We start from the raw sequence: 72,089 nt of genomic DNA on the forward strand, positions 1-72,089 counted from the left end.
TGTGCACAACAGAAACACCACCACTTAAAACAAGTGGTAGAGGAACCATTGTCTCCTCACAATGACTTTCTCGCATTAATCACAGGCCATACTGCCTACACATAAATAACATCACTAACAGGTGTATATAACACTGCGTATATCTCTATCCATAAAAAGAATACCTACAGGCCATATTTATAGCACACAAATGAGCTCAACCCAATTACTTCAATGTATACCTATATCCATAAATCATTGGCCACGTTCGTATTGCCTTCACACAAATGACCCAATCGTCATATTCATCCGTTGTACAAAGCAGTCCATACATGCAACATGAAAATTTACAGCATTGCATTTGCTTACATTCGCGAAATCTTTCTCTTTAGGTGCCTGCACCGTAGTCCAGCCAACATTCTCCGAAACGACTTATAATTGTAAATTACTTATTTTACTGTTCATCTGGCTAACATCACAACTATCGCAATAAATAGATTCAATAACATTTACTGTGTTACTCACTTTTCTACTATGAAAACATCATCTGCAGCTCTATTTTGCACATTACTATTACTACCAACAAACTCATCTGATGCAGAAGCCATTGCATGCTTACTATCAATCTTCTCCCCATCACTGGAGCAACTATATCCATTGTCAAAACCAGTCACACAAACGTCATTTGCAGCTGTAGTCTGTACATCATGAGGAGTACCATCAAAACCATTGGACACAGGATCCACTGCCTACTCACACATCGAATCATCTGATACAGAGACCAACACCTGCTCATGATTATTCTCAACCTTATTACCGGAGCGTGCAGCTACTTGTATACTTCCACATATTAAAACATTGGATCCAGATTCTACTAGCAGTATACAATTATCACTTACTTCCAGTGCTGTAGCATCCATTGTATCTAATTCAGTAGAGCAACTAAAAAGATTCTGATACAAAGTCCACTGCCTGCTCGCAATTAATCTCAGCTACATTCCCAAAAGTCTCCCTTCACTGTCAGCTGAGATTGTCACCTCACCCATCTCTATAGATTTTGATCCGTCATTCCCATCCACAATCTCTACACCCATCTCAATCATGGCCTCTTCCATCTTAACATCCCCAGTATCACACTTTTGCCTGTAGCTCTGTCCTGACTGCATCAACTCCTAAAGGCAACTCTTGTTCTACCTCGTCTGTAACCCCGCTGCTTCAGTATCTGTACTCTCAGTTTCGGTTTTTAAACCAGTTTTTAATTTTGCTCCCCAAGTTTCTACTTTCAAATATCGTAAAAATTTCTATCGACGTTGCTCCACCAGCTTCGCTTATGTCTTCCTGTATCTGTACTTTAACTGGAAAACTCACATTAGTCACTGATTTGAAATCACTGGCTGATGTTTTTCTTCCCAGCCCCATCTCTGAGGCTAACAAGAGATCTGAAAATGACAAAATAATGCGTCTGCTGATAACACTTAACTCCTATTTGCTGTAACTGCGACTCTGCTCCTGCTGTTGCTGCTAAAGTACTGCTGCGCTGTTGTGAGATGTGCCCTCGTAATTGCTGCAGTCAGCAGTTCATCTCGTGCTGGCGAAGTGATGTACGATGCGGCGGCTAATGTGCTGCAACTCCCGATTGGCTCTGTGTCACGTCTCCCTGCAGCTGTCTCTCTGCTCGGCTCTCGATGGTTGCTGTGTGCTGGTATTGATTGCCACTCTACATGTTAGTGGCAGATCGCTGCCCTGGCTTTACCTGCAGTCCTGCACTGCCTACTAAACCAGTTCACTGTGAACTCTCCTGGACTGACAACACACATCCGACATGGGGGATAAATAGACTGGCTGATGCCAGATAAGCCCCAATATGTGACTTAAAGGATAATAAATGGAGAAGCTAAGACTTCCGGCTGTATTGTTGGTTGCACAAATTAATAGTTCTGTACTCCTCTAGCTCTTGAGGCGCTAGAGTGCATCGACATGAATAACAAATTGTAAATCAGAAATCCATTGTCTGTAATGCCTCCAAATCCGTAGTTGGATTTTTAATTTTCGGACACGCTGCAGTTTAGGAGGCAATCACCTCATATATCACATTAACCCTGAAAATCAGTCCAGTTACATAGTTTAACAACGTACATGCAGAAAAATGCGGTGAAAAGTAATGATCACTACTCACAATGTTTGAAATTTTATCAAAATGTGTTTATTCTATCGGTGTTACATTTAACATCAGATGATAATGGTTTAACATTGAATTAATTAATACCTGAGCAAGGTCTTCAATGAAATGGAAATTATCTCGCATGCGCAGGAACTTCTGGAAAATAATATATCTGACAAAATACATGTTCGTATTCTGTCAGATATGCTGCTTCTTTTTTTGAATACGTTTATAGATGTGACTACTTGTTAACATTTGAAAAATATATATGTTTAGGCACAAGTTTCATTATAACCACACTGGGCGATGTATGCATGATTATAGCTATTCCGTAGTCGAAATCGATCTGAAATAAATTCAGATTAATCACGACTGATCACTGAATTTTTCCATTTATAACTCATAACAATGGTTAGGATCAGTTTTCTTTCCTTTCTTATGTAGTGGATGTATTAATGCGAAATCCATTCTGATGGTAAGCTGTTGCTCAAAATATTTCATCATTTGCACTATGGCACTGGCATATTAGAGTTAGAAGCTATATTAAAAAGTCGGTTTACGAAATTCGCATTTGGGAGGCCGACATAAGCACAGTGACAGAACATAGGACCGCCTGCTTCTTCCTACGGTGACAAAGCTTGAACCTCGAAACGTTTGGGGACGAAAGGTACTGGCCTAGCTGATGCCCAGAGGTTGCAGTCCTCAGAGCTGCTAAACTCCTGAGGAGTCAGGTCGTACGTGAAGGTTCGATGTCTGGCAACAAAAATGGTGGCGGCCACACCAGTACAGTGCCATCTGGCACGGACTGGATACCATAGCATACCCCCGCACTTCGACCAAGACATGTTGGCCCCAGGATGTTTAAATACTGGCGCCTGATGCCGTTATGTGGAAGTGTGTCCAACGGGGTCCTTGACACGTATGTTGAAGCTGATATTTTTCCTCTGTGCTATTGCTTTGGGGTATCATTTCAGTTTTATGAGTGTACGTTTTCTGAAGGGACTAATGCTTAGTGTTCATTTTTTGCTGTCCAATTTCCTATCTATCTGATTTTGTAAAAGAGATTTTCAACATTTGATCTCAGTGAAACATTTAGACTCTAATCTGACTACGTGTGTAATATAGCTTTATGCTCAATACCAGCTGTATGTAACTGTATTACTTGCAATGTATATGAAACTTTTATGTTCTGCATATAGCCATTATGACGTATGCTGTAAGCAGTCCACATGAACAAAACGCATCTGTTATATCGCCTGTGAGTAATTTCAGTATCTTGATCGCTGGAGAAAAAAATAAACGTCCGCACAGGCACTGAACTAAATAATAACTAAATGTGAATGTAATGGGAATGGACAATCACTGTTCTCTAAATACACAAAACAATGTCCTGTTCTGGCCCTAATAAACATTTTGACACACGGGTGTGCAAATGGAAAATGTGCTTTGTCTAAGAGCTGCCTACTTGTAACACATATAGGTGCTTGCTATTATTTAATTTATTTGGTTATCTACTACATAAGATCATTAGCAAGCAAAAGTTACCAGTCGGATTTTGCGCACTGCAATGCGATGCCGGAATTCTTTTCTTTTAAAACTTCTCGGTAGCAAGTAGGACGTGGAGGCTCAAGATCGAATAATTTGAAATATAACTGCACTTTATATTCATGTTTTAATCGGCGTACTTAAAAAGGTGTGAAAAAGACTTCATTGGTGATCATTGTTACTACCAGCGGTAAAACGCTTCTATAGAAGCACAAGAAATGGGAATATGTTGCTTTTTATTTAAAACACTGAAAAGTTTGATACCAGGAGCCTCATTCTACTTTCCTCAGCACCTTTAAAGAATTTCCCAAAGGTTATGGCGTGTGAACATATTCGCGCCTTTTTTTATCATATAACTGAACTCAGTCTCCCATCAACACTCCTAACTGTAACTTACTCAACCACACTAGTCCATCGCCGTAAGTCGCTCGTACCCATCCACTTCCACCTGCGTTTTTCACTCCTCATTCAGCGGAAACCCTTGTCGGTATCTCTTTGTGTCTCTCTATCAATTTCTCTTGTATTGTCTTCTGTCCTACTGCTACTGTCTCCTCTCATTGTTACTGTCTTCCTCTGGCTGTTTCATGCTACTAATGCCTCACTCCTTCGTTCCTAACGTTGCTGTTTCTTCTCGCTGTGACTCTCTCTCTTCCTCGTTTTCATTGAATATATTTTCTCTCCCATTAGGGTGGCTCTCACTCACTTTCACTTTCTGTTTCTCTTTATTCCTGACCTCCCTGGCCCTGTCTCCTTCACCCTCTTTCTAGCACTGTTCTGTCACTGTCAACCACGTTCCATTGCCACTTCTCTCTTTCACTCGCAGTGCCGTTCTCACCTCCACTCTTTCTACGACGCAACCGGTGTCTGCTATCTTGCAGTATTTGTTACTTTTCCGTCTTTTTACCACTGCTGCTGTGTTTCCCTCTCTCAGCATAAAAAAACGAACATATTCACAAGCCACAATTTTTGGAAGCTTTTTAGAGATGCTGATGAAGGTAGGGTGAGGCAGCTGGTATCCCACTTTTCACTCAGAGTCCTTTAAATAAAGAGGAACATATTCGCGTATTTTGTGCTCCGATATGAAAATTTTTCCGCTGATCTTTTCCCTGCTGCAGCACGGCATGTAACTAATATGAAAATGAATCTATGGATAAGTATAATTTTCATAGTTTACTTTTGCCAAAATGAAGTAACGCAGAAATTTGAAAGGTGGCTACACTGAGTCACAGCACCAGAGATTGCGCCAAAGATTATTATTCAGCAGCCTCCACTGGCAGTAGTAGTTGAGAGGATGTCGAGGGCAGTGCTTGTTGAGACGATGTCGAGGGCAGTACTAGTTCACAGGATGTCGAGTGCAGTTGTTGTTCTGTTGGGCGAGAGAGTAGATGCTGTTCGATTGGTGTAATGTATAGATGGAAGATGTTGCAATGATCACAGTGTATGTTTCATCAATATATATTGAGGTAAAAAAAATTATTTCATATTTATTTAATGACAATGCCTCTTGGTCACAGGTTCAGTCAAGAAAGCATCTGGCTCGTGTTCATGTATTAGACTTGTAATTCTGGTTTCTATGTGCAGTTATAGTATTTCTGGTTTTTCAATTAGTTCATTGTCAATGGTGTTTAAAATATCTTGTCATATTGAGGAAGAACTGTGCCAGATACATGTACGTTGAATCACACTACCACACACAGAGCAGTTACACTTGTGCTTTGCTGTTTCGTAGCTTTTATAGTTGCAGGGGACTTAATTAATCAATTGTGTTAACGGAAATTTTTTGTCATTCTTTATTTTTAATTTTATGCAGTCAGATTGCGTGCTAATACTACTCAGGGCCAGCCGGTTACGAGACTTCGTAACCGGACACAGCTACTAAAATTATTGCATTTTAATTAAGCCCCCATGCACGTGGCGACCGCTGCTTCGGATCGTCCCTTGGATTTCTTTTGATAGTATAAATAGCAGACAGTAGTGTTGACATAGTAATTTGTAGTTCAGTAATTGTAGTCTATATTGCATGTGTAGATTTTGTAATGGAACATTTGTAGTTGTCTTGTAATTCTTCTAATGGTAATTTTACAGAATTTAATTTTCGATGTCTCGTATACGGGTTTGACAATTTTGTGCAATTGTGAAGGTTTTAATTGTTCGTGAATCGTGTTTGTCGGGAAGCATTTAGTGTGAATGGTATTGTTGGAGATAAAGTGCTATATTGTGTGTAATTTTCGTATAGTGACGAACTTTGTATGTTTTGTAAATGATTACGCTACTGACGAAAAAGGCAAAAATGATGGACAGTCAGAATGACGAAATTGTTAACATGGGGAACTCGTCAACACAGGAGAACAGTATGATGAATAATGAAGTAGAAAACAATTTAATAAGCCGGGAAAATATTCCGGGACCAGTTGAAAATTTTTCACAATCAAAAAATTTTGAGAATACAAGATTAACTACAGAAGATTCTGGAATAGTATCGAACACAGATAGGTTTACAGCTATGACGATGGAAGTTAGTTGTACGGGAAATGTTAGGGGAGAAAATAATTTCGAACCAGTTAATATGGAGCATTGGTAACACGGTTAGACTCCCAAATAGGAACAATTAATACTGATGTGGGATCTTTGGCAACACGGGTAGAAACTGAAATGGGAACATTGGAAACACGGTTAGACTCACGAATGGGGACGTGTTTTAAAAACATGAAAGAAGAATTAAAGGAAGAAATCAGAGAAGAAGTACAACCGATTTTGAATGCTCACAATAACAGATTAATTTCAATAGAAATTAGACAAAAGGAACAGGATAGAGAACAGGAAGAAAGAGATCGCGTGATAGTACAAAAATTTTCAGAGTTTAATTCACAACGTGCACACGATAAGGAAGAAATATTTGAAAGAATCGAGGAATCAGTACCAAATGACAGAATAAATAACCTAACACAACAATACGGAAGACGTAAATAAACAGGAAGAACAAATAGGTGACTTATCGGAAAGAGTTGAGGAGATTTCAGATAAATTGACAAATCGTATTTTAAATGGGGACAGAGATTCAGAAGATACAGCTCCATTGCCATCTGCAGAAACAGAAGAGTACCAGAATATTAATAAACATGTTGAATATCAGGGAAAATTTAATGATTGCGTTACAAAGGAATTTGAGGCGTTACGAAAGCAAGTTAAACAAATTGAAAGCGAGATCGTTGGAAAAGACAGTAGAAGAAATTTAGAATCATCGATAGCAGCGGATTTTGAAGAAAATAATTTATTTCATTTACGAGATGCAACAAGAGAGCGCCAGGCGCGCGAACTTGACAATAATCGACATTCGGACTGGGACAGATGCAGTAGGTCTTTATCGCCACGAGGCGAAATCTTTGACTATAAACACTTTTTAACTGTTCAGAAATTTAAGATCTTTTGCAATTCTAATAATGAAATACATCCATGTTCATGGTTAGATTAATTTATGTACACACTTCCACCAAATTGGCCACTAAGTCACAAACTGGAATTTATGTGTGGCTATTTAAGTCCTCAGGGGATTCATTACACTAAGTGAATATGTGCCGTAGCACGCACAGGGCCCCGAGCTGTAGTGGTGCTATTTCCCTTTTAGTTTTCTGCGCTGCTGCCTACTCTTTTACTATTCTTTGTATCTGTAAAAACAACTCTTCAACTATCAATCTATCTAGAATAGAAGTCAGTAAAGAATAACCGGATATGACTATTTTACCCAAAAGTGACAGTTTTCAGGATGTTTAGAAAACGAACCGGCGACGCACATGCGCGCAATTATTATAGATTGTAATAATTTAAAGGATTTTTATCATGCATTTCTATCGGCACATTGGTCTGAAAACACACAAGACAGATTCAACCATAGTCTTACTATGCAGCGTAATTTTAAACATTCTGAGTTCCGCACGCCGGCAGAACGTTTTGAAGACGTGATTCGAAAGAATAAATTCCTTTCCAACACTTATAGACCGACTGAATTAATTCGAATTTGTTTAACTAAGCTGCCACAATCGGTAAGACACATTGCTTTAGCCGGAAGATGTAAAGAACACATTGAAAGTTTTAATACTTTGCTACAAGAACTTGAGTATGACAACGACGACGGAACTTCTTGTAATTTTTTCAGTAACGGTAATCACAATAGATTTTCAGAGGAAAGGGATAAGGATCGGAACGGACGCTATAGGGATAATTTTGAAAATGACTGACGAAACAGACAGGATAATAGATACCAGTCTTATGACAATAACAGAGTTCTAACAGAAATTACACAGACAATTATAATAACAGATATTCTTACCGAAATGATCAATCATATGGAAACAGTAATCGGTATCATCAAGACAGAAATTACTCATACAATAGTAGAAAATCTTACTACAGAAATAACCAGGGTAGTAGATCTAACAATAATTTCAGAGGTGAAAGTCGAAATTACACAAGAAGAAGTCATGCAGATAGCCAGGAAAATAGAAATTTTAATAACAAAAATGGCTCATATGGCTCTGAGTACCATGCGACTTAACTTCTGAGGTCATCAGTCGCCTAGAACTTCGAACTACTTAAACCTAACTAACCTAAGGACAACACACACATCCATGTCCGAGGCAGGATTCGAACCTGCGACCGTAGCGGTCGCTCGGTTCCAGACTGTAGCGCCTAGAACCGCAAGGCCACTCCGGCCGACTTTTAATAACATACACAACCAAGAATTTACATGTAACACACAGGAGGGGCCTAATTGGCATCCTCCACGTGACAGATATTCAGAGAGACAAGTGCAAATCGTAGAAATTGATCCGCGAAATGACGCGAATAATCAAAGACGAGACTCAATCAATCGACAATGACTTGTAGCTTCGGCTTCTGGCAGCAATATAGACGGTTCAGAAAGTAATGACACTACGACTTTACACTACGTACGATTGGAAGACATGAGCGATATTTTGCTAGACACAAAGGAAAATAATGTAGACGCATTTTTACATCCTGTTATTGAAGTATGTGTGAGTAAGAATAAGTTCACTGCAGTTTTAGATTCTGGGAGCCCATTGAATGTTATTAGTGAATAAGTTTTTCGTATATGTGTAAGAAATATTGCTTGTCCTGTGTTGCCTGTTTCTAAAACTACAATTCGAGGAGCTATTTCTGGAAAAAGTGTGGAAGTCAAACAACAGACCAACTTATATTTCATTTGTCAAGGATATGAATTTTCTGCTAATTTTATTATTGTTCCATTACTCAGTACACAAATTACATTAGGTATGGAGTTTCTTAACACATATAAGGCAATTTTAAACTTTAAGGAAGGAAGTGTGAACTTGACTGTAGCCGGAATGCCGAGATGTTTGAAATTTTTCGAGTGTGTAACGAAATCTGAATCAGACACAAATTGTTTAAAGTCTCTTACTTCTGATGTTTTCGCTGCAATTTCGGAAATTACCGTTTGGACCGGAGCGTGGAATGTCAGATCCCTTAATCGGGCAGGTAGGTTAGAAAATTTAAAAAGGGAAATGGATAGGTGAAAGTTAGATATAGTGGGAATTAGTGAAGTTCGGTGGCAGGAGAAACAAGACTTTTGGTCAGGTGAATACAGGTTTATAAATACAAAATCAAATAGGGGTAATGCTGGAGTAGGTTTAATAATGAATAAAAAAATAGGATTGCGGGATAGCTACTACAAACAGCATAGTGAACGCATTATTGTGGCCAAGATAGACACAAAGCCCATGCCTACTACAGTAGTACAAGTTTATATGCCAACTAGCTCTGCAGATGATGAAGAAATAGATGAAATGTATGACGAGACAAAAGAAATTATTCAGGTAGTGAAGGGAGACGAAAATTTAATAGTCATGGGTGACTGGAATTCGTCAGTAGGAAAAAGGGAAGAAGGAAACATAGCGGGAGAATATGGATTGGGGGGAAGAAATGAAAGAGGAAGCAGCCTTGAAGAATTTTGCACAGAGCACAACTTAATCATAGCTAACACTTGGTTCAAGAATCATAAAAGAAGGTTGTATACCTGGAAGAATCCTGGAGATACTAAAAGGTATCAGATAGATTATATAAAGGTAAGACAGAGATTTAGGAACCAGGTTTTAAATTGTAAGACATTTCCAGGGGCAGGTGTGGATTCTGACCACAATCTATTGGTTATGAACTGCAGATTGAAACTGAAGAAACTGCAAAAAGGTGGGAATTTAAGGAATTGGGACCTGGATAAACTGAAAGAACCAGAGGTTGTACAGAGTTTCAGGGAGAGCATAAGGGAACAATTGACAGGAATGGGGGAAAGAAATACAGTAGAAGAGGAATGGGTAGCTCTGAGGGATGAAGTAGTGAAGGCAGCAGACGATCAAGTAGGTAAAAAGACAAGGGCTAATAGAAATCCTTGGGTATCAGAAGAAATATAGAATTTAATTGATGAAAGGAGAAAATATAAAATGCAGTAAATGAAGCAGGCAAAAAGGAATACAAACGTCTCAAAAATGAGATCGACAGGAAGTGCAAAATGGCTAAGCAGGGATGGCTAGAGGACAAATGTAAGGATGTAGAGGCTTGTCTCACTAGGGGTAAGATAGATACTGCCTACAGGAAGATTAAAGAGACCTTTGGAGAAAAGAGAACCACTTGTATGAATATCAAGAACTCAGATGGAAACCCAGTTCAGAGCAAAGAAGGGAAGGCAGAAAGGTGAAAGGAGTATATAGAGGGTTTATACAAGGGCGATGTGCTTGAGGACAATATTATGGAAATGGAAGAGGATGTTGATGAAGACGAAATGGGAGATAAGATACTGTGTGAAGAGTTTGACAGAGCACTGAAAGACCTAAGTCGAAATAAAGCCCCGGGAGTAGACAACATTCCATTAGAACTACTGACGGCCTTGGGCGAGCCAGTCATGACAAAACTCTACCATCTGGTGAGCAAGATGTATGAGAAAGGCGAAATACCCTCAGACTTCAAGAAGAATACAATATTTCCAATCCGAAAGAAAGCAGGTGTTGACAGATGTGAAAATTACCGAACTATCAGTTTAATAAGTCACAGCTGCAAAATACTAACGCGAATTCATTACAGACGAATGGAAAAACTGGTTGAAGCGGACGTCGGGGAAGATCATTTTAGATTCCGTAGAAACACTGGAACACGTGAGGCAATACTGACCTTACGACTTATCTTAGAAGAAAGATTAAGAAAAGGCAAACCTACGTTTTTAGCATTTGTAGACTTAGAGAAAGCTTCTGACAATGTTAACTGGAATACTCTCTTTCAAATTCTGAAGGTGGTAGGGGTAAAATACAGGGAGCGAAAGGCTATTTACAATTTTTGCAGAAACCAGATGGCAGTTGTAAGAGTGGAGGGGCATGAAAGGGAAGCAGTGGCTGGGAAAGGAGTGGGACAGGGTTGTAGCCTCTCCCCGATGTTATTAAATCTGTATATTGAGCAAGCAGTAAAGGAAGCAAAAGAAAAATTCGGAGTAGGTATTAAAATTCATGGTGAAGAAGTAAATACTTTGAGGTTCGCCGATGACATTGTAATTCTGTCAGAGACAGCAAAGGACTTGGAAGAGCAGCTGAACGGAATGGACAGTGTCTTGAAAGGAGGATATATGATGAACATCAACAAAAGCAAAACGAGGATAATGGAATGTAGTCAAATGAAATCGGGTGATGCTGAGGGAATTAGATTAGGAAATGAGACACTTAAAGTGTTAAAGGAGTTTTGCTATTTAGGGAGTAAAATAACTGATGATGGTCGAAGTATAGAGGATATAAAATGTAGACTGGCAATGGCAAGGAAATCGTTTCTGAAGAAGAGAAATTGGTTAACGTCGAGTTTAGACTTAAGTGTCAGGAAGTCGTTTCTGAAAGTATTTTATGGAGTGTAGCCATGTATGGAAGTGAAACAAGGACGATAACTAGTTTGGACAAGAAGAGAATAGAAGCTTTAGAAATGTGGTGCTACAGAAGAATCCTGAAGATTAGATGGGTAGATCACATAACTAATGAGGAGGTATTGAATAGGATTGGGGAGAAGAGATGTTTGTGGCACAACTTGACTAGAAGAAGGGATCGGTTGGTAGGACATGTTTTGAGGCATCAAGGGATCACAAATTTATCATTGGAGGGCAGCGTGGAGGGTAAAATTCGTAGAGGGAGACCAAGAGATGAATACACTAAGGAGATTCAGAAGTATGTAGGTTGCAGTAGGTACTGGGAGATGAAGAAGCTTGCACAGGATAGAGTAGCATGGAGAGCTGCATCAAACCAGTCTCAGGACTGAAGACCACAATAACAACAACAACCGTTTGGAGTTACTATGCCTTCAGCAGCATTCATTCGTGGTTTAAACGAAATTTTACCTGTTTATCTTCGTAACTATATTACTTCATATGTTGACGATATTTTTATTTCTAAACGTTCTTGGAGTGAGCATAACAAAATCTTCGATTCATTATTATGTATTTTTGCAAGAGTTGACATTACAGTGAACTTGGAAAAATCTGAATTTGGTCGTTCTCAGGTGAAATTTCTTGGTCATATTATTTCTGCAGAAGGTATTTTCCTGATCCAGAGAGACTAGACGCTATTCGTAATTATGATGTTCCTACTACAAAACGTGATGTTCGTAGTTTCCTTGGTGTCTGCAATTTTCTTAGACGCTTTGTTAGATTGGACAATTTGGCCACACCTCGTTTATGTGAACTTTCTGGAAGGAATTCTAATTGGTATTGGGATGAGGAAGCTCAATTAGAATTTGAACAGCTTCGTGATGCTTTAGTTGCTGTTCCATTTCGTTCACATCCTGATTTATCTACAGATTTTTGTTTGGCGACGGACTCATCATACAAAAGCCTAGGTGCACACTTATTTAAAGAGATAGAAGTAAACGGCGTTGTAGTACAGAAAACTATTGCATTTGTAAGTGGTGTTCCTCTAAATCAGAAAAGAATTATTCGATTATGGAACTTGAAGCTTTATCTGTTATATGGGCTTTCACAACATTTAGCTTCTTTTTGTATGGCAGACATACTAAAGTTTACACCGATCATCGAGCTCTGGAATTTCTTATGTCAACAAAATTAACACATGGAAAATCATCACGATGGGAGCTGTATCTACAGGAATTTGATATTAGTATTGTTTACATACAGGGTTCTTTAAATATTATTGCTGATGCATTATCACGTGCACCTATGGGTTTGAAACAAAGTGCTGAGGAGAACTGCAAAGAAAACAATTATGGTTTGATGTGTATTCAAGGAGTTGCGTTTCTAAATTTTATTTCGTCTTCGCTCCAGGACATCGCTAAGGAGCAAACCAAGGATCCAATCTGAAAGGACATTAAGGAGAAGTGGAGGAGAAAGGAAAGCATAGCGATTAGACAGGATTATTTAGTTCGCAATGATTTTCTTTTTAAACGAATTCGGTTGACAACTCAGTTTGGTTAGTTTGCATTCCTGATGAGTGGGTTAATAAATTGATTTGGTATACACATTTCAGTTATGCACACTTTGGTCCCAGAAAATGCTTTCATAAATTACGAGAAAATTGCTACTTCAGTAATATGCAAAAACTTATACGATTTGTTCTTGCCAAATGCAAATTATGTCAAAAGGCTAAGCCGCCAACTATTTCTCACAGAGCACTGTTGTTTCCTATCATTCCAGCGAAATTAAAGGAGATGGCTGCAGTCGATTTGTTCGGTCCAGTTGTTCGTTCTACTAATGGTTTTGCGTACATTTTGGTAGCAGTGGAATTGACATCACACTATGTGTGTTTTACACCTTTACGTAAAGCAACAGCTCGTTCAGTATCTAATGCTTTCATCAAACATTTTCTTAAAGAAGTGGGTCATGTTCATAAGGTTATATCAGATAATGGATCACAGTTTTGCTCTAAAATTTGGCTTCGAACTCTACGGCGTCGTAAGATTAAACCAATTTTCATTTCACTTTATCACCCTCAATCTTACGTTTCAGAGAGATGGATGAAGGAAATCAATAAATTGTGTCGTCCCTACGGTAATCATAATCACAGTACGTGGGATCAGTATCTTCATATTTTTCAAAACATTCTGAATGAACTCCGTAATGATTCAACTTCTTTACCGCCTATATTGATATTAAAAAATAAAGCACAGACAAATCGCATTTCTGAAATCGTTCCTTTTCCGCCTACACGGAAACTGCGGCATTCTGAAGTTGTCAACCTTGCTTTGCAAAATATTGCATCTGCGGCTGCTAGAAGAGAGAAACCAGCTGAACATCCTGGTCATTTAAAAACTTTGTCAGTTCGTCAGAAGGTGTTAATTAAGTCATCGTTTGTCTCAAAAAGGAAAAGGCTTGTGTCGAAAAATTTTTTCTGCTTTATAACGGTCCATATAGAGTTCGCAAAACTATTCATGATAACACTGTCGAAGTGGAAACTCTTAAATCACGGCGCTCTAAGGGAATACATCATATATCGAACGTTAAAATTTTTGTAGAGTGACAGCCTTTTGAGAAATTAACAGTCATACGTAAACACGCAGAGAATACAAGGATACCGCGCGGTGTTCTGGCGGCGGCACATAGTCAAAGGTACAGTCAAGTCTGCGCGCGGCACAAGGCAGTCGTTGATCGCAAACAATTACTTCCTACGTCACACGTACCTACAGCTGATCGAGCGCTCAGGGCGAATGCACTGACAGCCGTAGACAAATACACAGTCTAATTTCTCCGATTAAATTCAGTATAAAGCTATAGTGACTTGATAAATTATGTTATTAACGTTCAGTTTTTTTCAGGATACAGTTGTATAAAATATTTAAGATCTTCAGGTAAATTCTGTGTGTGTCAGACGTTAAGAGGACTTGCTATCGAGAAAATTTCAGGAATAATGTAATTTCGAAGAAGAAAGTAATAAACTAAAGAGGTAACTACTAACTGAGTTTATTTTTAAGGCAACATATTTCTACTTAGGTATGTACTTTATACGTAATTTGCTGCTCGCGATTTATACTTTATGTTAACTGATTTTGACAATGATTGATTAATGAACAGGGTTGTTACTTATGTATATTATGCAACGCTTGGCTGCTCTGCTTTTTCATTGATGTCATATTTTTTTTTAATTATGCGCCCGCTGTGCCTATTTATTTAAATTATAATTGTCACCTGATAAGTTGTGCTGATATGGTTGCGTATGTAAGTTATACTTTGTGAATTATCTGCTTGCGCCTTCATGTTTACTTATTGAGATTACATATGAACATTTATTTGCTTATGCTGACATGTTGCTAATGACCTGTTTATTATGTAAGATATATATTTGCTGCTTTGCGTATGGATTGCATATTTACATATTTCTGTTTTGTTGTCATAACTACTCTTTAATTTGGTGTATAGAAATGCTGATATACTGTGTACGAACATGGAGTTTAGGTTACACTACGGTATTAATTATAGATTGTTCGCTTGGCAGAGCGTCGTTGTAGGGATTGTGCTACATCCACTTGTTGACATTCTGTCTCTAGTGGTATATTTACCCGCTTTTGCACGTTTTGCTTACGCTCAGTGCTTTACATTTTAAGATAAGAAAATGAACTGCTATAATTCTGCGAACTACATTGGTACAAGAAACTTCATTGAAGTCACATGAGGTTTTATGGAAGCTGAATAAATTCATACTAATAGAAAGGAAGCTGACGACATGAAATACCACACTAGCTTTAGACCATTGAAAGTTATTACACAGCATTCTTCGTGAGCAAATTGAAATAGTAAGTGACACTTGACACAAAGAAACACTCCACATGTTTGCTTCTGTTTTTCCATGATTCTTGAAGTGGTGTACACCCTGTGAAATATTACAATTTATTCTTTCAGAGTCTTATTTGATGATTCATACTACGTACTCGCACCTACTTACTGAAAGTCATTCAAACTGAAGGATGTTAGAGGTCATGTATGCATTTCTTTTATTTTATGATGGACAAGGTAACCAAAATATATTTCATAATTCATAATGAGTAGAAGATTTGGCTCAGGTGGATTACACAGGTTGTGTGTGGACCCGGTGTCTTCAGATTGTATGGGATGATGAACTGAAGCTTGCACTAGGATTTTATCTGTACTTGTTCGAGGAGACTGACTTGAGGAACGAGTTGTTATGGAAGCTAAATGATATTGATATATGTACTGACGTATTGAACAGGTATTATTGAAGTATTGAGATTTTGTGATATTGATGATTATTGGAGTTTTGGTGGATAGGAGGTAAGGTAAATGATATTGGTGATAAGGTTTATATGTATTGACGTATTGAAGAGGTATTATTGAAGTATTGAGATTATGTGATGCTGATGGTTATTGGAGTTTTGGTGGATAAGAGGTTAAGTAAGCGAGGAGCATTTTCTTTTTGTTGGCTTATATGGAACAAGAAGGATGAAGATGGCAGACTAGAACACTCCAGTGGAAAGAAGACTGTCTACACACACATTTTGTTAAATCAATAAGCAGTATATACTATTTTGGAGAGAGGAAGTATTTGCGTATCTTGGCACACTGACAGTTGTTCAGCAACCGTACATTTTGATCTGGCTTGGCAAACATTGGTCTTGACATGATGACTATGACGTTGACTAACTATTATTGACTGTTATACACTACTGCCACTACTACTTGATACACATGTTGAACATCAAATTTTGACAGAATTGCATTTACATAGTTAACACTATTCAATTACACAGTAGTACTTAATGTGTGGATGAAAGATGAGTGAGTGTGTTTTGTGTGTTTTCCTGACCTAATCCCAGATAATTGGTACCGACCTACCTCCTAAATATTATTTTACTTGTTTGTTGTGGCTTGCACTGACACCCATAAATATTATAGGTTTACTGATATTTGTGTATTTGTAATAGGGAATATGAGAATTATCTGATTTTAGTGTAAGAGCATTGATAATAATTTTGTAAAAGCAATCGTGTGTGCATTCAAACTGTTGTTCGTGCTTACACTTATTAACATTGGTGGGTGCCACTTGGAAACGTTTAACTTCTGCTGATGAACTCTGATGAACTGTGTAATAATTGCTGGTGAATATTATGGACTGTTACCTGCACTTGTTCAACATTGGTGGGTGCCACTGATGGAACTGCTTCTACTGAGATTATGTCACATGTTGCTGTCTGCACCTGTTCAACATTGCTGGGTGCCACTGATGGAACTGTTTCTACTGAAATGATGTCACTTGTTACTGTCTGAACCTGTTCACCATTGCTGGGTGCCACTGATGGAACTGCTGCTACTGAGATAATGCCCACTTGTATCTGTCTGCACTTGTTCAACATTACTGGGTGCCACTGATGGAACTGCTTCTACTGAGATGATGTTACTTGTTGCTGTCTGCACCTGTTCTACATTGCTGGGTGCCACTGTTAGAGCTGTTCAAATACTGTTTATGAAATGTTATGGGACTGCTATTTGCACCTGTTGACCATTGCTGGGTGCCACTGTTGGAACTGTTAACTACTCTGAGGAGTGCTACTTGTTTATTGAACTATTGTAAAGATTTTATGTGAATATCTGTGGAAACTGATTTATTGTGTATATACTGTTTACGAAATGTTATGAGACTCTTACCTGCACCTATTCGTCATTGCTGGTGCCATTGATTCAACTGTTTAACTACCCTGAAAAATGATACTTGCGTAAACTATTATGTAAAATCACATGTATGCAACCATTTGTATTCCTTACTGTGTTTTTATATATTACGTTATTGAAGGGTCAGTGTAAAGCCAAAATTTATCTAGTTCTGTGATATTTACTTATTAATATCATCTTTTCTTATTGTCTGTGTTTTTTGAACGAATTTGGTGGTATTTTCACCACCAGTGCTGGAAAAAATACCACCAAATTCTAGCCTGTGGAGGAGGGGCATATGAAAGGTGGCTACACTGATTCACAGCGCCAGAGATTGCTCTAAAGATTATTATTCAGCAGCCTCCACTGGCAGTGGTAGTTGAGAGGATGTCGAAGGCAGTGCTTGTTGAGACGATGTCGAGGGCAGTACTAGTTCAGAGGATGTCGAGTGCAGTTGTTGTTCTGTTGGGCGAGAGAGTAGATTCTGTTCGGTTGGTGTAATGTATAGATGGAAGATGTTGCAATGATCACAGTGTATTTTTCGTCAATATAAATTGAGGTAAAAAAAATTATTTAATATTTATTTAATGACAATGCCTCTAGGTCACAGGTTCAGTCAAGAAAGCATCTGGCTCGTGTTCATGTATTAGACTTGTAATTCTGGTTTCTATGTGCAATTACAGCATTTCTGGTTTTTCAATTAGTTCATTGCAAATGGTGTTTACAATATCTTGTCATATTGAGGAAGAACCGTGCCAGATACATGTACGTTGAATCACACTACCACACACAGAACAGTTACACTTGTGCTTTTCTGATTCGTAGCTTTTATAGTTGCAGCGGACTTAATTAATCAATTGTGTTAACGGAAATTTTTTGTCATTCTTTATTTTTAATTTATGCAGTCAGATTCCGTTCTAATACTAATCAGGGCCAACCGGTTACGACACTTCATATCCGGACACATAGCTACTAAAATTATTGCATTTTAATTAAGCCCCCATGCAAGTTATATTATAATTAAGATCGGATTTCACTTGCATAAAAAATTTTAATACTACACATGCCCCTCCCCCCCCCCCCCCCATGAACCATGGACCTTATCATTGGTGGGGAGGCTTGCGTGCCTCAACGATACAGATAGCCGTACCGTAGGTGCAACCACAACGGAGTGGTATCTGTTGAGAGACCAGACAAACGTGTGGTTCCCGAAGAGGGGCAGCAGCCTTTTCAGTATTTGCATGGGCAACAGTCTGAATGATTGACTGACCTGGCCTTGTAACACTAACCAAAACGGCCTTGCTGTGCTGGTACAACGAACGGCTGAATGCAAGGGGAAACTACAGACGTAATTTTTCCCGGGGGCATGCAGCTTTACTGTATGATTAAATGATGATGGCATCCTCTTGCGTAAAATATTCCGGAGGTAAAATAGTCCCCATTCGGATCTCTCGGCGGGGACTACTCATGAGGACGTCGTTATCAGGAGAAAGAAAACTGGCGTTCTACGGATCGGAGCGTGGAATGTCAGATCCCTTAATCGGGCAGGTAGGTTAGAAAATTTGGAAAGGGAAATGGACAGGTTAAAGTAAGATATAGTGGGAATTAGTGAAGTTCGGTGGCAGGAGGAACAAGACTTCTGGTCAGGCGAATACAGGGTTATAAATACAAAATAAAATAGAGGTAATGCAGGAGTAGGTTTAATAATGAATAAAAAATAAGGGTGCGGGTAAGCTACTACAGACATCATAGTGAACGCATTATTGTGGCCAAGGTAGACCACCTGTATGAATCAAATGTGCCTGCTCTGTTTGGACTTGTCTCTGAATACAAAAACAAAGATCAAGTGACTCTCAGACGTGATGAAACTTTCCGTAGGTACCTTGTTCCTGTCTTGTTTGAACCGGTCTGTAGTGGCTCCTATGCCCAGCACAAAGAATGTATTGTGACTCTCTGATGTCATGTAATTTCCTGTGAATGGAGCATTCTGATTGGTTCTTATTCAAGTTATCTGCCAAGATGCTGCTGCCAGTTGGGAGCGATCTTCGCAACTTTCAACAGATAGGCAAATTACCAGGATTTCAGCAGCAAACTATATAGTTCAGATCAATCAACACACAGCAGTCACATTTCACTGACAGCTAAACCTTGCAAAGTGGTCTACATATATTGCCGAAGACACTTCATCAATTACACTGCTGTACTACTGTAGAGGAAAGCTTGAATGTTTCAGCGTGAAGTATATCATCACAAACGACTGTACCACCTTACCATATCACTGTAGTAATCACAATTCGTATCCCGGACCATATAAAATCATCACTTGTGCATCCTGCATATAGCTGGTGTCCACCAGACACTAACATTTACCACGAAAAGAGGCAGAGCCCAAAAAACATAAGGACATGCACCACGGATAGTCGCAGCACTAGATATTTCCCACGAGGTCGGTCGGTCACCCACCATGGTCAACGGTCGCGAGACAATTGTTCTCCCCCCCCCCCCCCCCTCACACACACACACACATACTGGCCTGATGTATGATCAGAGCGCCCTCTGTAGACTGTGGTCGCTCTCCAGACTGGAATATGAAGGCTGCGCTGTTTTTCCCGGCACAAAAGCGTTCCGTTTCCGGTTGGGCCTGCTTGCTGCCGTGGTTTATAGATCGAGTTACTATCATCTCCAGAGTCTGGGATTACAAGAACGTTTACTTTCTGAGCACTGTCGATGAGAAATGCTACGTCAGTCGCAAAAAAATTAATTTACCAATCTCGAAATCAATATAATCTGCAGTACATGATTTTACACGACAAAAACGTCGTATTTATGACACTTTTATGTTGAAATCATCGGTTAACATATGAAAATTTCCGGAATTTCATGTGTTTTCACATGGTTTGTGGAATATCATATCATTTACGCTATTGCAGTCAGTATTAATCATATAGGAGTTTTCTACCGATCGCTTGCTCAGTGTAATTCCGAAGGTAAAGAGTGAAAATTATATCTCTAGAAAAACGAAACTTTTGTGAGGTCATTGTGCGGGATGTGCTGCAGATCATTGAGTAACTAGAAATAGAGTAAGCTGGTACTTCAAGACGTATTTTTTAACAAATAGCAATGTTATATGTATAACAGATTCCAGATCATCCTTGTACATTAAAAAGTCAGCTAAGGGTTTAATACTCAGAATCGTATGTGTGTCCCATGTCTAGAGAACCAGTAAATATCTCTTACACCTGTTTTACACCACCTAGAAGTAAACAACACACGTCACAATCGATATTCTCTGAACCAAATAAAGATGGGAAATGCGTAGAAAGGCAGTACAAGCAGTCTACCGGTCAAATCAAATGGGAGGAATAATTGTTCAGTGCAAACACTTGCCGTGCTGAACCTTCTCAAATTACATGGAGAACACTCGCAACACACACGATCTCGAAGACTGAGAACATACTGAGTATTAGTTTGATTTTCACACGCCTAGAAGGTGACATGGTTAAGTCAGCTGCACATTTATACCCCAGCCTGTCCAGATTGGGCTTCTCAGTGACAGCTCGTACCTTAAGCCAGAAAAATCAATTTGTTCCAGCCACTGGCTATCTCCGCGATGTTCTCCATACGCCAAACTGTTTCGTGCTAGTAAACTAGACACGTATTTATCACTGTAATGACAATTAAATTCTATGAATACAGCTCCAATGTGGTTACATGCGACGATGAGCGATGAATATCTTCATAATCAGCTCCAAGCATTCACCGTGGGACACAAAGATAAAGAGCATCTTTGGCCGGAATTTAAAGGTATTGTCCACCATGTGCTAGAGTAGTATGTGCCTAGCAGAAGTATAGAGGAGGGAAAGGATCCACCTTGGTACAACAAACATATTAGGAAGTAGCTGAGAAAGCAGGGAATTTTGCACAGTCATTTCAAGCGTAGTTACTGCCCCAACTGACAAACAGAAATTTTGCGAAATGAAAGCAGCTATCAGAAAGACAATGAGAGACTCTTTTAACGAATTTGAAAGCAATATTTTATCTGCAGATTCTAAAAATAACCCCAAAAAATTTTGGTCGTGCGTAAAATCTATGAACGCTACAAATAATTTAATACATTCTCTTGCTGACAGTACGGGTAATGTAACTGATGATGATAATCAAAAGGCCAAAATTCTAAACCTAGCTTTCAAAAAGTCGTTTACGATGGAAGACTGCAGCACCATTCCCCTTTTCAATTATCGAGCAAACGAAAGGAAGGATGACGTAGTGTTTAGTGTATTTGGGATTGTAAAACACTTAAGATCCTTAGATGCCAGAAAGACATCTGGCCCAGACGGTATCCCCTTAAGATTTTATGTTGAATATGCTACCAATATAGAACCATTCTTATCCGTCATCTATCATAGATCACTGGAAGGGCGGAAAGTTCCACGGGACTGGAAGAAGACTCAGGTCATAGCAATCTATAAAAAGGGTAGAAAATCGGGCGTACAAAGATATCGGCCTATTTCACCGACATCGATTTGTTGTAGAACCATGGAACATATTTTGTGTTTACACATAATGATATTTCTAGACTCTGAAAAACTCACCTGCAGAAACCAGCACGGTTTTAGGAAACAGCGGTCATGCGAGACACAGCTGACCCTCTTTGTGCATGATATACAACAGGCTCTAGATACCGGCTCTCAGGTTGATGCCATATTTCTCGACTTTCGAAAGGCGTTCGACTCAGTTCCGCACTGTCACTTACTACAAAAAGTGAGCGCTTACGGTCTATCCAATGACGTATGCGGTTGGATAGAACAGACAGGGAGCAGTAGGTCGTCCTGGAGGGGTAACTTCAACAGAAACAAGAGTTACTTCACGTGTGCCCCAGGGCAGCATAGTAGGTCCTCTGCTTTTTACGATTTACATAAACGATCTGTTTGATGGTATTCACAGCGGCCTTAAACTGTTTGCCGATGATGCTGTATTCTACAGGAAAGTAACATCACAAAACAGGGATTTGCAGAAAATAAATGTGTGGTGTAATGACAGGCAGTTATCTCTTAATATTAGTAAGTGCAACCTACTGCGTATAACAAGGCGAAAATCCCCATTAATATATGAGTACAAAATAAATGTTCAGTCTTTGGAAGCGGTAACATCAGTCAAGTATCCGGGTGTGACTGTTCGAAATGATCTCAAATGGAATGATCAGATTACACAAGTAACGGGTAAGGCGAACTCTATATTGCGGTTTATTGGTATAATCCTGAAGCGACGCAGTCCTTCAACAAAAGAAATAGCTTACAATACGTTAGTTCGTCCAGTCTTAGAGTATTGTTCATCTGTATGGGACCCTTACATGTGGGTCTGATTCAAGAGATCGAGAAGGTCCAAAGAAGAGCAGCAAGATTCGTGACTGATACATTTAGCCATCGCGAGAGCGTTACAAATCTCATAGAAAGTTTGGAGAGGGACACACTTGCAGATAGACGACGCGCTAAACAGAAGGAACTGCTCAGTAAATTCCGAAATCCAATCTTCGCCGAGGATGTAGAGCATATATTATTACCACCAACTTTCAAATCACGTAATGATCATCATTCAAAGATAAGGGAAATAAGAGCTCGTACTGAGGCGTTCAGACAGTCGTTTTTCCCCCGCGCGATTTGCGAGTGTAACAGAGGGGGGAGGGGGGGGAATATGACTTCGGCGCGAATTGTGCCCTCCGCCACACACCGCTTGGTGGCTAGCGGACTATATACGTAGATGCCGATGTATCGGAAATACCCCCACCTGAATGCTGTGTCTCTGGGATTATCAACCTCCATATCCTCCTTATGACGGGACAGAATTTTTCACGTCAAATATTTCATCCCCCTTACGACTATTGATGCGCTGAAATCACTATTCTGAATGTTGGCGACACCAAACAATATGGAGAGAAAATCGGCGATGGATGGACATGCTTCAATTGTTTTTCTTGCGAGAAGTACCAGTGTGTCTTAGGAAGAGTGGCGAAACCGTTTTTAAGCGACAAGCTGTTACAAACACGATCGTAACGACTATGTTTCTGTCACTCTGCATAGAAGACAGTCTTGGTTCTACAGGCACACACAAGTATTGCTAGCGATGTCCATGTTATAAATAATACAAGCTTTATAAATCAAGTTAACTTATTGCTTCAGAATGAAGTGGTCTTCAACACAAATACTGCGACACTGAATATAAATGGTGATCTCCAGGATGTGTATTAACAGACCGAAAGCACTGGTGCACGTTGTTGGTAGTGTAAGCTCATAATAAAATCACCCTTCTCATCGAATTTAGATATTCATCCGCCTAAGAAACTTGGTATTAAGCCGATATTTGCAACTCCTTCGTGCCGCCGCTAGAAATTTCTCACGCTTACAGTATTTATAATGCATTCTATCTTGATGCCATGTAGGCAGTGTAACAGAGGACCTTTGATACATTGGGTTACAAGCGAGGGAGAATGATGGATGACTGAGAATTATCACACAATAGACGGTGGGCAATGCGAGGAATCACGTAAAAATGCAATGCTAGATTTAACTCATAAGAAATATACAAAATACTATGAACATTACACTGGCTTTTCAGATCTGCAGCGTTGTGCTTTCTGGAAGAAATTCTGTCAGAAATCTGGATTCAAGTCTCACAATTCAACCACACACTTGCGTTGGAGCCTATGATGATGTCATGTAATGATTACACACACTAATGAATCATATCTGTAGCACTCTCATATCTCGAAACGTGTGACCTTTATTGAACGTATCTGCTGAGTGCCCATACAGCGAAACTCCAGCATGTTTTAGACAGTCCTGCATCGCTCTGCACTGCTCTCCCTGCGGCTTTGTCCCTGCGGTCGTTCCAGTTTAAGTCAGAGTTCGCTATATATACCACCTTCTACATCTTGTGGAGAAACGGGGTGAACTGAGATAACGTGACAGGATCATGGTTTGACCACTCGGTGGAAATGGAAACATTTCTTAGCTCAGCAAACAGCGAACAGAGTGTAAAACCAGCGCCAAACGAAGGTTTCTGCTTTTCTACTGTAACAGATTAACACATCCAAACAATGTATGACTACAGCCTGCACACCACCACATATTTTGTTTTTCTACCATGACTTCGAGACCTGTATCATGTGCCAAACCAACAATACAACATTTCAATCAATTAGCTCTCACAGCAAACTGTACATCACATAGTGAAATCAGTGCTTCTCACAGAACACAGAGGTGGTGTTCCTTGTTGAAAAAAGTGAGGAGAATATTGAAACATGTGGAAAATGGCAGAGTTTTCGGCATTGTGGAGCGTTTCCAAACAGCTGCCCAAAGGTGTAAATCCTACATTTAATATCAACTTCCTCAGTAACATGGTGGCAGAAATATCACTTTGAAGAGCCCAAAAGCTTTGATTCCTTAAATTGCATCCATGTACGTGATAACTGTTTTGATGCTGGCCATCCCCAGAGAGTGTTTCTCCTACCAAGACTCTCTCCATCTCATACAAGTGGTACAAGTCAAACATTATGTGGTAATCAATAATGTACCTGCATGTATGGGGTGGAAAAGACACATTCAAGTAGGACAATATTCTGTATTAAGCACCACAGTTGATGCTGCGATCAGTTTTAGCAATTTCACCCATATTTCCATAATTTTGACACCAGGCAGTGACACGGTAGCATGCTTTAAATTTCTGTATCATCACTAGAGCATCCCCCAACTACTTTCCATGTAACACACACTGGACAGTAAATGTAGATGGATTACTGTGGTATACGTCCATTCATGGTTACGTCTTGAACATAAACACAAACGTATACCACACAACATCCTATATTGATGTAGTTAGGTTCTGCACATATTTCTAGCGATTTGATCATAGTGCATAGGTCTACTATTACAGTCACCCATTTTTTCATTGTGTGTATGGGAGTCACAGAGTATTTTCTAATTTAATAGTATTAATTTGGAGATGGAATGATCTCCCCACATTCTCCTTGCCCAACTCTCCCTACAACATGGCCGCTGACTTAATTGGCAACTGACCAGAAGTAGGAGTGTATATACCCACTACATTCCACATCTCATGAAGGGACCGAGTGAGGCAAGCCCATAAATGGTGTAAAGACTTTTCCACCCAGTCTTACTCACAGCACCCATCCAAATGCACAAGATCTCTACCGATGCATGCGTATATAGTAGGCTAGCATTCCTCATCGGTGTATAGTACATATGTGAGTGCTGTGATTATACAACAGATGGTGAAGAAACAATGTGTGGTTTACGTGTGATGGAGCTCCAGATAGACGAAGTCTAAAGTATTTTATGTAAATCAACTGTGCTGTCAATTCTAACGTATTGTTCTAGTGTCCAGAGTCGGTACCAAGAAGGTTTGGCAAGAGTGAAATGATTGTAGAACATAAATGGATGCGCTACCAAATCTACACGGTTCTGCAGTTGAACACACTATAATATTAAAGCCAAGTAGTTTCCAAACTTTCATGTGGACTGCAACAGTTTTAACACATAATGTAGAACATGTATGTCCAGCATCTTACATACATCCACCATGCAAGTTTTATATCCCACTCACTACAGTGACAAACTTTAATAAGATAAAACCACTTACTTCTACACCCAAGAAAAACATAGATTCTTTGTGATAAACGCACAACATAGCGTTTGGAGGTATACAACGCCCACTGTTCACATTCAGGCACAGTGCAGGAATTATAATACGCTTGCATCATCAGCAATGGAGAATGCCTCTTACAAGGAAACAGACAGGAGCATAACAGCGACGTTTGCCGCATGTAATTAAAAAATGGTTCAAACGGCTCTGAGCACTATAGGACTTAACTGCTGAGGTCATCAGTCCCCTAGAACTTAGAACTACTCAAACCTAACTAACCTAAGGACAACACACTAATCCATGCGCGTGGCAGGATTCGAACCTCCGACCGTAGCGGTCGCGCGGCTCGAGACTGTAGCGCCTAGAACCGCTCGGCCACTCTGGCCGACGTGTGTAATTACACTAACTCCTTAAACAGGACAACTGTCAAGCAAATGTATAAATAGGCTTGCAGTACCTGACAAACTCTGCCACTAACATAGAACCATTGCAGTTATGGAACTGAATACTCGATTTATGTCCAAAGTGTGGCAGAGAAATGGAGTACTTCTTATATATCTTCTTTCATCCAGAGAAGGGTGCTGAAATATTTTTCCATCGATGGACTGGTTTCATTACGAATGCACTGGATGCCCTCTGCTGGGATATGGAGCCGTTTTTTGTTGACGACTGCAGGTAGAAAGCGCTCTTAATCACATACAGAAAATGCAATTGTTTACAAGTCGATCGTAAGTTGTACGACACAATTGATGCATCCCTAGAGAGCAACGGAAGGAAATGGTTAAATGTGCAATAAATGACCGGCAGCAACATCTCCCTCTCGCTTGAAAGCCTAATCAACCTACCATTAGATGACACCCTGTTACAACCCCATGTCAACTGATCACTCCATCTACATTCTATTATCCTTTAACATAGATTCTAATCAGTTTAGAGGCAGATTGTTCTCTTTTCCAGGAAAGCATCAAAGACTGCTGTCAACCTGCATGTATCACTATTACCGCACTAGACATACAGCAGAACGTCGTCAAAAAACTATACAGCAACTGAGCAACTGTTCTTTAAGGTATTTGTAAGCTAACACCATAAGGTTGTTACTGGCGGAGAGTACAGAGAAGCACGTTGTAGAAACAGTTTGTTAAATTTTACCACCATAAACAGTCTTGCACAGGGACAACCACTTGTTCTATTCTGTAGCTGTATACTGCAGTCCCCCAGCTGGCAACACAAAGCTCTCTAGTTAAAGATACTTTATGAAAACCTGTAAGGTGGTTTTTGATAACTTTTGGGTCATTCCTAGGACTCTTCCCCTGGATCCCAATGCTTCCATGTCAACTTTTTCTCGTATTACCCTCGCTGTCACATACTCGCCCCATGTACAAAAATTTTCCTGCATCAAACATAAGACATGCTAGTACTCCATCACTCCCACTCAATTTCTCCGAATTTCAGTGTATTTTGTCTCAATGTATAAGGATTATTCGCCGCTGTGGCTTTAGAACATATCCAGATCAGCAGTTGTAGGACATCGAAAGTCATAGCCTTTCTTCTCGTCTGTAGGATCGTGCTTCAAAAGCTGTTTGTTTGCGTGTGTGTGTTTTTTTCTTTTCTTTTTTTTTTCGTGACCTATTGTCGGTTTCGAAATATGTGATGAACCCTTAGACTCGGCGCTACAGTCTGGAACCGCGCGACCGCACTGGTCGCAGGTTAGAATCCTGCCTTGGGCATGGATGTGTGTGGTGTCCTTAGGCTAGTTAGGTTTAAGTAGTTCTAAGTTATAGGGGACTGATGACCTCAGAAGTAAAGTCCCATAGTGCTCAGAGCCATTTGAACCATTTGAAGCATGAACCTTTAGATATGTAGTTGTTCTGAGCTTCCCATCTCTGCTTAGACACTAGTATGCATCGAAAAGTGAGGAAAATATCAAATGAGAACCTTAAAATCAGGAAACATAAACTAAGGTCACTCGGGGTTCCAGAAAAAGGGATGAAAACCAAAGCAGCTGCAGGAATCAGAATTTTTTCTCTCTCTGGCAGTGGATTCAAAAAAGCAGCTAAATCTCGAAAAGTGGTATGCGTTCCATCTAGAGCTACAGAGATATTTACTTCGACTTCCGAATACCTTGGGATCGGCGTTTATAATCGGATATTGTAGCTCATATCGGTTTCAGAATCGGTAAATTAATTTGCGATTGCCGACTCATTTCTCATTGGGATACCTTAGAAAGTAAATATTCATGTAATTCCAGAATCTGGAGATGGTCACAGCTCTAACTACAGCTCTCTCGGTGCTTTGTGTGCAAGTGTCAAGGAAAGGACCTCGTCGAAGTGGCATTGGGATTAAGACAAAAGTAATTCAAATACACGGCTGTGAGCTAGCACTACAGCGAAACTTAAGAAAATTTAAGGGTGGCGTTGGTTGGAGTTACATGTTTATAAAGCGTCATGGACTTATTATGCGAACCAAAACCAAAATATCTAAGAAAAATAGGAGTATGAAGAGATAATATATTATCTCCACCGCTTTGTTATTCAACATCGAAAGGAAACCAGTCCGTAATTAAGCCAAATAGCGAATATGGAAGAAACTCCTGTGATATTTGATGTACAGAGTAACAAAACCGTTTACATGAAAGGTGCTACAACTCTAATTATAAATACAAGTGTACATGAAAAAAATCACTACACTGTTGGCGTTCATGTTATGTTGACAGTACTAGACTTAGTCCAATTATCATTTTCAAGCGCAAACACTGCCAAGACCTCCTGAAGTAGCGCCAGGTGTTGCTGTTCACGTACATGACAATGGTTGGATGCACGAGGCTGGTAGGAAATTACAGATTAACAGAGAGTTAGAGAAAAGAAAAGGTGCTTTATCGACGAAGAGTTCCCTTCTTGTGCTAGATGAGTTTAAGAGTCACTTGAAAAATTCCGTGGAAGTGAAGATGAGACATGCAAATACAGAGCTTGCTGTTATTCCGGAAAGACCTACTTCACAACTGCAACCTTTTCATGTCTCGATAAGTAAAACATATAAAGTGTATATGTGAGGGGAATGAAACAAATGGATGATGGATGAAACCCCACATGAATTCACGCTGAAGGGAGCTTTAAAATGACGTAAAAATGAAACAAGTGTGCCTGTGGACAAAATAGTCGTTGCCTACCGTGAGAGAAGAAATAATTATTCAGTCTTTCAGGAAACGCGGCGTAAGTAACTCTCTCGATGGCAGTGAAGATGATCTTATATATTAATAGGACGACGATGACGAGCGAAATGGAACAAGTAGATGATGGTAAAGAGGAGGAAGAAGAAGAAATTTCAGGTGACGATTTTCAGGGATTTTAAAGGTCAGTTCAGTTTTATAAACTAAGAATTTTTTTCGTCTATCTTTGTAATCTATTAATAAAAATTTTAAAAATGGTATTTCAAGAAATGCTTAAAAATTTAGATGCGTCTTATAGTCCAGAGTGTCTTATAGTCCGTAAAATACAAAATATACTTTTTGAGGTCTAGAACACGTATTTACAATATTATAAGTTATTCAGGTCATTGTTCATTAAGCTCATTACATTTATTAAGTCCATTACATTCTGCTGCTCAAACTATTTTGTATGCAGCTAAATTATCTTTAGTTTTGTTATCATTAATTATTTTGCTTGTTACATTTAATATATTTAATTTTATATCGTGTAGCATCAGTTTTATTGTTGGTTTGATACTATTTGTTTTCCTTTAGCATCACCTTAAATTGCTTAATATTTAGCTGAAACAAATCATATTCCCTTAACTTATGTTGGAGGAGACTCTAAGTTTAAGATATCAGCATTGAGTGTGGAGCTGGGAGCATTCACTTCTTTTTGTAGCTGAATACAGGGTTATTAAAATTAAGCTTTTATTACTTGAGCCAGTGTAGAGGCAAAAGTATTTATCTTATCGGTATCCAACTATACAAGAATGATATTCAGACTTACCTTGCAGAACTGGAGTTGTTAGAAGCGTTAGTCTCATGACCTGCCATTAGTCGCCGTTTCTGATATGGGAACATTGGACTGAATCAACGGCCTCATTGTGCAATACAGTTGCAAACAGATAACATGGGACTGGACAAGGTAACCAGGGCTTTACTCGTAAAGCTATTTATCACAAGAGCAGCAACTGTGCTGGTGCTCCTTGCGACTATCGACACAATAAGGAAATATGGAGAGATCCTTTTTCCACACTGGGTTGAAGAACATGATTCAGAAGATCGAATTAACTTGCGATCTGGGAATTGCTCCTGGGACAGACTGACTGCCAATAGTGCCACAAATTATTGAAGCTGTTACTATGGCTGAGAATGCTAGACGTAATAGTTTATGTGATCTTCAGGCAGTGCACGAGCTGTGTCACGGCAGCAGAACATTCCATGGTCCACCATTCCAAAAGCATTTCGAACAGCTATGGAATGGTACTTCTAGGGCAGTTCCGGTCTCTCGTAGATGCAGATGGTAGTCATACTGAGCAACTTTTGCATCTTGTATAGTACACATGGAACTAATGAACAAATGTTTCCATTTATGTAAAAAATTAAATATCTTTCTTTCAATGGTATATTCATTATTTCTCTGCGCATGTCTTCACAGATATTTACAGGAAGTTTCATTGTCCTATGGTCACTCGTCTTTCATTGCGGCCCTCTCAAGTAGCCGAAGCTATATTATAACAATTCTGTATAACTTTTTTATAATTATACTTAAGGCTTTGATTTTTTGTGAATCAACTGTTATTTATCATACTTTATTAAATTTTCAATTATATCTTTTTGTTTTATTTGCATTTAAGGAATTTCCTTTCCAAAAAGTTAAGCTTGAACTAGATATTTACCTTTATCTTTAATTTTTCTCCTTCTTCGTTTACAAATTTTGTTCTTTATGACATTTAATTTCTGTGGATCTAGAATGTTGATAGACGAGTTGTACTTCCAGTATAATGTACTGAAGACATATTCTTTTCTCACGCTAAACAACTACACTGAAATTCATTCCTCAGTTAGTTTATAGCTTCCTTATCTACACGCAAATTAATTAGAGAGTAGGGAATGTAAATGACTCTTAGATTTTACCCTGTTATAATATAAGGTCGTTCTGCTGGTCGGTTCCCAGTAAATGTTAATAAACATATAACTACTGCAATGCCCAACAAAATTAGGTTATTTGAATGTAGCTGAATATCCAAAAATTGATTTTGATTATAAAATGGTAAGGTTATTGGAATAGTAATTGAAGAAAATTATGTAAGATTCTTCGTAGATTTATTGATAGTGTTTGTTTTATGGGCATAAGGTCGTGGTCCAAGGCATTATTCTCTCCCAAACGCTTCGCCTTCAAATGATGGACACATCATCAGAGGTTTTAACGATTCAGAAAGCTGTTATAGTCTCTAAGAAGCTCAGCAAGCCGAACTGTTTATGCATATTTACGCAAGGTGGGTTCGTGACAAAATCAGACAGCTGCGTAAGATCGCTGAGTCGCGCACACGTATGTTGTTTATAATCTTATAGTGCTGAAGAATCGTTGCTCTTTATTTTATTTAGCAGATTTCTCTAATTTCAGTTCCTCTTACTTTCTCTTACATTTTCTTTTGTACTTCCTATGGCCTTTCTGTACATCTTAGCGTAGTAATGATTAGATATCTTACTGAAAGAAAATTGTTAAAGATACGAATTTATTCGTTTTGTGGGGCCAGTGCTTGCTCTCCTACTGCTGATTTATTCGTCTTCCTAAGGCGACAATTGCTCTTGTGTCCCTTAAGGAGGGTGGAAATGCTTCTTTTTGAAGTCCCTGTGTACAAATGACCGCGAATGCAAGGGATTTTATGTAAATCTGCTACTCCTGATGTGGCAGGTGACAGGTGTAGGTACTTCGCCGTTTCTAATATTCGTACACCTCTCTTGTTGGTTAACACAAAGCATTGATATCGTGCTATCGCAGTACTGTAACATTTTATATAAATGGAAAGAAAACTTCCCCTTTAGTTGGTTCTCTTTTATTAGCAGCTCCAACCCTTCTAAAATGTGGTGTTCTATTTATCTTTCTGTCAGAGTAGCCTTTCTTCAGAAGGCGGCTCTTAATGATCGAGGACGAACTTCAGGTGTCTGATAATGGCACGAAACGATCGTTGCGTGGATACATATAAACACTTAGGCTCATTGAGCTTGAGACTGTAACAACTTTCTTATACGTTAAAACTTCTGAAGATGTTTCCAGCATTGAAAGACGAAACGTTAGGCAAAATATTATGCCTTGGGCGGCAGTCTTATCCTAATAACGCAAAAATCAGCAATAGAGCGAATACCCGTCTTGAATGTATGCTTTCTATGACCTTAGTAACCTGTTTGGAATTGTAGGATTGCATAATCAAAAACGTATATCATTGTGGTAGTATTGTTGGAAGATCCTAAACGTTATGAAGAGGAAGCATGTTCCATGAAAATGCGTTTAAAATACTCCAGTTTTGGCATAAACAAGGCACATTTTTAGACTGCTGCTTTATCACGAAAATGCTTGTTTTCTTTTAACTCTAGTTCATCTTCTCTCGTGCTCTTTCGTACATCTGATCTACAAAATTCACGAAGTAGTCGCTGCATCGTCATTAATAGAAAGAGTCCATTTTGCATCTCGGAAAACATTGTCATACCACTTCTTGCAGATGTAGCTGACTGTTCATCCATGCTTTCTCCCAGTTCTTTGACAACATGTTCCATTCTGTCATGAATTCCTGAATCCATTTCTGAACTTACCAACACATCAGCGCTTATGATAGGTAGGTCTCAATTGGAGCTGCCACATCACTCTTCGGCGGTAAAGTCACTGCAATGAAATTTAAATTTATCAGTGGTTCAGACGTACCTTATGGAATGATAAGCCGTGGTGCTCTACAAAATCATTTTTCCCTGTTCTGCTTTTTAAACAGACAGACTGTGAGTGTCTCAGTTGTAGCAGTTGTAATTGTTGGAAACCGCACATGGAGCATCAATGAACATGAATGACCGGCTTAGAAGCTTGCAGGGATTTAGTAACGTTTTACGTTATTGCTCGGGAAAGGCGGAGAATTACAACTCAAGTCACACTGCCTCATAAATTTTCAGTCGTCACAACGTACTCGTAATTGGGATGTTTGTGTCATTTGTATTTCATCAGTGGTATAAGAGCGTTCACCACGTCGGATGAGTAGAAACTTGTCATAAATTAGAGACAGTTTGGTGATTGTGCAGTCTTTCAGTTTATACATTTGAAAGAAACAAAAGTGCTACTCCATAAATCAAGTCGTCACTTAAGTTATTAAGCAACACCTATGAACACCACACAAACCTATTGTACTGGATTTTGGATCCATCTTTCTGCCGACTTCTCCATTCTGCTGAAAGAATTTACGGAAAAGTGACGAATATGAAACGTAACAGATCAATTATCTCCCTATATAAATCAAAACGCATATATATTATTTGTGCAGAAAATCTTTCATTTGTGTAGTATAGGCTTCAGTCATATATATATATATATATATATATATATATATATATATATATATATATACACACTCCTGGAAATGGAAAAAAGAACACACTGACACCGGTGTGTCAGACCCACCATACTTGCTCCGGACACTGCGAGAGGGCTGTACAAGCAATGATCACACGCACGGCACAGCGGACACACCAGGAACCGCGGTGTTGGCCGTCGAATGGCGCTAGCTGGGCAGCATTTGTGCACCTCCGCCGTCAGTGTCAGCCAGTTTGCCGTGGCATACGGAGCTCCATCGCAGTCTTTAACACTGGTAGCATGCCGCGACAGCGTGGACGTGAACCGTATGTGCAGTTGACGGACTTTGAGCGAGGGCGTATAGTGGGCATGCGGGAGGCCGGGTGGACGTACCGCCGAATTGCTCAACACGTGGGGCGTGAGGTCTCCACAGTACATCGATGTTGTCGCCAGTGGTCGGCGGAAGGTGCACGTGCCCGTCGACCTGGAACCGGACCGCAGCGACGCACGGATGCACGCCAAGACCGTAGGATCCTACGCAGTGCCGTAGGGGACCGCACCGCCACTTCCCAGCAAATTAGGGACACTGTTGCTCCTGGGGTATCGGCGAGGACCATTCGCAACCGTCTCCATGAAGCTGGGCTACGGTCCCGCACACCGTTAGGCCGTCTTCCGCTCACGCCCCAACATCGTGCAGCCCGCCTCCAGTGGTGGCGCGACAGGCGTGAATGGAGGGACGAATGGAGACGTGTCGTCTTCAGCGATGAGAGTCGCTTCTGCCTTGGTGCCAATGATGGTCGTATGCGTGTTTGGCGTTGTGCAGGTGAGTGCCACAATCAGGACTGCATAAGACCGAGGCACACAGGGCCAACACCCGGCATCATGGTGTGGTGAGCGATCTCCTACACTGGCCGTACACCACTGGTGATCGTCGAGGAGACACTGAATAGTGCACGGTACATCCAAACCGTCATCGAACCCATCGTTCTACCATTCCTAGACCGGCAAGGGAACTTGCTGTTCCAACAGGACAATGCAAGTCCGCATGTATCCCGTGCCACCCAACGTGCTCTAGAAGGTGTAAGTCAACTACCCTGGCCAGCAAGATCTCCGGATCTGTCCCCCATTGAGCATGTTTGGGACTGGATGAAGCGTCGTCTCACGCGGTCTGCACGTCCAGCACGAACGCTGGTCCAACTGAGGCGCCAGGTGGAAACGGCATGGCAAGCCGTTCCACAGGACTACATCCAGCATCTCTACGATCGTCTCCATGGGAGAATAGCAGGCTGCATTGCTGCGAAAGGTGGATATACACTGTACTAGTGCCGACATTGTGCATGCTCTGTTGCCTGTGTCTATGTGCCTGTGGTTCTGTCAGTGTGATCATGTGATGTATCTGACCCCAGGAATGTGTCAATAAAGTTTCCCCTTCCTGGGACAATTAATTCACGGTGTTCTTATTTCAATTTCCAGGAGTATATATATATATATATATATATATATATATATATATATATATATATATGTGTGTGTGTGTGTGTGTGTGTGTGTGTGTGTATGTTGTGTGTGTGCCTGTGTGGGTGGGTGCGTGTGTGGGTGTTGCACGTTCCAGAGGTTCATGTTCATGTAGACGACCAATTATTAGAAGAGTAAAGGCTGTTACAGGCTACACACACTCCTGCCTGAGAAGAACAAGAAGAGTACAACGAAAATGGTGGACGCCGGTGAAGGCGAAGACGAAAACTAAGGGGAAGAAACTTCACCGTTTGTTCATCAGCAGAATGCAGAGGCCAACAGAAAAACTCGTTTATTAAACGGAAGCAATACTTAGATAAGAAAGTACACAATTTAATTTCCTGCATTCTATTGAAACAGGAACGAAAAATTTAATAACGTCTGACTTTTGGGGCTGGGGAAACTATTTTAACAGTGGAATGTCTCTCACTGTCCGGGAAATTAATTAAATGTGTAATATCGCGTAATGTCTCAGTTCGCGGTACCACCGCGTCAGATTCATGGAACATGATCTCTGGTCGTATACGACGGACATGAGATTATAGAAATGCGCCATCAGCCAATACTGACAAAAACACGTCATCCATCAAATGCACGAATAAAGACTTAAGGTAAAGAGACCGCTTGGTTTTGTGAAGTATTATTCATCAGAAATTTTAAACACATGCCATGGGATAATGTCCAAATTAAATTCTTGATGCCAGTCTGTAATAACGAAAATATCTCTGCCAAATTAAGTATTTAATGTACCTCTTATATCTCTTATAATTTATTAATTGCTTCATATATAAAGCTATTGATATGGTCATAAATTTATCACACCATAACAACTGTTGCTACACATTTGTATCATTTATTTTTTTCACAACAGTAAACCCTCCGCATCCACTGTATTAAAGGTATTAGTATACAGGGTTAGTCCCTAACTATTGCCACCTTGAATAACTCCGAAAGTATGATAGTAGCTGGAAAGTTTGTGAGACAAATTTTGAATGGTCAACGGGGGCAATAATATGAGGTTTTCTGTTGTTTGGTGGGGTCGCTTGAGAGATATGAAGGTCAGCTTTTTTTTTTTTAAATGTTATGCGGTAGTTTCGTACTTATTTTCTGATAGAGCTGCTATCGACACGAATCCAGTGATGTGTAACAGTAAGGAATTTCAAGGTCAACGAAGGTCACAATGGTGGCATGGACGTCCATTTACAGAAGGTGTTAGGAGTGAGGATCATTGGTATGAATGCAGTGCTACATTCTTCGTATCATGGATTGAGCAATATTCGGTATCACTTAGGCGCCTATCGTAGAACGTGCTCTGACAATTCTCTCTCGTATATAATGCGGCGTAGCCATCTAACGTGCCATTGACATGTAAACACCATTCGGCGGTTTTGCAATACAACATTAATATTAACGGTAAGACTAGAATCGCCGAATCAAGAGAATGTGAATGATGTAGTCTTTCGAAGAACAAGTCGATATGCTTCTCATTTACGGGGAACGCCAACGAAATTCAGTGAGAGCTAGAGACTTATAAGCTGAAATATATCCTCAACGTACTCAGCCTGCACGCCGAACATTTAAATATGTGTATGATAAATTGAGAACAACTGAATCTCTAACGCTTCGGAAACATATCTAGCAAAGAAAAGTTACTAACGAGGAAACGGAAATTGATACTCTTGCCACTGTGGTTGGAGATCCTTGTGTTAGTTCGCGGCAAATCTCAGTGAAATCTGTCATGAGCCACAGTAGTGTTATTCGTGTTCTGCATCGGCATTAATATCATCCTTACCAAATCAGTCTCCACCAAGAATTGACTGGTACGGATTGTATGCGTCGCATTTGAATTTTGAATGGGCTCAACTTCAGATACAGACGGATGACACATTTATTAATATGATTTTATTTACTGACATGGCTACATTCACGAAGAATAGGAATATTAATTTGCATAACATGCATAATTGGGCAGCTTAAAGTCCATGTTGGCTGCGGCAAGCTACACACCAAAACCGTGGTCGGTTGAATGCATTGTATGGGATTCTGGAAAATTGAATTGTTGGCCCCTATTTCATCGAAGGAAATCTTAATAGTGGGAGGTACAGCACATTCCTGCAAGAAACATTAGGTCTGTTATTGGAAAAAATACATTTAGGAACAAGGAACAGAATATGGTATCAATACGATGAGTGTCCGGTACATTTTTCGCTGATGGCTAGAAATGACTTGCAGAGACAATTCCCTTATCATTGGATTGAACGCAGAGGAGGTGTGTCGTGGCAGGCTCGTTCACTACACTTGACGTTTCTGGATTTTTCCTTGGGGAGTTCGAGAAAGACATTGTTTATAAAGATGTTCCAACTACACCTGTAGATATGCGAGAGAGAATTGTCAGAGCATGTGCTTCGATAAGTGCCAATGTGATATGGAATATCACTCAATCCATGATAAGAAGATTACCGCATTGCATTGATACCAATGGTCGTCACTTTGAACACCTTCTATAAATGGACGTTCATGCCACCTTTGTGACCTTTGTTGACCTTCAAAGACCTTACTGTTACGCATCACTGGATTCGTCTCGACAGCCGCTATCAGAAAATAAGTACCAAGCTATAGCATCCCATTTAAAAAAACAAAGTTCACCTTCATATCTCTGACGCGACCCCACCAAGCAACCAAAAACCTACATTACATTATGGACCACGTTGTCCCATGCTACTTTCGTCCTACAAACATTTCAGCTCCTATCATACTTTCGGGGGTGTAGCAATAATTAGTGACTCATCCTGTGGATTCTGAAAAGTATTTTATCAGTAATAATTTTATAGCATGCAAGCAAGTATTTGCACATGAGATTCTATTTTCCAGTCTTATTCCATCATTGTACAGAATTTCGCACTTCCTAAAAACTTAAAGTAGTCCAACATATGGCCCATTGACTTATTCAACAGTAATTATTTTTTACAGCTATATGATGGTTTGGTTACATTGGTTGTTAAAAGAAAGTGTCGAATATTTTGAGAGGAAGTCGTAACAATCAAAACAAGGAATTATTCGGGTAAACAAGGATCCGGAAACGGAAACGATCTGAGATCTATACACTTGTCTTTAGTGGTTGAAGACGTTCGATTGTGAATGTGTCAGTCTGAGAGACGGATAACATAAATATCAAGGAAACCATCGTTGCTTCTGTGACGTGACAACAGGTTTCACTATTATACATGTCACCCTGCGTCGGAGAATTCTAGTGTCGGCATCAGTCTGCGCATTGGGCAATCTACAGGCAGTTGTATTTTTTGCAATGTGTTGTAGGTACTGTAGTCTCTGGGTAGCATGTGTTATTCCGCAGTAAATTACTTGAAACGCTTATTATGTATCGTAGTGCCGCGTCTGCTTACGAAAATTGTTAAGCGTTACGTGTTCCGTTACAAAAATGGCTCTGAGCACTATGCGACTTAACGTCGGAGGTCATCAGTCACCTAAAACTTAGAACTAATTAAACCTAACTAACCTAAGGACATCACACACATCCATGCCCGAGGCAGGATTCGAACCTGCGACCGTAGCGGTCGCTCGGCTACAGACTGTAGCGCCGAGAACCGCACGGCCACTCCGGCCGGCGTGTTCCGTTACTGTGATGTCTGTACCCTCCTGCACACGATTGATTCAGTGCATTTTATTTTGTTTTCCGCGCGTTAGCAATGGAAGCCCACCACTCCACAAGCCACATAGTAGATACAGTTTCCAGCTGAGGCATAGCAAACGTAAGTATCCTGAGAGCTGATGCCCTCTACTCAGAAAATTTTCCACGTCACAGAGTATCCGGTGAACACAGCTTCTCTAGAACCCCAACAAGGTCAGAAGTGGAAATCTTCGGTCAGTCCGCACATTTGCTGAACGAAAGACGTGGAACCAGTGTCCGACTATGGGCAGCTGCAGAATGCGTACGTCATACTGTTGCCATGGCGGATCTACTCGTACCTGAACTATTGCTGTGTCTGTCCCATCTTCAGCGCGTCCAGGCACTAGTGCGGAAGACAACAGCAGCAGACTGCATCTCTGTCAGTGGCTCTCACGTTAGTGTGCAGCAGGCTGTTTGCATTGAACACTTTATTTACCAACGACGTGTGGTTCGCAGAGGTGGCTTTATGACCTTTCCCAGCCGGTCTGTGTGGTCTGATGAAACTCGGTGTTCAGTTACAGAAAGAGGGCATCAACATCGATTCTGTATCAACGTATGGAAAGACGTTTTTGGTGATAAATTACTGAGGCCTTACAACGTATGGAAAAATGGTAAATGGGGCCCATTACTGTCAGTCTCATCCTAAACTAGTGCCTACCTTGCTGGGTGAATCGCGACAACAGCAAAGGCTACATGTGATGTTTATGCACTATGTCACACCAGCATATTTACTCCGTATTGTGTATCAACATCGGCCGCTGACATTTAAGGGCCGTTGGATTGGTTGGGAAGACCGCAAACCTTGGCCTCTCCATTCCCCAGGCTTCAGTCCTCTAGATTCTACATCTACATCTGCATCCATACTCCGCTAGCCACCTGACGGTGTGTGGCGGAGGGTACCTTGAGTACCTCTATCGGTTCTCCCTTCTATTCCAGTCTCGTATTGTTCGTGGAAAGAAGGATTGTCGGTATGCCTCTGTGTGGGCTGTAATCTCTCTGATTTTATCCTCATGGTCTCTTCGCGAGATATATGTAGGGAGGACCAATATACTGTTTGACTCCTCCTTGAAGGTATGTTCTCGAAACTTCAACAAAAGCCCGTACCGAGCTACTGAGCGTCTCTTCTGCAGAGTCTGGAGTATGTCTATCACCTCCGTAACGCTTTCGCGATTACTAAATGATAATGTAACTAAGCGCGCTGCTCTCCGTTGGATCTTCTCTATCTCTTCTATCAACCCTATCTGGTACGGATCCCACACTCCTGAGCAGTATTCACGCAGTGGGCGAACAAGTGTACTGTAACCTACTTCCTATGTTTTCGGATTGCATTTCCTTAGGATTCTTCCAATGAATCTCAGTGTGGCATCTACTTTACCGACGATCAACTTTATATGATCATTCCATTTTAAATCACTCCTAATACGTACTCCCAGATAATTTATGGAATTATCTGCTTCCAGTTGCTGACCTGCTATATTGTAGCTAAATGATAAGGGACTTTCTTTCTATGTATTCGCAGCACATTACACTTGTCTACATTGAGATGCAATTGCCATTCCCTGCACCATGCGTCAATTCGCTGCAGATCCTCCTGCATTTTAGTACAATTTTCCATTGTTACAACCTCTCGATATACCACAGCATCATCCGCAAAAGCCTCAGTGAACTTCCGATGTCATCCACAAGATCATTTTTGTATATTGTGAATAGCAACGGTCCAACGACACTCCCCTGCGGCACACCTGAAATCACTCTTACTTCGGAAGACCTCTCTCCATTGAGAATGACATGCTGCGTTCTGTTATCTAGGAACTCTTCAATCCAATCACACAATTGGTCTGATAGTCCATATGCTCTTACTTTGTTCATTAAACGACTGTGGGGAACTGTATCGAACGCCTTGCGGAAGTCAAGAAACACGGCATCTACCTGGGAACCCGTGTCTATGGCCTTCTGAGTCTCGTGGAATAATAGCGCTAGCTGGGTTTCACACGATCGTCTTTTTCGAAACCCATGGTGATTCCTACATATTTCCGGTTACGGGGCATTTCAAGGCATTAGTCTACGTCACCGCAGTCAACGATGTATACTAACTACAGCACCACATCTTTAATGCATGTCAGTACTTACAACAGTCGAGCGTATTTCAAAGAGAGCACTATTCCTCAGGCCGAAGGGCAGAGGGATGCAGTGACACGGGATGAAATCAGGTTGAGTGTATGCTGCTACTGACATGGATGGACGTAAGATAGAACCTCACATCTGAACAACTCTACAGATCGCAGAAAGTATGCGTCTTTGCAGGCATATTTACCAAACTTTTTTGTCTTGTTCTGATTGTTGCTCCAGCCTCTCAGAATGTTCGACTCTCTTATATAACACCCAGTATAAGGTTCTTATGATTAATACACTCAAACGCTACACAACATTTACAGTTTCCTATTGAATCAGAGAATTACGCATTGTAAATTTTCAGCCATCTTAAGAAGGTAAATTGCTACGTCCAATTTAGCAACGAAGTTCTTGGCGTGTTTGCTTGGTCTCCTGCTATGCCGGCAACCTAAACGAGGCAGCGCCGTGCGGGTCATCGCTTCACCTCCACAGCCAAACCATCCGAAGTCTGCCTGCTGTTTATGTCTATGAACATAGTCTATTTGTTTTGCATGGGAACTTTTCAGAAAATAGTCTCTCGCATAAATTTATTTGTCCTATTTTCCAAGAACTTCAAATTGTCAGTGACGTTATTCGCTTAGTTTCTAGAAAGACTTTTGTTATTTGTTTAGACTGCTAACATACTGCACACCTTACATTTGTAAACATAAATTGATTGAGTCAATAGCTTGATGTTTGTGTGAAATCAACTGACTTACTCCGAAAGGGCCCCAAATCGGCAAACTACAGTTATAGCTACATGTAAAATATCAAATTTTGGTGGATCGCTAAGTGGAGGAAGTATATACGAGCCTTCCTCTAAACTGTGTCATGGGCAAGACAGTGTGACTGCTAAGTGACAATAATGGTTAGAGCTCTTATACGACTTTTCGAAATATTTCAACTCAAATCCCCTCAATACGATCATGCAGTAACAGCTGCTGTCCATTTAATGCCGTGTCCACTATACAATATATCCTGTACCTAAAAAAGTATGAGGGTCAATCCCGTTACACATTTCGGACCATGATACTTCGTAAGCTGGGAGGTGGTCTTCGAAATACAGATGGTATTCATACAGTACCGTTCTCTGCGCGCTACCCGTCAGAGTTGTCTAGTGATTTATTTATTTACCACCGGAAATAAACAAATTAGAGAAGAAGTTCTCTAATAAATTTAGAATATGCTGTTCGAGAAAGAAACGAATGGCACCTATAGATCTGAAACACATATAAGGTCACTAATTTCACAACAGTAACCCAAAATACGTTAATCACGTAAACTGAAAAAAAAACGGGAATGAGTTGTCACTCTAAACGGTAGGAGAAGAGGTACGGATGGAAATGAAGTTTTGCGGGCGTGTCACTAGTTACTCTGATGTAGTTCTGTGTGTAGAGTACTTGCCTGTGGAAGGTAAAGGTCTGGCGTTCGAGCCCCAGGACGCACGCATTTTTAATCTACCTGGAGGTTTGAAGCAAAAGGCTTCATTGACCTACGTCCCGCCAAATGACTACCCTTACACAACTAGCATGTAAAAAATTACAAGAACTAAAGAATTATTGTAGGAATTACCTTTCTGCACGTGGCCAGTAATTAATTGTTCAACACAAGAAATTAAGAATATGAATAGCTCATTTTATAATAATTTGGAGAAACGGAAAATATATATGCATATTATAAACAGAGCTATTTACATCCTTAATTTCTTGTATTGCACAATTAATTGTGGCCGTGTTTCAGGACGACAGTGTCCCACAATTACCTATGTATATATTTTATTTTGGAGATAAACATTTCTCTATCGAACGTCTGAAGACATATGCGGAAAAGTGGGCCTACCCACAGTATTTAGAAACGGTAAAAAAGGAGGTTTTGTAAATGATGCTGGAAAAAATATGAAATTATTTTTGTCTTAGTTTTTTAACAGAATGGACTAGTTAATGTTTCTCATCTGCCATACCCTTTATACTGCAACTTAATATGAAAAATAGCAATTAATAAACAAGAAAAACATTATGTCAAGATTCTTTTTTTGTACCTTATCAAACAACCACAACCAGAAACTACCATTAACTGTAGTAAAAGGTATTTCTCTGGCCTTGACGTTGTATACCACGCTTAATGTACTTTAAATGAACCACACAGGACATTATTAACAATAGTCAGTGCTACCAAAAATGCACTGTCATTAATATTCTCAGAGAGCGTCGGGTTTGTTTCCTGTAATACTCAAGGTGCCTTGGTAGAATGTAATTTAGTAATTGCAGTAAATCCTTTGACTTGGCAGATGTTTTAAGTCTTGCACCACCTTATTTGAGCGTAAACGTTACATTAGTAATCTTACTTAGTAAAACCTCCTGCCCAGATTTAGATACCGTTCGTCTTTTTACTTTATCAAGAAGAGGTTTCACAGTATTACACATGTCTCCTTTTTACAACACTGAAAGCCTTTGTCACTAGGTGTTTTTCTTTTTTCTTTTTTTAAGAGTTCCCTCTACTGGTCTTGAGCATAAATTAAAGATACATGCCTTTTATTTTTTTCAGTTAACCCAGAAGAACGGTAAAAGGGTAAATACGTACGAACATGTACTAGATACGTTCCATGACATCGAACCTCCAAGACTGTGTCAAGTACATCCAAAAGCTAACCAAAAACAAATTTTCATTTTGGGCGAAGCATGAAACTGAATATACAATAAGGTGACGTACACTGTGAAGAATTCTTATATATTGTATCTGTAGGTACACGAGAGAGGTAGTTTCGCGATTTCTGGAACCTTTGTAACGACGATCTTCAACGCGGTATGACCACGCGGTTCTAGGCGCTTCAGCCTGGAACCGCACGACCGCTACGGCTGCAGGTTCGAGTTCTGCCTCGGGCATGGATGTGTGTTATGTCCTTAGGTTAGTTAGGTGTAAGTAGTTCTAAGTTCTAGGGGACTTATGTCCTCAGATGTTAGGTCCCATATGCTCAGAGCCATTTGAACCATTTTGAACTTCAGCGGAGATGTTATCTTTAAAAGGAGACATGGATGAGTGAATATGCATACCGTCAAGCGGAGGCATACTGATGATCCAGAGAGAGTAGGCGGTAGACAGCCAACATCTGTAACGACACTTTAAGTGAAATGGACTCTGATATTTGAAGAAAGATTTTCTAGCCATTTTCGGTTTAAGCAATGGACGCTTATCCCATGTGAATAAAAAAAGAAATAAGAAATTTAAAAAAATCTGGAACTCATGTAGTTATTCTCTGTCTTTCATTACGCAGCAAAACACTAGACACATTCACAATGATAAATTATGCGTACCATGACATTAAAAGGTAAATATTTTATTTAAAGTGTAGAAGCTGGGGAGATATAACAATTACTCAAATAATTGTAGCCAAGAGGATGAAGAAATGGCACGGGCTCATATAAATAGTTTTCCTACGCAGTCAAGACACGATTTCAGAAATAAGAATCCCAACGTGATGTACTGGTGTGCAGATATAAAATCCTAGCAAGATGTACAGTCCTTATCAAGTCAAGTGCAAAGACAGCAACAAGGAATCTCTTAGCGTAGACATATATCGTAAGATATATTATAAGTATTTCGATATTGGCTTTGCAAAACGACATAGTGGCGCCTGTCAGCCACGTGATCACGTTAATATACAAATGTCGTGTGAGTAAAATGATCAGAAAAATAAAGAACCAGAAACAAAACTGAAGTTTCATGCTAAGCGGGCTACTACTGCCTACGAAAATCGGAAATTCGACTAAGAATATTCAGTAACTAATAACTCTGTAGTTGCCACTGTTTCCAAACTGCTATAATGTCTATGTACCCCCCCCACACCCCGTCCCCCCCCCCCTCCCACGATTGGATGAATCGTATTCTACAAACGCCAGCTGTTTCCTATCCCAATTCGGTATCTGATACATATGGCTCTGTAACAGTGATAGCAAATGCAAAAATGAGTGAGTCACGGAACCCTTCTTGTGCGCTGTTGTCATTTTCACAATTGTATAACAAATTACATGTGTTTACACACTGTCACATTGATTAATAAACTCATGTATGGTCGAAGTCCGTAATGTGCGACGGTGGGTTGTTCGTACTCTTAATGAAGGATGCGATAGTGTTAACGTCAATGCTTGTGACAGAACTTGGAGTGGGCGACTGCGTGTGGCGCCCGCCAAGTCTCATCGCAATTTGGTTGATGAACTCATCAGAGAACATCATCGGATAACGCAGGTGAGAGTGACGTATCACGAGAGCGTCTACATCAATCACTGCAGATCTGCAGCACAGAAAAACGTTTTCTCGGTGGGCGCCTCGAAGGCTCACTCCAGAAACGAAACAGAGAAGACTGGACAGCTGTCAACAGTTTCTTTGTGTTTTGAGCGTGAGGGTGATGGGTTCCTCAACAACACTGGGACAGGTGATGGAAAGCGGGTTCACTATTTTGTCCCCGAAACCAACACAGCATCAACAGAGATTCGCCACAAATGATCACCAACGCAAAAAAGAGTTCAAGACCGTGCCGTCAGCAGTCAAATTCATGCTTTCAGCGTTCTGGAATGTTCGAGGTGTGCTGCGTTTGGAATTCATGCTTAAACGACCGACAATGAACACTGCAGGATACTGCGATACCCTCAAGAAACTGGAAGAACGAATTCGAAAATTTCGTCCACACGCGGAGCACCCTTTCCTTCAGCATGACAGTACCACACGACACATGAGCGCTGGAACGTCTGCAACAATCCGACGCCTTGGCTTCATTGCCATCGATCATCCTCCATGCAGGCCCGACTTGGTCTCACCCGATTTTCATCTGTTTGCAAGACTTAAAGAAAATCTCAAGGACATCATTTCGATAGTAGTAACGCGCCGCCAGCCGAGGTGAGGATATGGCTCAATGAAAAGGCATTCTACAGTGACGGTATCAACAAACTGGCCTCGTGACGTGAGGAATGCGTTGTCGTCAGGGTGACTATGATGTGAAATACATATGTAGAGATGAAAAATACAGATGTACAATGTTAATAAAGTTAGATTTAAATAAGAAACTTTTATACGCATTCACATAAAAAATTCGGATGAATTACTTTCCAGCACACCCTCCTAAAAGCAGACTCAGGATACACTCCTTTATTCAAAGCAGGACCATGGAGGCAATTTTGCCATGATGGATAACGCTTTATGACAGATTTCAATAAAATAAAAGGAAACCATATTGCTTTTGCTATTTGCAGGGACCGAACGAGACTACAAGGCAGATACAGGATTGCCCAGAAAGTAATGCACCGCATTTTTTTCTCAGCCGAAACCAATGGTACGAATGTGAACTCTCCTAAGTGAGAGTTTCCATCACTTTCGACAAATAACGTAGCTTCAAGCTGGTTTCAAAATGGCGTCTGTGGGTGATGTTAGAGAGTCTAGGTGATACACTACAACCAACGTGCCACCATTCAGTTTCTCGTTGCAGAGAAAGAAACTGTATGGAATATTCACAAACGCTTGTGAAAAGTCTATGGAGCATCTGCTGTCGACAGAAGTACAGCTAATCGCTGGGCACGGAGGGTGAGGTCATCAGGAGGCGGTTCCGCGGAACTCTACAATTTGCAGCGGTCGGGGTGACCATCCACGACTGTCACACCTCACACACCTGACCTAGCCCTCTCCGACTTCTTCTTGCTTAGGCCATTAAATGATGTCATTCGTGGAAGAAATTTGAGGACGATGAGGAGGTGATTTACACAGTGAAGCACTGGTCCGCCATCAGGATAAGGATTAGTTGCGACAGGGCACACATGCTCTTGTTTTGGCTAGCGGAAGGCCATAGAATGGGGCGTAGATTACGTGGAAAAATAGGCCGTCTAGATAAAACACCATTCTTTGGTGTGTGTAATTCTCATTATGTTCAATAAAGAAATGTCGAAGAAAACTATGTGGTACATTACTTTCTGGGCAACCCTCGTAACTAAACAGACAGGCTTATTCAAAACGATGGAATTACACAGCAGGCCAGAATCAGGAAAAGTAGCAAGTAGCATTATTCATTGTCCTCGTAGTTTTTAATTCACAAGCAGGGGTACATGGTCGTAGTTGATAATGTTTCCGTTTGCATTACATGTTCCCACTATTCGTCTAGTGAGGATACGTCTAGTATTGTCTAATACGATTGTTTCGATGGTCTACAGGTTTTGATGTGGGAACACGAAATGTTGCATGGTCCTACTGATCCGAAAATCTTTTGACACGGCGCACTCAACGGTGAGAGTTATTGTGACACCATACTGCTTCCCCTCCGTGTCTTTTCAGGGCTGCATTCAAACCTGACTTCATTTTTATTGATCACAATGCGCAATTGCATCGAATTTCACACGTGGAGGAGTTTTTAGAAGGCGAAGATATTCGGTGACAGGACTGGCCCACCTGTTTCCTCGACATAAATCCCGAAAAGGAAAAAAAAATGTTCAAATTTGTATAAATTCCTAAGGGACCAATCTGCTGAGGTCACCGGTTCCTAGACTTACACATTGTTTACACTAACTTATGCTAGGAACAACACACACACACATGCCCGAGGGGGGGACTAGAACCTTCGGCCGGACGGCCGCGCAATCCGTAACATGGTGCCTCAAACCGCCCCGAATAGCACCTATGGGTTGGTTTGGGGAGACATTTCTCAGCTCGACCACATACACCAATGACCATCCAGCAGTTGTCAACCGCGCTGATGGAAGAATAGAAGGCCCAACGACAAGAACTCCTTATCAACCTTGTGGCCAGCGTGGTAGCACGTTACAAAACGTGCATTAACATCAGTGGTGATCACACAATCTACGAGTACAATGGAGGTTCCACAATTCAAGAGCACACTTAAGTAGCAAACCTACGTTTCTAGCATTTGTAGACTTAGAGAAAGCTTTTGACAATGTTGACTGGAATACTCTCTTTCAAATTCTAAAGGTGGCAGGGGTAAAATACAGGGAGCGAAAGGCTATTTACAATTTGTACAGAAACCAGATGGCAGTTATAAGAGTCGCGGGACATGAAAGGGAAGCAGTGGTTGGGAAGGGAGTAAGACAGGGTTGTAGCCTCTCCCCGATGTTGTTCAATCTGTATATTGAGCAAGCAGTAAAGGAAACAAAAGAAAAATTCGGAGTAGGTATTAAAATTCATGGAGAAGAAATAAAAACTTTGAGGTTCGCCGATGACATTGTAATTCTGTCAGAGACAGCAAAGGGCTTGGAAGAGCAGTTGAATGGAATGGACAGTGTCTTGAAGGGAGGATATAAGATGAACATCAACAAAAGCAAAACAAGGATAATGGAATGTAGTCTAATTAAGTCGGGTGATGCGGAGGGAATTAGATTAGGAAATGAGGCACTTAAAGTAGTAAAGGAGTTTTGCTATTTGCGGAGCAAAATAACTGATGATGGTCGAAGTAGAGAGGATATAAAATGTAGGCTGGCAATGGCAAGGAAAGCGTTTCTGAAGAAGAGAAATTTGTTAACATCCAGTATTGATTTAAGTGTCAGGAAGTCATTTCTGAAAGTATTCGTATGGAGTGTAGCCATGTATGGAAGTGAAACATGGACGATAAATAGTTTGGACAAGAAGAGAATAGAAGCTTTCGAAATGTGGTGCTACAGAAGAATGCTGAAGATTAGATGGGTAGATCACATAACTAATGAGGAAGTATTGAATAGGATTGGGGAGAAGAGAAGTTTGTGGCACAACTTGACCAGAAGAAGGGATCGGTTGGTAGGACATGTTCTGAGGCATCAAGGGATCACCAATTTAGTATTGGAGGGCAGCGTGGAGGGTAAAAATCGTAGAGGGAGACCAAGAGATGAATACACTAAGCAGATTCAGAAGGATGTAGGTTGCAGTAGGTACTGGGAGATGAAAAAGCTTGCACAGGATAGAGTAGCATGGAGAGCTGCATCAAACCAGTCTCAGGACTGAAGACCACAACAACAACAACTTAAGTAGAAATGGAGCAGCATGTAGGAGGAGTTTTTTACCTACACGGCTTTAGGTTGGCATCATCGGAATGAGATGAGATCAAGAGACGGATAAAAACTGGTTTGTTTATGACATCAGTACTGTATTTAACAATGGCGTGTCCGCTTGAAACTTCCACCTTAGATGAATAACGTTTTGTTATCTGTTCTTTGTTTTTTTTTTTTTTGTTTTGCTTTTTGATGAAGAAATACCCGCTGCAATCTTTTCTCGAATGGCTTACAACATGGTAAAATCTGTACGAACCTCTGAAATTTTTACTAGTTGATAGTACTGTTCAGGAAACGGAGGATCGTCTATGATTGAGGGCCATAGACACGGGTTCCCAGGTAGATGCCGTGTTTCTTGACTTTCAAAAGGCGTTTGATACTGTTCCCCACAGTCGCTTAATGAACAGAGTAAGAGCATATGGACTATCAGACCAACTGTGTGGCTGGATTGAAGAGTTCCTAGATAACAGAACGCAGCATTTCATTCTCAATGGAGAGAAGTCTTCCGAAGCAAAAGTGATTTCAGGAGTGTAGTAGGACCGATGCTATTCACAATATACATAAATGACCTCGTTGATAACATCGGAAATTCACTGGGGTTTTTTGCGGATGATGCTGTAGTATATCGAGAGGTTGTAACAATGGAAAATTGTTCTGAAATGCAGGACGATGTGCAACGAATTGATGCATGGTGTAGGGAATGGAAATCGAATCTCAGTACAGACAAGTGTAATGTGCTCCGAATACACAGAAAGAAATATCCTTTATCATTTAGCTACAATATAGCGTGTCAGCAACTGGAAGCAGTTAATTTCATAAATTATCTGGGAGTAGGCATTAGGAGTGATTTAAAATAGAAAGACCATATCAAACTAATCGTCGGTGAAGCAGATGCCAGACTGAGATTCATTGGAAGAGTGGGAGACTGGAATAGAAGGGAGAACAGATAGAGGCACTCAAAGTACCCTCCGCCACACACTCTCAGGTGGCTTGCGGAGTATGGAAGTATATGTGGATGTAGATTGACGACAGTTTTCCTGGCCGCGCTGTTGAGGTCAAATATTTCTGATGGAACCCGCCTTGACAACATTATTCGTGAAGACCGACGTGTTAAAATGAACATAAGCAAAACTGTTATCACACTTCGTAATGTTATCAATAAGGAGCTCAAGTATAGCACAGTATCTTCAAGGTGGGCCCCGAAAGAGTTAATGCATTAGAACTCGGAAACAGGGCTCAAACAATGTACAGACATGAAAGTACGCTATGAAAGGGGAAGTCAGCCTTTTCTAAGGAAGATAATAACGTGTGACGAATTTCGGACTCCACATTTTGAAGCAGGTTCCAAAAGGCAAAGCGTGGAATGGAAGAATACCACCTCACCAGTCAGAAAGAAATTCTGAAACTAAGTATCAGTGCGAGAAATATGTTGACCGCCTTTGGGATGCCCAATGTGTCGTCTTTTGTAGTTATCTGGAAGGTTAGCGTACAATAAACAGGGCCTTCTACTCAGAAGTGTAGCTGAACACAGTAAACCTAGCTATAGGGAGGAACCTCACAATCTCAAGGAAATTGTGTTATATTGCTACATCGATCACGTTCGCCCCGACACCGCCCAGACGACCCAACAAATCATAGAAAAACTGGGTTTGGAGATACTTTCTCGTCCTCCATCCTCCAGTCCAGATTTGGCTCCATTGAACTTTCATTTGGTTGATCTACTCAAACAGGCATTAAACAAAAAAACCTTCAGCAACAACGATCTGTTCAAAGAATTTGTGGGAAAGTGGCTCAAACAACAAGCCAAAGACTTCCTTTCATCAGGAATAAAAAACTAATTCACCCTTGGGACAGTTTTATTAATTTACGTGGGAGTATGTTGAGAAGCATTAAAAGCCTCACTTTGAAAAAAAATACACAGTTTATAACCATGACGAATATTTCTCTTCAATTATTGAAATATCAGCCCTATTAACAACCATGTCCTGCCTTTTATAATGTTCAGGATACCATCACGAATTATACTGAACTCAGTAAAATTATTGACTTGAATATGAGCATCATTTCTTTCTGTTATTTACAGTGCAGTGTAGCTTCTATTTCTGTGCATTGGTCAAGTTTCATCGATCAGTGTTGATTGGCAGTGACACATCAAGCGAAAGCTACATTCGTCCCTAAATTGCCTACAATTTACGACATGCAAGAGTAATGTCATCATTTACACAATTATGAAATAATAATTTCCTGTCATTACGTGGAAAAAAAATATTTAACTAGATCTATTACTTGTTAATGTTGTTGTGGTCTTCAGTCCAGAGACTGGTTTGATGCAGCTCTCCATGCTACTTCATCCTGTGCAAGCTCCTTTATCTCCCAGCACCTACTGCAACCTACATCCTTCTGAATCTGCTTAGTGTATTCATCTCTTGTTCTCTCTCTACGATTTTTACCCTCCACGCTGCCCTACAATACTAAATTGGTGACTCCTTGATGCCTCAGAACATATCCTACCAACCGATTACTTCTAGTCAAGTTGTGCCACAAACTCCTCTTCTCCCCAGTTCTATTCCATACCTCCTCATTATTTATGTGGTCTACCCATCTAGTCTGCAGCATTCTTCTGTAGCACCACATTTCGAAAGCTTCTATTCTCTTCTTGTCCAAAGTATTTATCGTCCATGTTTCACTTCCACACATTGCTATACTCTACACAAATACTTTCAGAAATGACTTCCTGACACTTAAATCTATACTCGATGTTAACAAATCTCTCTTCTTCAGAAACGCTTTCCTTGCCATTGCCAGTCTATATTTTATATCGTATCAACTTCGACCATCAGCAGTTATTTTGTTCCCCAAATAGCAAAACTCGTTTACCACTTTAAGTGTCACATTTCATAATCTAGTTCCTTCAGCTTCAGACGACTTAATACGACTACATTCCATTATCTTCGTTTTGCTTTTGTTGATGTTGAGCTTATTTCCTCCTTTCAAGACACTGTCCATTCCGTTCAACTGTTCTTCCAAATCCTTTGCTGTCTCTGACAGAATTACAACGTCATCGGCGAACCTCAAAGTTTTTATTTCTTCTCCATGGATTTTAATACTTCCTCCGAATTTTTCTTTTGTTTCCCTTATTGCTTGCTCAATATATAGATTTTATAACATCGGGGAGGGGCTACAACTCTGTCTCACTCCTGTCCCAACCACTGCTTCCCTTTCATGTCCCTCGACTCTTATAATTGCCTTTCGCTCCCTATATTTTTCCCCTACCACCTACAGAATTTGTAAGAGAGTATTCCAGTCAATATTGTCAAATGCTAGAAACGTAGGTTTGCCTTTCCTTAATCTATCTTCTAAGATAAGTCTTAGTCAGTATTGCCTCACGTGTTCCAATATTTCAACGGAATCCAAACTGATCTTCCCCGAGGTCAGCTTCTACCAGTTTTTCCATTCGTCTGTAAGGAATTCGTGTTAGTATATTGCAGCTGTGACTTATTAAACTGGTAGTTCGGTAATCTCACATCTGTCAACACCTGCTTCCTTTGTGATTAGAATTATTATATTCTTCTTGAAGTCTTAGGGTATTTCGCTTGGCTCAAACATCTTGCTCACCGGTGGTAGGGTTTTGTTAGGACTGGCTCTCCAAAGTCTGTCAGTAGTTCTAATGGAATGTTGTCTACTCCTGAGGCCTTGTTTCGACTGAGGTCTTTCAGTGCTCTGTCAAACACTTCACGCAGTATCACATCTCCCATTTTATCTTTATGTAGATCCTCTTCCATTTCCATAATATTGTGTTCAAGTACATCAGCCTTGAATAGACCCTCTATATACTCCTTCCACCTTTCTGCTTTCCTCTGTTTACTTAGCAGTGTGTTTCCATGTGAGCTCTTGATATTTATACAAGTGGTTCTCATTTCTCCAAAGGTCTCTTTAATTTTTCTGTAGGCAGTATCTATCTTACCCCTAGTGATATATGCCTCTACATGCTTACATTTGTCCTCTAGCCATCCCTGCTTAGCCATTTTGCACTTCCTGTGGATCTCAATTTTGAGACGTTTGTATTCCTTTTTGCCTGCTTCATTTACTACATTTTTATATTTTCTCCTTTCATCAATTAAATTCAATATTTCTTCTGTTACTCAAGGATTTCAATTAACCCTCGTATTTTTATCTACCTGATCCTCTGCTGCCTTCACTACTTCATCCCTCAAAGCTACCCATTCTTCTTCTACTGTATTTCTTTCCCCCATTCCTGTCAATCGTTCCCTTATGCTCTCCCTGAAACTTTGTACATCTTCTGGTTTATTCAGTTTACCCAGGTCCCATCTCCTTAAACTCCCACCTTTTTGCAGTTTCCTCAGTTTTAATGTACATTTCAGAGCCAGTAGATAGTGGTCAGAGTTCACAAATGCCCCTAGAAATGTCTTACAATTCCTAAATGTCTGTCATACCGTTATATAATCTGTCTGAAACCTTCCAGTATCTCCAGGCTTCTTCCATGTAGACAACCGTCTTTTATGGTTCTTGAAGCAAGTATTAGCTATGATTAAGTTATGCTCTGTGCAAATTTCTACCAGGTGGCTTCCTCTTTCATTTGTTACCCCCAATCCAGATTCACCCACTACGTTTCCTTCTCTTCCTTTTGCAACTGTCACCAATGACTATTAAATTTTCGTCTCCCTTCACTATCTGAAATATTTCTTTCATGTCATCATACATTTCATCAATCTCTTCTTTATCTGAAGAGCTAGTTGGCATATAAACTTGTACTACTGTAGTAGGCATGGACTTCGTGTCTATCTTTGCCACAATAATGCGTTCACTATGCTGTTTGTAGTGGCTTACCCGCACTCCTATTTTTTTAATTCATTATTAAACCTATTCCCGAATTTCCTCTATTTTATTTTGTATTTATAACCCGGTATTCGCCTGACCAGAAGTCTTGTTCCTCCTGCCACCGAACTTCACTAATTCCCACTATATCTTACTTTAACCTATCCATTTCCTTTTCAAATTTTCTAACCCACCTGGCCGATTAAGGAATCTGACATTCCACGCTCCGATCCGTAGAATGCCAGTTTTCTTTCTCTTGATAACGACGTCCTCTTGAGTAGTTCCCGCCCGGAGACTCGAATGGGTGACTATTTTACCTGCGGAATATTTTAACGAAGAGGACGCCATCCTCATTAACTATTACATAGAATTTCAATAAATCTTGAAATGGAGTATGTTGTAATCCATGCTGTCCATCATTTATAGCAAGTATATTGTGTCTAATGAAAGAAACTCATGGTATTTGTAACTGACGTCATTGCAGATGCTGCAGTATCACGCAATAATTATGTATGTAAAGATGCATAAACCAAAATGACATCTTTCGAACAATTTATACAAGCAGCAGACCTTTTCAAGACGTTAATTCAAGGATATGTAACACACCTCTATATGGGAGGGAAATACGGAAGATCAGAATGATTTTTTTTGTCATCATTCATCTGACAGGGTGCATGAGGCTCGCCAGGGATTCCTCTCCTGTGCTAACCTCCTCATCTCAGAGTAGCACTTGCAATCTACTTCTTCAGTTATTTGCTGGATGTATTCCAATCTCTGTCTTCCTCTACAGTTTTTGCCCTCTACAGCTCCCTCTAGTACCATGGAAGTCATTCCCTCAGGTCTTAACAGATGTCCTACCATCGTGTCCCTTCTCCTTACAGTTTATTCCACATGTTCCTTTCCTGTCCAATTCTGCGCAGAACCCCCCCCCCCCCCCCCATTCGTTATCAGTCCAACTAATTTTCATCATTCGTCTGTAGCACCACATCTCAAACGCTTAGATTCTCTTTTGCTCCGCTTTTCCATAAGTCTATTTTTCATTACTATACAATGCTATACTGCAGACGTACATTTTCAGAAATTTCTTCCTCAAATATAGGCCTATATTTGATATTAGTAGACTTCTCTTGACCAGGAATGCTGTTTTTGCCAGTGCTAATCTGCTCTTGATGCCCTCCTTGCTCCGTCTGTCAGTGGTTATTTACTGCCTAGGTAACGGAATTCCTTAACTTCAATTACTTCCTGACCATAAATCCGGACGTTAAGTTTCTCGCTGTTCTCTTTTCTACTTCTTCTCGTTCCCTGCGTTTTTCTTCGATTTACTCTGAATCCATATTCCGTAATCAGTAGACGGTACATTCGGTTCAGCAGATCCTGTAATTCTTCTTCACTTTCACTCAAGATGGCAATTTCATCAGCGATTCGTATCATTGATATTCTTTCACTTTGAATTTTAATTCCTCTCCTGAACCTTTCTTTTATTTCTATCACTGCTTCCTCGATGAACAGACTGAATAGTAGAGGCGAAAGGCTACATCCTTGTCTTACACCCTTTTGAATACGAGCACTTCGTTCTTGATCGTCCACTCTTATTGTTTTCTGTTGGCTGCTGTACATATTGTATATGACCCATCTCTCCCTATAGCTTACCCCTACTTCTTTCAGAATTTCAACCATCTTGCAGCATTTTACACTGTCTAACGGTTTTTCCAGGTCGACAGATCCTATGAACGTGTTTTGATTTTTCTTTAGTATTGCTTCCATTATTAACCACAACGTTAGAATTGCCTCTCTCGTGTCTTTACCTTTCCTAAAGGCAAAATGATCGTCATCTAGCGCATCCTCAATTTTCTTTTCCATGCTTCTGTATATTATTATTGTAAGCAACTTGGATGCATGTGCTGTTTAGCTGACTGTGCGATAATTCTCGCACTTCTCAGCTCTTGCGTGGATGATGCTTTTCCGAAAGTCAGATGGTATGTTGCCTGACGTCACACCAACGTGAATAATCGTTTTGTTACCACTTTCCCCAATGATTTTAGAAATTCTGATGGAATGAAATTATCCCTTCTGCCTCATTAGATCTTAAGTCCTCCAAGGCTCTTTCAGATTCTGATTCTAATACTGGATCCCCTATCTCTTCTAAATCGACTCCTGTTTCTTCTTCTATCACATCAGACAAATCTTACCCCTCATAGAGACTTTCAATGTATTCTTTCCACCTACCCGCTGTCTCCTCTGCATTTAACAGTGGAATCCCCATTACGCTCTTAATGTTGTCACCCATGCTTTTAGTGTCACGGAAGGTTGTTCTGACTTTCCTGTATGCTGAGTCTGTCCTTCAGACAATCATTTATTTTCAGATGCCTTCACATTTTTCCTGTTATCATTTCGTCTTAGCTTCCCTGCACTTCCTATTTATTTTTTTTCTCAGCGACTTGTATTTCTGTATTCCTGAGATTCCCGAAACATTTTTGTACTTCCTCCTTTTATCGATCACTTGAAGTATTTCTTCTGTTGTCCATGGTGTCTTCACGGTTACTCTTTTTGTACTTATGTTGTCCTTCCCAACTTCTGTGGTGGCACTTTTAGAAATGTCCATACCGACTGAGCTATTCCTTACTGCTGTATCTATAGCCTTAAAAGACTTCAAGCGTATCTCGTCGTTCCTTAGTACTTCCGTATCCCACTGCTTTGCATATTGATTCTTCGTGACTAATCTCTTAAACTTCAGCCTACTCTTCATCACTAGTATATTGCGATCTGAGTCTATATCTGCTCCCGTGTACACCTTGCAATCCAGTATCTGATTTAGGAATCTCTGTATGGCCATTATGTAATCTAACTGAAATCTTCCCGTATCACATGGCGTCTTCCAAGTGCACCTCCTCCTCTAGTGGTTATTGAACAGAGTATTCGCGGTTACTAGCTGGAACTTGTTACAGAAATCAATTAGTCTTTCTCCTCTCTCTTTCCTTGTCCGAAATCCATATTCTTTTGTAACTTTTTCCTCTATTCCTTCCCTTACAACTGCATTCTAGTCCCACATAGCTATTAGATTTTCATCCCCTTTGCATACTGTATTACCCTTTCAATATACTCAAAGGCTTTCTGTATCTCTTCATCTTCAGCTTGCGACGTCGACATGTAGACCTGAGCTATCGTTGCCGGTGTTGGTTTGCTGTCGATTCTGACAAGAAAAACCCTGTCACTGAACTGTTCACAGTAACACACTCTCTGCCCTACGTTCATAACGAATCCTACTCCCGTTATACCATTTTCTACAGCTGTTGATATTACCCTATACCTATCTGACCAAAAATCGTTTTCTTTCCACTTCCCTTCATCGACACCTACTATATCTAGATTGAGCATTTGTATTTCCCTTTTCAGATTTTCTAATTTTGCAAGTACTTTCAATCTTCTGACATTCCACGCCACGACTCTTAGAACGTTATCCTTTCGTTGACTATTCAGTCTTTTTCTCATGGTAACCTCCCACTTGGCAGTCCTCTCCAGGAGATTCGAATGGGGGACTATTCCGTAATCTTTTGCCGATGGAGAGATCGTTATGACACTTCTTCAATTACAGGCCACATGTCCTGCGGACACACGTTACGTGTCCTTAATGCAATGGTTTCCATTGCCTTTGACATCCTCAGGCCGTTGATTATTGCTGAATCTTTCGCCTTTAGGGGCAGTTTACCATCCGTAGGACAAGAGTTTGCCCTGAACCTTCTGTCCGCTCCTCCGCCCTCTTTGACAAGGCCGTTGGCAGAATGAGGGTGACTTCTCATTCCGGAAGTCTCCGGTCGCCTATGCTCACAATTAATAAAAATTTGAGCAGCGGTGGGTTTCGAATACGGGATCGAAGAAGTTTTGATTATGAATCAAAGATTTAAAAGAAGTGTTACAAGACACTGCTGGGGATTATATGAGTTAATCGAGGAAATATGCGTAATGAAGAATATAATGCAAGGACGGAGACAATGTTTGTACACAAAAAAAGGACACTAGCTACTGCTTTAATACGTAGTTCATGAAATGGCAGATGAAGAATCGCAGATACGGCTGCAGATATCCTAAACAAAACACTTATACTGCTGACCGCAGCTGTACTGAACACATAGCACGCAATAAGTATGGAAACTGAATTGAACCAACTAAAACCACATAAGCAGGGGTAAAGAAGTCCGAATAGTTAGAAATCCAGAAAGTGGTGACCACGAAGGGAAAGTCCAAATAACCACTGACAAGGGAGTTAGCGCTAGTTTCGATCTAAATTGCTGTTGAGTTGAGGATTTTCATGAATATGTTTTAGTTGCTGATTACAAAAATGTATAAACTAAGTGACATCGGCAATTAACTGTAATTTGCGAAGATGGGATATTCCGCTCACAGAGGACCCTACCTAACATCATACCGTGCTTTTAGTAACTTAAGCCATAATAAACAGTATTCCTCAAGCTAATGTATTTATTTGCACTGTGTGCTACGGTCGACATAAGCCGCGCCGTACCGAAGGTTACGTGAAGAGGTGTCCGATGCACAAGAGCAAGCAAACTAGTATAACAATGAACCTTGTCTGTTTTTCTTCCATATCGGCAGTGAATCCGTACGTTTCTAGTGTCACCGGTTCCGTAGCACGCCACGTTACTCTCACTGTCAACGTAATCGTGTGGTAATCAATCCTGCTAATGTAGTGAGCATGATTCTTAGCAATTACAGACACAAAAGAAGATCCACAGAAATTACAGTGAAGAACAGTAAATCTGCATTCATTATCTGTGTTACAGATGAAACAATGGCAACCAGTGGTAACAATATACACCACGAAAATATAATAGACTATATTTAAGAATATGAATAAGCGGAAGAACACACGCCTGATTGTGAAAATCTTATGAATGGTCTAGAGCCCGATAGTGACGAAGAGTTGTTACAAAGTAACAGAAGCCAGTCATCTGCTTATCTGCCAAGCACAGAGAAGAGGAAGAGGTGGGTTGAAATGCAAAGTACACAATCACATTACAAGATTCACGGGAAACTAAAAAAGTAAGCTTGAATACAGTACAGAAATGATATCGTATGGTGCGAGACACACATCATTGACGATATTTACGTCAAGTTGTAGAGAAAGGGAGGAAGCCCAGCGCTCAAAATTTCACGTGCTTGACGATTATGAAGCTGAAAAATTCGGAACTGTTCTAGGCGTTAATGTTCACTGCAGAGATATTCCTGCTTGGGGTTTGGAAAAGCCCAGATAAATGGGACTGACTCGATTCATTGGATCTATAGTTGGATAGGCTGTAGGGTTTAACAGGAGACATCATCTTGGCTCACGGACGATAATCATATGTGTAAGCACTGAAGCCTCGAATACAGATGTTTATGTGAATGACAGATGCGACAAGCCTCACGAGGATGTAAGGTTCATAATGAATTCCATGGAACGTACACAGATTCATAATATTGTTCAAAGTGGTATACAGAAGGAACTTCACTAATCGTGAACAATGTATTTCAAGGGAGAGAAGTCTGTAGGAAGTTCGGTGCGGAGTGACCATGCAACAACTCAATCTTACACCTTCCAATCCGCTACACTGGACTGTGAAAACGTGTTTCCAAAGATGCTGATAAGTTACGACAGACCTAGACGTCAGCTGCAGTGCTAGTAGTGCAACTCATGCTCAAACCAAAAACTCTGGTTTAAATTACCTCGAAATCCGGCCTAATCACGAAAGAAATACTGACGTAATTCTGTCAATATGTCTGCTTCCCATATGGAGCGAGGAAGCCTCTTCTTCTCGTTGATTCGCTCGTGATATATCGAGTCAGGACCCATATCGACGCTATCCGATCACAAAATATGATGTAGGCCATCACGACCATACCTCCTGGGTGCACGCCTTACGCTCAACCCCTTGATGTGCTGTGCTCCCTACACATCAAGGCGGTGTTGAAGTGGACTGAAGATCAGAGCATCCTTAACGACTATCTTTTCACACCATTGTCGAGAGAATCAATTTCGTTGTTGATACGTATTCTACACAATCAGCTCCGTTGTCCAATCTTCGCAGACTTTGTTCGGTACTCCTGTACTGATATGATGACTTCCGACCAGAAAGTTTTCAATCACCACCCGAACGATTTTTTGATATTCAAACGCAGTGTGACTCGGAAGACTGCTTCATGCAGGCATAAATGGCGTGCTATTACTGTGAAAAGCTACTCCGTTTCCGGTACTTTATATTCTGTGGTCATGTTCATCCTCGTAATCTTTTGCCGAGAGCTATCAACAACACATTTTTCGAACTCGGTGACTGAACATGCACTTGATTGTCGAATGCAGTTTAGTTTTCGATGGCAAACACTGTGCTCATATTTGTAATGTACATGTAAAACTCTTATGTGAAAACCACAATTTTGTGGAAATAGAGGTCGCAACTTGCTCCAACATCCTTGGGACAGCCATGAATTTCACTGTACACCGAAAACGAAAAAGAAAGTTAAAGATCATAAACTGAAGATACATGAAAGAGCCGACTTTATTATTATTAACGTATACGTAAATTTTCTCTCCAAAAGCAGAGTTTACAAAATGCCAGTCTTGTGAAAAGAAGATGAAACTGTATACACCATGTTTCATACTTACATACACAACACAGCAATCGGAGAAAGGAGATTTATAAAGAATGTTTGCACTCAGAATAATAGAATTCAGTTTATCAACACAGTCCTTTAATCTCAGTAAATAAACAAACTGACGATCTTAGATTAGTAGTGGGCACCCAGAACGTTAATCATATATCTGGAGAAAATTGTAAACAAAAGACAATTTCATAGAACTACTGTAAACGCAAGTGATTAAAAGTCTTTACCGCCCAGTGCGCGACGCTTGTACCACCTTCTGCAGAAATTCCTTCACTGCTGACGACATAGCTGAAACACTGGCTACCGTCCGTACTAGGACGGCCTTGACGCAACGCACTCTGCCGCTGCTGCAACGTGGCTACGTGGTGCTACTGCCGGCAGCAGCCAAACAAGTGGTCTCCGAGGCGCTATTTGCACGCTCCCATCCAGCGACCAGGAAATCGAGCCGGTGGCCACAGTAAGTGGGCGGCAGCGGCGTATTGTCTTACCAAACAGACCACCGGATCCGCCATCGGCTCAGCATCCGCTGGGAAGCCATTGCAAAGCGCTGCTCATACTTGGAGTCTCGGGGGATGGAGCTCCCAGCTGCCAAGTACTTCAGCTGCTGGCTGCAGCGTAAGGCGAGTCACGAGGCGTTGCCTGCATTACCAACCTTCTAGTAGCGAAAAGGCTCACTTGACGTCGGGATAAAATAAGGTGGTGTTGTACGTAGAATCTGGGCAGCAAACTGATTCACACTGCAGGCTCGTATTACAAGACAGTACTACTTGGTCTGAATATTTCTTAATCGTCTTTTTTCAGATATACAGTGAAAGAGGATGATCTCATCATAATGTGTTAAACGTACTTTTAGCATCACTAGAAATGATCTTTCAGAAATTTTAAATCGTAGGAGCGAAATTGAAATTAGGATAAATCGTAATTTGGACGCTAAGAAACGAAGTATTTGGACCTTTAGTCGCAACTGATGGAGTAAAACTAGATGCTGAAAACTTAGAAACAGGACGCTGACTTCCAGTATGTAGTTCATAGCTGCTATTAAGAAATTATCTGTTTCATATGATTCCCACCGTCGTTACTTAGACTGTCAAATAATTCTGCACATCCAGTTGCGGGAAATTCCGTTGTGGTCATGGGCAGAAGCCTGTCAAGAAAGATACCATCATTAAAAGACGATTAAGCAAGAGTTTACTATTGATGCACTCAGATATCAGCAACGCTCATACTGGGCCCCAATCTGATGGCTTACGTGTCAGTTTCGATGACTTCACTTTCCATTTATCTTTTCTTATGAAGCAGCATCTCACTTAGCCTCATACATATCCTCGTAATAGAAAAACCAGAGTTTGTGACAGTAGATGCAATGCAGGACAGTCACTTTAATACACGGGAACAGAAATTCTTGCTATCAGCCATTGTGCTGAGATATAGCAGCGCTATAAGAAACAAGACTACAAGAGACTATAAGCACGATATCTGATTATCTGGGCGAAACTGCAGTTTTAATCCTTCTCAATGGTTACCTCAGGTTGCGTCGTTGCTTGTACTCATAGAATGGAACCAGATATACTTTGTAAAGTTGTTGTTGTTGTTGTGGTCTTCAGTCCTGAGACTGGTTTGATGCAGCTCTCCATGCTACTTTATCCTGTGCAAGCTTCTTCATCTCCCAGTATTTACTGCAACCTACATCCTTCTGAATCTGCTTAGAGTATTCATCTCTTGGTCTCCTTCTTCGATTTTTACCCTCCACGCTGCCCTCCAATCCTAAATTTGTGATCCCTTGGTGCCTCAGAACATGTCCTACTAACCGATCCCTTCTTTTAGTCAAGTTGTGCCACAAACTCCTCTTCTCCCCAATTCTATTCAATACTTCATCATTAGTTGTATGATCTACCCATCTAATCTTCAGCATTCTTCTGTAGCACCACATTTCGAAAGCTTCTATTCTCTTCTTGTCCAAACTGTTTATCGTCCATGTTTCACTTCCATACATGGCTACACTCCATACAAATTCTTTCAGAAACGACTTCCTGACACTTAAATCTAGATGTTAATAAATTCCTCTTCTTCAGAAACGCTTTCCTTGCTATTGCCAGTCTACATTTTATATCCTCTCTACTTCGACCATCATCAGTTATTTTGCTCCCCAAATACCAAAACTCCTTTACTACTTTGTCTGATTACGTAATCTAATTCCCTCAGCATCACCCGACTTAATTCGACTACGTTCCATTATCCTCCTTTTGCTTTTGTTTATTTTCAACTTATATCCTCCTTTCAAGACACTGTCCATTCCGTTCAACTGCTCTTCCAAGTCCTTTGCTGTCTCTCACAAAATTACAATGTCATCGGCGAACCTCGAAGTTTTTATTTCTTCTCCATGGATTTTAATACTTACTCCGAATTCTTCTTTTGTTTGCTTTACTGCTTGCTCAATATACAGATTGAATGACATCGGGGAGAGGCTACAACCTTGTCTCACTCCCTTCCCAACCACTGCTTCCCTTTCATGCCCCTCGACTCTTATAACTGCCATCTCGTTCCCGTACAAACTGTAAATAGCCTTTGCTCCCTGTATTTTACCCCTGCCACCTTTAGAATTTGAAAGAGAGTATTCCCTTCAACATTGTCAAAAGCTTTCTCTAAGTCTACTAATGCTAGAAACGTAGGTTTGACTTTCCTTAATCTTTGTTCTAAGATAAGTCTCACGTGTTCCAATATTTCTACGGAATCCAAATTGATCTTCCCCGAGGTCGGCTTCTACCAGTTTTTCCATTCGTCTGTAAAGAATTCGTGTTAGTATTTTGCAACTGTGACTTATTAAACTGATAGTTCGGTAATTTTCACATCTGTCAACACCTGCTTTCTTTGGGATTGGAATTATTATATTCTTCTTGAAGTCTGAGGGTATTTCGCCTGTCTCATACATCTAGCTCACCAGACGGTAGAGTTTTGTCAGGACTGGCTCTGCCAAGGCCGTCAGTAGTTCTAATGGAATATTGTCTACTCCCGGGGCCTTGTTTCGCCTCAGGTCTTTCAGTGCTCTGTCAAACTCTTCACGCAGTATCGTATCTCCCATTTCATCTTCATCTACATCCTCTTCCATTTCCATAATATTGTCATCAAGCACATCGCCCTTGTATAAACCCTCTATATACTCCTTCCACCTTTCTGCTTTCCTTCTTTGCTTGTAACTGGGTTTCCATCTGAGCTCTTGATATTCACACAAGTGGTTCTCTTTTCTCCCAAGGTCTCTTTAATTTTCCTGTAGGTAGTATCTATCATACCCCTAGTGAGATAAACGTAAAGTTTACGTACTTATATTTGTATGTACAGTCTGAAACTATCGACAATAAGATTCTTCACATGATATCCTTTCAAGAAAAGGCTTATAGAAAATGTAATTAAAATTCTAACAGAATCTCTTTAGTCTATTTTACTCTTCACGATGCTACCTTAATCTCTTAGGTTACTTTAACATAGCGTTCAAATTCAGTGTAAATGGTTTTACACAATGCTAGCTGCGTGGTCGACCAAAACAAACATTTGGAAGGAAGAGCCTGCCTGCGAAACTCTAATACTTAAGGAGAGGAGGGTTCGTATGAATAACTGAGGATGTGACGTGTAAAGACGAAAATATCCACTAAATGTAGATTTTAACAATCAACATAAAACTTATTTTAGGCGCACGTACAAATGAAATTAACGTATTGCAAAGAAGAAAATTTAGCTTTTGTACTAACAGGTTGTTCATATCTGTTAATCAAATCCACATTGGAAGTATTGCTTTCAAAAGTACATTTTAATGTGGACATTTTCTTATTTATATGAACCATTTGGAGACGTTCGAGTTTGAAATGATTTTCAAAAGCAAACATCTCGGTATAGTTATCATATTATGTATTTTCTGATAATTTAGTATGTGATGCCATGGAAAATATGAACAACTGGCTAGCGTAACATTTATATTCAGTTCTTTACCGAAAGTTCTGATTTTATTACTGCTTCACAATTATTTAAGATATTTCATGTCACCATAACTGAACACAACGATGAACAATAGCATTATACATTATTAGAACCTTTCTTTGAGATAACTGTTACACTCAAAATATATAAAACAAAAGCATCTTCTAAACGATCACAAATAAATTCTTCTGTCTTTGTGTTGAACAAGATGGGTATAACATCAACAACTGATGTATACCATCTTATTTACTGTCGATTGTTCTTTCTTCTTGTCATAAGAGATCGTATGACTGATAAGCTTTTCAACTCGTGGTTAAGAAAAGAGATTCGTAATGGAACAACCGTGTTTCTAAAGTGACTTTCGCTCTTGTACATCGTGCTGGCATCTCTAGAACGTAGTTGCCTCCATATCAATATGAATGTTTCTCATAACTTCTCTCTTGTACGTGAAAATTCGTTTCATTTCACTCATGTGATCTACATTTCGTAGCCTTTAGACAGGGATTTCACGTCTATCACTTCCGATCTTCACCAATGTTTCTTAGTTTCTTAGTTCACCCACTGATTGGCAGACCTAATTATGTTCCCCTTTTGTTACGTTGTTGGCAGTTTTTGCAAAGGTTGCTGTCTTCTACTGAAAACAAGGACAGCAGGTAAGCAACTCTGACCTCGTAGTACCAATTATTAATATTAGTGCCATGCACAGGGGCACAAACTGATGCCGAAAGCAGATCTCCGCGGGAACGTCTGGCCCTGACAAAATGGAAATCACGTGACCGGAATCACAACCTCCTGCGGACTAATTCATTTTTGCACGAAATGTATGTGTGGACAGATTCATGTTTCCTCTGAACAATGGATTCTCACAGGATTGTGGTATTTGTTCGATTTAATTTAAATTTCGTGAGCCTACCTCATTTGTACCGTTCGTTTCCGTACCTCATATTTTTTTCTTTAACTTGGGAGGTGTTCGCATTTGCGTGTCACGTCATCAACTGTAGGGTGCTGCCATTATCATAAACGACTCACCCAGTCAACCAAGCCGCCAATTGCAGAGCACTATACAACGAAATAACGAAGGTATTCGCACAGGCAGCTTCGATCTGGGACTGTGCACTAAAGGCATCTAGAAAAAATCGTATTATCCAGAACCTGGTGGTTAAAGCCAGTGGATTCCTCATTAGCAAAGCATAAAATCCTGTTCTTGTCACAATCAAGGGAGGACTTCAATAGAGACATGAACCCCGCAATGCACTCTCCAAAGAACTGTAGCATGCCATCATCATGGCACCCGCCGCCTGGGAGCGAGACACCGATAAGAATAGACACCGATAAGAATACGAAAGAATTCACCACTGCAGCAGACCATCATTGAGATTAAATGCAGAGACCGGGACACGAACCAAAAAATTAATTGTAATTGAAAGAGGTTAAATACCGTGTAACAGAGTTGAAAGTAAAAACAACAAAACACTGACATCAAGAGACAAAGGAGTTAATGCCATGTAGCTGCTAGTGACAATGAGTTACGTCAATGGGTAAACCTGAATATTGGTGCCTGTCCGGAATTCGAATCTAGGTAGACTAACTGACCACTGCACCATCCGCTCACAGGTCATTAATTCCTTTGTGTCGTAAATCATAGCGGTTGTCGGATCAAAATGGTTTGTGTTCTTTATAACATGTCTGAAGGAATAGACACCCCTCCCCCCCACACCCAACACACACACACCACATACAGGGTGGGTCACTAACTATTGCCACCTAGAATAACTCGGAAAGTATGATAGTAGCTGAAAAGTTTATGGGAAGAATGTTGTATAGGACAATGGGGGCCATTATATGACGCTGGTTTTTTGTTGTTAGGTAGGGTCGAGTCAAAGATATGCAAATCTGTAAATACAGCTATATCAGAATGAATGTAAGTGACTGAGAAATCTACATCATCTACATCAAGAACAGCTATTACAGATAGCTGAAGGATGATGTGGGAATAAGTGTTGTTGTTAAGGACAACATCACAGACGAAATTAACTGAATGGAGGTTTACTCATAGTTACGAATTGGGAGTGTGGAAAGGAATGAAGCATGTCAACAAAGGGTTACATTGCATCTTATTCAAACTCTGATGGAGCGTTTTCGTTTCTTTGTTGTACTGCAATGGGTACATCGTCGAAAAGGAGGATCCTTTGCTGGTAGATGCTGCCCTACATTTGTTAGGCGAATTGTACTGGCTACAGCTACTCGGCCTTCAGAAGTATTTCCCTTCCTTCCTCTTCCAACCTGAATTACTGGGCCTTATTTGATTCGTGCAGAGAAGGAACAAATCATATCAGATGCTAACAGTGACTCAAAGTGACTGAAAGGTTTTGTGCCAGACATACATTTCCTGACTGTATCTTTCCAGAGAATGTAACTGTTTACAATGCTTGCATCAATACAATAATAAAATAACTACAGCCACCATCGTCGGGATTTCCATGATATTTTGTAGGTACAGAGAAGCTGATAAAAACGATCCACCCCTCCCATATGTAAGTTGCAATCCCTGATTGATTCCGGACAAGGAGCGCTTTCCGTAACATCCTTGTTATTATTTCTCAGAACAAAACACTTGCATTCACCATAAAGCATCGTAGTGCTAATTACAGTAACACACTTCTTTTCCCTGTCTTTCCATTTTGATACTCCTATGTCTCCAGCCATATCAGATTCTCCCATTTTTGAGTTTTGTCAGCAACTAATGTATCTTTAGGAAAGAACTTTCGTGTTTCTCTGGTTGAGGCACAACAGATATTTTCTCAGCAGAATTTTCATCATTCCACATTTGAAAAAAAAAAATTATCAAAGAACAAGCAGTATCCTAGACCTTCATATGGAGCTGCAAGATTTTCTGTGACACGTTCACCTAAGGACTTGTTACTGTTGCCTCCTTCTTATTTGCGCTCATAGACAGTACCCTGTACCAGCACATGTAATAACCCAGATTTTAAAACCCCTTTTAATTGGTTTATTTGGCATATACCGTTTCAAGGGACTTCTTCCTTTGAATCCCACCATAGATTCATCAACTGACAAATGTCTGGCAGGATGGAACAATTTCTTGAAACAGCTGTTGAAGTGATACAATATAGGTCTAATCTTGTATAATCGGTCAACATCAATTTCACCCTTTTTTGGCATTTTGGAATTATCATTTTGGTGTAGAAATCTCACAATTTTCAAGAAACGTTTTATATGCATCACTTGTGCAACACTACTGTTATAAAAGTTTCTGTCAATACTCCAATACAACTTAACACTAGGTAATCATTGAATCACATAATATCAAGTATTCCTAAGAATGCTCCCAGTTCATCAAGAGTTAAATTTAATCGCTTATTTTTCTGTGTAGCATACTGAGCAGTGATCTGCTCGAAGAACTCATCAGTCAGAATTAGGTTCAAAATTGCCATTGGGCTACTCACATTCACTTCAGTCATGTTCGATATGCCAAAAGGTATTAAGAAAACAGTGTTGCAGAATAGTTGGGGTACGTGCCCTGCTCTGCACCATGAGAAAGTTCCACTTACAGCATGCTCAGTTTCATTTTCATTTTCACTTTCTGTTTCTGTTTCGTCAACAACTGAAAAGTAAGTTTCACTGTTGTCAGATGACAACCGGGCATCATTGGTGGACGTTGTGGATGTGCGTAGTTGAACTGGTAGACAATCATCTGCATTTTGATCCCAACCTTCTTCCGAACCGTCAGCCATTTCGTCCGTCACTCTATTTAGATCCTCTAAGATTTCCTCCTCTGTTAGACCTCTTCTGTTTAGAGCCATAATCAGGCCTGCGACAATTTGGAACTGTTACATAAGAAATAATCCCATCAATAAATACTAAAAAATTTTTTACAGTGTTTCAACTAGTAAATAAATAAAGGTAAACTTTCACATTCGTCACCCAAATCGTGTGTAACCTACCTTTTCGTGACCCATGCATGATTATAACACAGTAACATCTTAGCCTCTATTTTGACAACGAAATTGTACCCACAATGTAAGAAAATACTCTTCAATGAATTAACAAAACATAATCTGATCTGATCCATTATAAATGGTTCTCAAAGCCTGCGACGGTGGAAACAATAGGTTTCTTTATAAATAACTCATCTGCCGCCAGTCGCGATTTCCTTAATTTTATTTTTCGGATGACGCGTTTCGGGAATTGATTCCCATTTTCAAGTGCGTTTTTTGTGTTTGTTATGTCATTCCTGTGTGATGTTGTCGATGTGTGAGATATTGCTTCATTGTGTTGAGTTGTCTGCAATATATAAGAAAACACGCTATTTTTAGTTGGTTGTCGATCATTTTGTGAAGTTAGTGGCGAAATTTAGAAGAATTTGTACTTACAGTTTCCTTATGGTCCATTTGTGCATAGTTTCACACACACTGAACATCACACACAACTTGTTGTACACTTTTAAACAGTGATAACATTTTCATAAACAAAACAGTGACACAGATGTTCTTATAAGTAGTCAACAGAGATAACATTATAGGTCTTCCGCAGAGTATGATATGTTTTTGTACAGGGGTTATTTACCTTAAAAATTTGGATCATAATTTACTTATGTCTATTTTACAATTGTGCTTATTTCTATGTGTTACTATTTTTTTTAAATATACCATCGAAACATCTGAAGAAATTCACTGATTCACTTTCAAGTTTATCATTTAATATTTTATTTTCTGTAATGCGAATATATCTCCAGTTCATCTAGCAAATCCATTTTATGTCCTTTATTTAGTCGGTGGAGTACTTTGACATTTTGCTCAGGCTCGAGAAGTAAGCGTTGTGGTCTGGGGAATGTTTTCGTGGCATTCCATTAGCGATCTATTCATTATAGGATGCATAGTAGATCGACACAGGTATGCATCTCTCCTTGGAGATGATGTCTACCCATCCATGCAGTATGTTTCTCCCCGTCGCGACAATATCTACCAGCAGGACAATGCAACATGTCACGCAGGTCGCAGCGTACATGCGTTGTTCGACGAGCGGCAGGATTCGTTTATCGTACTCCCATGGTCAACAAATCACCCTGTATTTAACCTCAGGAGAGAATCTGTGGGGACACCTCCATCGGACTGTTCCCGCCATGGATCCTCAATAGTGAATCCTACCGCAGTGGTTACGGCATGGCTGCACGTCCCTGATGGGACCTTCCAAAATTTCAGTGACTCTCTTCCTTCATATTTGCGCTGCTAAAGGTGGTTATTCAGGCTCTTGACAGATGATCACATTAATGTGACTGGACCGTGTGAAATGGAACTACCAAAACCTGTTATTCACGCTTCACAGTTGAAGTTCACCATCGTGGACATTAGTCTAAGTTTCGTAACCACTAGGTAAAGAAAATGTTAAATACCCATTAATACGCTGCTCACGATATATTCTAGGTACCATGATGGCCCGAGATACTTTTTATCGAGACTGCTAGCGTAACTGAGAATACGAATAGCGGTGATTTGCTATCGTTGCAAAGTAGTCCAGAGTTTAGCTCTATAAGTGTTCTCGCATAACACCCTCGGTCGCATTTGTATGTGCGTGCTTTCTGTTTTCCTGTCTCTATGTCAAACGAACTTTCCAAAATGAAAATAGCCTTGTGCTCTGTCTTATCGTAACTTAAACACGGAAGGATATGCACTTTTACAGAGGTTTTTTGAGAATTCACAAAGTACAGTACACAAATGGGAACTCATGTAAACAGTTACGTAACAGATTGTAAAGTATACAGGCACTTGTGACACCAGTTGTAAATGTATATGATCCCGCCTCTGGTCACCAATTGTTAGTGCATCAGGATTGGCCAGCAGGGGAAAGCAGTAAGCATCAATTGAGGAGAAAAGTGGAACATAGTTTTAACTGTATGGAGTCTAGCGGCGATAACATTGAATACAACGTTCTCAGGTTTCCAACCGCATCAATTGCTTAATACTACATGAGCTTTCGGCCAAGCACTCCTTGGCCATTGTCAAGTGGTATGACTGCCAATGGGCTGTTGGTTCACCCTTATATACGCTAGCTGTCGGCTGTGACGTCACTGGTGCCCGTGACGTTGCCATACATGGGCATGTTTTGAGTCGGCGTTCGATGTGCCCTCTTCAACCGCGCGATCGTTGGATCCCACGCAGCGCTGAGCTGCAAGCGACCGTCTCTATTCAGGGTGTTTGCGGTAATTTTTATTTCAATAGCGTGGCTGGCACTAACGGCTTCTGGGACAGTTTAATAAAGGAAGCTATTGAAATAAAAATTACCGCAAACACCCTGAATAGAGACGGTGTCTTGCAGCTCAGCGCTGCGTGGGATCCAGCGATCGCGCGGTTGAAGAGGGCACATCGATCGCCGACTCAAAACATGCCCATATATGTCAATGTCACGGGCACCAGTGACGTCACAGCCGGCAGCTAGCGTATATAAGGGCGCACTAACAGCCCCCAGGCAGTCATACCACTTGAAAATGGCCAAGGAGTGCTTGGCCGAAAGCTCGTGTAATTTCAAGCAATTGACGCCGTTGTAAACCGGAGAACACTTTCTTCAATAGTTTTAACTGTATGAAGTTTTAATGCCGTAAAAAGGAAAGGCAGGCCTACAGAAGCCGCCGAGACTGAATGGGTAGCCGCCCAAGACAGCAGGAGGGGAGAAAATCTGGTCGGGTCAGAAGCTGCCAGCAGAAGAGACCGGCCGGTGTTTTCACTCCCAGCGGTAGGCCGCGGTTCCAACCCCACTTGACCGCCTCCAAGCCATCCTATTCGTCAGCCACATAAAGAAGCGCAGTTCGTTATCGTTACCTCGTCAGCAACACATGAGTGTAGCTGCTGATGGCTCAACACGTGAGTTTCAAAGTGGGTCTGTTCGGTTTCTTGCAGTGTGACTGATCTGGTGCAACTAGCCGCCAGGCGGAAGGCACTGACATTCAATAACGGCCCCACTGTACTCCCTTCTCCCCTCTGCTGGAGTGAAGCATGAGAGGGTAGTAAATTGACAGTTACTATGGGGATTCTGTGAAGGACGGCCTTATATAAATCTGACAATATCCTACGATTTCTTTTCTTTTTAAATTTGCATTTGTTTGAGAAAAGGTGACAATGTTTGCGTTGAGCAGTGGAGACTTGCGTGACTGAATTTGGTCGACGTCGGATGGTGCTGGGTGGTGTGAGACGCTGCGAGTGGCGGCGCAGGATGCGGGGATCAGCTGATGGCGCTGGCAGCGGCGGAGGTCACTGGCCTCCGCGAGCAGCGTAGCGCTGTGGCACACTGCAACTTCCGCCTGAGGGTATAAGCGGGGGGTTCCAGAAGGGCGATGCTCAGATCACAAGGGGGAGGGGGGGGGGGGGAAGAGGGTTGACACTTTTGAATCACTTCACACGCATACTTTGTTGCTTACACCTGAAGGAGGGCCTTGCCTTTTCTTTTTGGCGTATTTTACTTATTTACTATTCCTTTCTACTCACTAGTATTTTCTACTGGATTACTACGATATTGGGACAGCGAGGAAGACTCTTGCTCCCATTCAAAAACTTAAAAATGGTATTCCCCAGGAGGTTGCTTTTCAGGGACAGCAGGAGGGGACGACCGAAGTCGCGCAAAAAAATCCTTTTCTAAACGCTACCATTACCAATAAAACAATAAAGATATTAACTGAAGGGGTACATACAGAACTAGGAATAACTATAAGATTGAGATACTG

The sequence above is a fragment of the Schistocerca serialis genome, chromosome 7, assembly GCF_023864345.2.
Source record: "Schistocerca serialis cubense isolate TAMUIC-IGC-003099 chromosome 7, iqSchSeri2.2, whole genome shotgun sequence".
NCBI classification, from domain to species: Eukaryota; Metazoa; Arthropoda; class Insecta; order Orthoptera; family Acrididae; genus Schistocerca; species Schistocerca serialis.